Source organism: Neomonachus schauinslandi, chromosome 1 (assembly GCF_002201575.2).
Source record: "Neomonachus schauinslandi chromosome 1, ASM220157v2, whole genome shotgun sequence".
Taxonomy (NCBI): Eukaryota; Metazoa; Chordata; class Mammalia; order Carnivora; family Phocidae; genus Neomonachus; species Neomonachus schauinslandi.
Window position 1 is genome coordinate 102,488,652 of NC_058403.1, and position 72,089 is coordinate 102,560,740.

A 72,089-nucleotide genomic window follows, 5' to 3' on the forward strand; every position below is an offset into this window, starting at 1 on the left:
GGGGTAGAGGGAGAAGCAGACTCCCTGCTGAGCAGGGAGCCTGATGTGAGGCTCGATCCTAGGATCCCGGGATCATGACCTGAGCTGAAGGCAGACACTTAACCGACTGAGCCACCCAAGTGCCCCTATGCAATGAAATTTTTTAAATGTTTCAAAGACATAAAAAATCGTACTGGAAGGATCTGAGTATGTTTTCAAATGTTGGTAGAAAACTTTAACTTACTACTTTTAGATATTTTTCAGCTCTGAGTAAAGCAACAATTAAAATTTTAACTATACCTAATCTGTACATGTAACTGGTGATAGTAAACATAGATACTATTTTAAAGAATGTATAATAATGAGAAATGCCCATTTCTATTCTGTGTAATGTATTTCTTTTCTCTTTCTCAACTATGTAGTCACACATCACACTTGAGGATTTTTAGTCAGAGTTGACATTCCCGTCAGCTAATAGTTAAATAATCTAATCCCCTTTCATGCCAACTAAATAATCTTCACAACCAAAGTGAAGAATAATTTAAAACTAATCAGAGTTTATTGAATGTATCCCCCTTTAATAAAAAACAAACTGGATCAAACAACAGAAACCTTTCTGGAAGAGCATAGTATATATTGTCACGTTTTTGAGAAAGAACCGTAAGTCTGGAGAAGAGAAAATGGAATTTTCTACACAACCAGTGCCACTGGGAAAATTCCATTAAAACAATAGTGATTGTTTTGGTATCAAATCAGGAAAAATTTGCTTCAGCACCTCCCCAAGGTGTATCTATGCCATGCTAAAACACTGAAATAAAAATTGGAAGAAATATTGATCACCTGTGTGCTCTGTTCATGTAAGTTTACTAAATAAAATTTATTACTTTTTTGCAATTCCTATAACAGTGCTTTTTATACTATAATGATGAGGATTACATTTAAAAAAATTTTTAAAAATACAGAATCTCAGGCCTCTTCTCAGATATTCTGATGCAATAGATCTGCTGTGGTCCTGAAATCTATATATATATTTTAAAATTCCCAAAGTAATTCTTATTTGGAAAACATTGCAATAATTAATATAGTACAATGTATACAACCTTATAAAAATCAAAATATGTAAAAAAATAAAAGGCCAAGTTGTTGCTACATGAAGCAGCCAATGTTGAGGGCTCCCTTCTTCTCATGTCCTCAGGCTTCCATGAGGAAGAACTTTCCTAAATACTCCCACACTTCAATCCTCTCCATGAAGGTGGAATAAGTAACCCTGATTGGAGGATTCGGCAAAGGGACTGGGCAGCCCAGTATCATTCTCTCTGCATCTTTCTATGGGATCCATCTCCCTGCACAAGTTCTGTGGGTGAAGCTGGCAGTTTTCAGTGCTCCCCAGGATTGGTAGGTTTCCCTACAAAGGTCAGTAGTAGGAAGCTCAGTGGTGCCACAAGTCAGAGTTACACCCTCAAATCCAGCTTTGACAGTAAATAAAGATGAGATTTTGATATCACTCTTCCTAAATCTCTTGCCTTTCAAAATAAGTTCCTAAATCAAGATGGGGAAAAGGAGTTATTTATTGGCTTCCTAAAACTACATCTCCAACACTGTTACATTGTTAACTAGGCTTGTCCTTTTTATTTAAACTCTACCAGCCAGCTACTGTAACAGGTTTTACATGTGAAGTAACTTAATAATATTTGTATTTGCATAATACAGTTCTATATTAAAGGCCTATAAAAAGGAGTGTAAAAATTTCATTGGAAGTTTTCAAAATGCATTGTTCAACTCCTATTAATTTTATTATTGAGCCACTTAGAAATTCCAGCTCTTGGAATTTTTCTTCAATAAGTACTAATTCTAGAACAGCATTTCCTGAAGCGTTCCATGGATTAATAGTCCAATAAGATGTGACTCTTATTGGGATTCATGGTCAAAGAAGTTTGGAAAACATGAAAAATAGTACTGCCCTCCCCCACAAATTCAAAATGTGTATTAGGTTAGGAAGGCTCGAAGAGGTCCTGATATAAATAATTTGGCTTATTTCACCCTTCCCCAATTAACATCCATCAATATCCAATGAAACTAAAATTCCAGGTACCACAATATGGGAAATTCTGCTCTGGAAGATATTTCAGCAGTCAGATTTTTATTTAAAATAATATCTAAAACCTTCTATACAACTAATCAATAAAATGTTATTATCTCCTATAAGTTACCAGTGCATCTGGGACAAGAATTGCCAACCATGACTGGGGAATTATGTAAATTCTGCAAGGGCAGAGGTTGAGTGCATTTGGGTGATCATATCACCAGTGCTTGGCAAAGGCCAGCACACAGTAGTGTTGAATGAGTGAACAGATGATGCAGACCTAATCTAGGGATGTGAATAACTACCCCCTCCCCAGTGATGTCTTATTTACAAAAAGAAAGAAAGTCCCAAAGAGCCTTAGGCCAATGAGGTTCTAGAATAAAAGGAATACAATAGTAGATCTTACTCCAGGGCTACCACATCCAACTTCTCCTTGGATCCTAAAGCATCTTTCATACTCACCCAATGAGTGAAATACTGATTTGTAATTCTGAAACTGGATTTTATAACAGAGGATGCACTTTGAGTCTCAACAAGGGGATTTGACACTCTAGCTCACCAGAGCTGCAAAATAAGGACAGCATCTACATGAGGACAAATGCTGAGAATGGACTTGAGGTAAAATAGAAGGCAAACAAGTTCCTTCTCAACTCTGTTTATCAAAAGTGAGATGCTTAATGCCTAGGTTTTTGCATCTATACCTAAAGGTCAATAACTTTGAGACTGCTAAAGAGGATTGATATTAGTATGGTTGAGTGAGTCTGTTATCAAACAATGAATTGTAAATTTTGCATATCATTCTGAACCCAGAAAATGATCAGTATTAGCAGTCCTCAAAAAAAAAATTTTAATCCCCAAACTGAAACAACATACTTATTTTTAAACCTATTGAGAAAAATGTCCTCAAATCCTTAAGTTAAAAGGACCATTTGGGAAAAGAATCTGTAATATCAACCAATATTCAAAGATATAAAAAGGAGTGTTTTGGCAGAAAGATACCAAATATTTTATATAAGAATATATTAATTCAAACTGTCATATATGGTTATATATTATATAATGTAATTTCTAAAACTTTGGGGAAAAATTTGTTCTCTAAGACTCTAGTTTGAAGAAAAGAGAATTACATCTACTTTTATGTAAATACCAAGAAGTCTTCTCTTTTTACATGTGATTACTACAGTCTCTGAACCAAAGTTTGGGATGAATAGCCTGACAATTTGTGCTATTTGGGGGTCTGAGAAGCAGGATGGAAGATAGAGTTCGGGTACTGAACATTAAAATTCATGGGACCTAAGTTTATAACAACAGCTGGGCATAATACTGTAACTTGTCCCTGACCTGGAAAATCTAGGTTATTAAATTATTAAGTAGCACAAGGCTTACTCTCTAAAATTTCACAGCTTTTAAGACTGCATTGGGAAAAGTCCCAGGAAATCTTCTTTGAGGGTCTGAGTACTCCCTCCAAAAGAAGTGTGACTTTGTAAGAAGCCTTTATCCTTTTAGTCCCAAGATTTTTCATGATGTATTTAAAGCCTGGAAATTGTAAATCTCAAAATGGGCAATAAAACTTGAGGGTAATAAAGTAGTTTGAATGTAGGTGTACATGTCGTGTTTGGCAGACAGAAGCAGTACTGGCTTTTGGTAGCATATTGGGAAGGTGTGGTGGGTCACCTGGCTGCCTGTTGCTAACTATCCAGTAACTCTAGCTAAAAGCTAGGGCAACCCAAGCAGCCCCAACCATATGAGAGCTCCATGGACTTCTCTCCAGGACAACTGAAGTAATGGGGTCTTTAGCTGGCCCAGACCACTGATCTTTGAACCTGCTCAGAACTGAAATTCTTCCTGACCAGTTGTGAAGTAAGGCCTTGTGGCTGGAGTTGTGCAACTGTTGGAAGGGTGCTTTTGCATTGACCTGCCTGAGAGGTGAGGCCACATAACCCTGTTCACCCCAACATGCTGCAGATCCCCCCATTTCTTTTTTTCCCAAATCTGAAGGGAGCAGAGTGAGCTAAGATTGCTTTTACTATGTATATGGGTATGGTCTCTCAGAAGAGGCCTAGTCACTGAGAAGCAAAAATACTTTCACCTGTTTTTATCTTTGGACTTTGAAAATTAGTCTTTAAAAGAAGCAACACTAAAACAAATACTTGATGTATTACTTTGTAATGTACAGCTCCAATCTCAGAACATACATATATATATTCTGGATATATATATTCTAAGACACGATTTGGTTCTCATGGATTCATGAGTCAGAAGCAGGCAGTGTGCCCCTCAATAGGAATAGAGTTAAAAATTCCACTTCTGCTCTTCACAAGCTTTGCAGAGTGTTTTGAACACATGGAGTATTTTCAAGAGCAGATACAGAATCCACTAACATTTATTGAGAGCCTTCAGGGTCCCACACTCTGTGCTACGTTTTACATACGTAGTGCCATTTAATCTTCACAGCAATATCAATCCATCTCTAAGGTGCGTGTTACTTCCAGTTTGCAGATGAAGAATGGTCTCTCAAGTGGTACATCTTAGACTCACAAAAATTGTGGCAGAGCTACTATTAAGTCATGTCCTCTTTACTAAACCAGGGCTTCATTCCATGAGCCACGGAGCCCCCTACAGGCCACACCATAATAATATGGGAACCCATGGGAATAAGTAGGCATGGCCAGGAAGATAGAACCAAATAGAGACAAGTGGGATTGAAAAAGTCTCCAGACAATCCAAAGATTTTTCTGAATTTATCTGAAGGGTATGCTAATGATTTGTGAAAAGGGTACCAAGTCATTTAGAATGTACCATTTTATAGTGATATTCTATTAGACAAATTACAGATTTTTCAGAGCTGGGAACTAAAAGAACAAGTACTTGGTCATATGAAATTGATTAATAAACAATACACAAATCATTTTCCACTATTGTCCTCCATGCAATAACTAATATTTTTATGACAAAAAAGTTCTTTTTTCTCACTTTGATACCCACAAGCTCCATGTCACAATAACTTGCTACTCAAAATTGCTATTTCTAAAATAAATTTTTCTGTTACCTCATGATACATTGTGGTATAAGGACAGTTAATATGCAAATTGCTAACATAATTTCATATATATCTTCCCTCCTGTTGCTCTTTAATTTGGCACTGAGCAGCTGAGGTCTGAAGTTTTAATCAAAGAGCATTGAACGAGGCAATTTATAAAATCAAATGAGGATTCTTTTTTCAATTATTTCATTCACTGTTTATACCTACTAAATTGTGAAACAGTCTTAGAAATGCATTGATGCATGCATTATTTCTTCCTCTGCTTGACTATGTCTAAATGCAGGCTTATTTTCAAGTGGCATAATATAGTAGAATAGTGCAGCATGATGGCTCCAGCTCAATGAGTAACTCAAGGCAAGTTAGTTATCTCTTTAGGTCTCATTTTCATCATCTGTAAAATGGAGATAATAATATACCTCTTACATATGGTCAGTGAGAGGATTTAGTGAAATAATCCACGGAAAGCCATTAGCAAGATGCCTGTCACATAACAAGTACTCAGCTCTTATTAAGATAATGATTATGAGATCTCATACTGAAACATTACTGTTCTTATATATTTTAGAGCACGAATATTCTCAGAACTATATTAACCATTATGCTTAGCCAAAAGAGAGCAAAAGCATGCAAGAGCATCATTCTCAGCTCAGCACAAGGACTTAGCCAAGGTGGACCAGGGCTCATCCTTATCCCCTCCATAAACTTGAGGTCTATTTGTCAGAGAGTAGTAACACTAAGTCTTCCTATTTGGAACTCCCTGAGAATATGTATGAACCCAGTGGGTCTGGTAGGCTGATCAAAGTAGAGCAGAGTCATTTTCCTTTCATGGGGCTGTGACCACCAAAAGATGTAAGAATGAATCTTCTGAAAGAGGTCCCAAACAAAGTGACGATCATGGGAAATAGAACAACCTTAACTAGATATACCAGCTCCAAACAACAAAGCATAAAGTTTTTAAAAATTATGAATTGGATATTTTACCCGCCTGACAAACTAGAGACTTGGGGATATTCCAGCAACTTATATTTTCATATTTTATTTTACATATTTAGTGTCATGTTACTGCCACCATCAATGCCAAAGTTGTTGTTATAATTAATAACCTCTACTAGATTTCTGGGCAGGGTCTGCTTGCTTTCTGAAGCTAATTCCAATAATGTTTTTTGAAAATGTTTTGACTCTCACTGTTTATAGGCAATCAGGAATGAGCCAGACTTCCACACAATGAAAAGAGTTATCCTGGACCCATGAGCACAGAGATAAGGCATGATGATACAGTGGTGGAGTAGGATGCCACTCCCAATTCATTCTGAGACACCTTATAGGAAACCAAACTGCTGGGGACATTTGAGAGAGGACATCTGTTCTACTAAGAAACATCAGGGGACCTGGAGGCCAGGCTAAATTAAATAAAGTAGAACTGTTAGCAAAACTGTGCAAAAGGTATTGCACATCACATTTATATGATGATCCATGGGGGAAGAACGTGCATTTATGCACAAAAATACTTAAGGTGCTAGAATCTAAGTGGTATGGCAAGGTAAATATAAAACAAAGATAGATTATTCCAGAATTTCAATACAGTCAAAAGGTTAACCACCCTAAAGCAACACTAAAACCATCATATGTCACTGGACACAGCAATGGTTGATACTGTCAGGAATTGGGGCTATGAGAAAATACAAAGACAGTAAATCCAAACTTTTAACTCATGGGCGGAATGATTTCTGAGACTCAGTTTCCATCATTCAAATAAAATATTCAGTCACTTAATTTCTATTAAATTAATTCTATTGTCATTCACGGCAAAGGCATCCTAAACACTTAATTTTCATATTATTTTTGACTTGCAAATCATGAGATAAATACACACTTAAGCAACAGACCTTTTCCAATATGGCTCATCAGCACCCTCTAGTGATCGTAAGGCCAGTTCAGACAAGTCATTTCCCCCGCAAAAAAATTGTTTTAAAAAGGCACACAGATTCACTGAGTATTCAATTTCTGCTGTTTGCTAAAAATAGATCTTCTGCCACTGTTATTTGCTCTCAAGTTACTGCTCTCTCTTTAGAATCCATAACAGATAAAACTGTTTATTAAAGAACATGCAATGCAATCATCTGAAAACATGTCAAAGCAACCTTTGTTTGATCCAAATGTGAATACATTATTTTGGCTGCTGGGGAGCCCTTTAACCACTGAATAAACATGATTACAAAGGAGTCAAGAAACATGTTTTTTTGAAAATAATAACACTTGTATAGTTACTTCATTTCTCTTCCTAACTTCTTTCTGTGTATTCCAGTGACTATCATACATGATCACAATGGCCATATTCACAATACTCTGTATTACAGTTACCCGATCACTTATTTCCTACCACATTTGGTATAGGTTTGTTTTTGTTGTTGTTGTTTTTTAAATAAAGACTTCCAGCAGATGTTCCCATTCCTTCACTGTGTACCAGGGTTCTTAAACAGGTGGCCTCTGGGATAATTGTGATCTGCAGGCATGGTCTAGTTGCATTTTAAATTTTCTTACTAGTTGCCAACATTTAAAAATCTGAATTTCTGGCATCCCTTAAGAGAAGAAACAACATTTGGCAGTGTCTGTCTGTCCAGCATCCCTGCATAGCAACATATCTGGGATGCAAGTGGGGCTACCCCTTTAGGTAAGGCCTGTGTTCTTCAGTAGCCAGTCACAGCTTAGCCCACATCAGCCACAACGGTTTCTTACCCGGCCCCTGTAGGCATTTGAGTTGCAACTCCTGAGTTTGTGACCCCTTTGAAGTCTTCCTGTAAAAGTTCTCTTTATAATCCTATAACCAAACTAATCTTCTATCATATTAGCACAACAAAACTCTATCAGAGGCACAGACTAAAGGGAACACACTGTTATAAAGAAAAGGAAAAGGATATTCTTAGTAATAGAGGAATGCAAACACACAAATGAGTAGTTTAGGTTGAGGTCAAATACAATCGATTCTCTCAGACTTGATGAAGTACACTTCACGCTTATGAATCATGTCTTCATTCTCAGATGACAAAACACTCACCATGGGTTCAAATATAGCAAGTAAGCAATGTAGATACACCTAACAACAAACCACCTGCTCACATCTCAACATTTCCTTCTTGGAACCCAAGACCTGGTGATCAAATGACTGGCCCATCAGGCCATAAAAAGGAAACATGGCACTCACGGGTGTGCTGCTGTCTGAGAAGGTGTTCATGCTGACAGAGCTGCTCAGCTTCTCCGAGGACACAGAGGGTGGGGATGGGCTCCTCTTCTCCAGGGGGTCCTGCCTCTGCAGGTACTCACGCCAGGCTCTCTGAATGCTGGAAAAACAAAACAAAACAGCACGTGCTCTGTCACTACCTGGTCACAGCCCACAGACTCAGAAAAGCACAAGGTGTCTGAAGAAATTGGCTTTGGAGACAGGGAAAATGTAGCACATAGAATGTGACACGGGAAATCAGAAGACCTGTACCGGTTCTCTATTTTACTGATTTGACAGTCACAGACTAAGCCAAATCATCTTAGTCAGAAAAAGTCATCAAAGTGAAACTGGCCTGCACATGTAAATGTACTTTGATTTATGGGAGGTAAAATCTTTCAATTTCTCATCCTATATTTCAAATGAAAATAATAAATAGGTTGACATATCACTTATTCATGCACTAATATAGCCTTGTTGAGGGACTCTTCTGAGCCAAGGTCAGCCTTAGGTGCTGCACAGTGACTGCAACGCAGCTCTAGAGGGTGCCATATGCACAGACCTCAAGGCCAAGAAAATCCCATGATGCTCTATAGTGTAGTCTACTTGGCCAAACGCAGTGGCCCTGCTCTGGGGACAAGACAGTCAAGAGCCCTGTGGTCATGAATTTTTACATACTGTGGAAGGAAATGGGTAATATATGATAAGTAAATAAAGGAATGGACAGAGAGGACAGAATATCTGAAAGTTATATGAACTATTCAAAAAACTAAAATAACACATTAGATTAGGTGACTATTTGAAATTTTACCCAAGGAAGCTTTTTTATTTCCTGTGATTAGTATCAAAACAAAGTCATCTGCTTCGAATAATAGAAAGCTCTTCTTTGTGAAAGCTAAGTAATTTTTTTCCGCCTGGACTGGTTTCTAATCTTTGAGATTAACGTCTAGTTTTTCACAGTGATCAGTGAACCTGGAAATTAACCAAACATGAAGACCAATTTTTAAGAATCAGCCTTTTAAAATAGTTTTAAATAGTTGCATTAATTCCATTACTATCTCTTCTAGACTCCTGGAAGTATCTGATCTTCTATAATTCTTCCCACACACAATTAAGGCAATTAAAGTTGTTTCTCTATAAACAAACTGATTTATTTTCACTTGGCTAGAATGGTTCAAAGATGATTAATTCTCAGTAATCAGAGGATAGAAAGGCCACAAAAATGCTACCATGTTACTAAATTTATACCTGTCCCCTAATTTATTAAGGCTCTGAATTATAATGCTCAAGGTAAAGTCCAAAAGCTGCAGTTAAACAATACCTTTGGGTAAAGGCCAATTTCCCCTGAAACTATGAAACATAAGCTTCAGGGGCCCTTACAGGCCAGGAGTTTCTTCTAAGATCCTATGAGCGGCTCTTCATGGCTTGTATAAAATTGCAAAAGTAGATACCTTCTAGGGTTTTTTTAAAGAGGGCTCCAAATTATATATACACTTCAGACCCTATTAAGGCAGGATATGGCCCTGCTTTGGATTATATGTGGTCACTGTTTTATTATACAAGGCTTGCTCCAAAATATATCCTTATTTATTTACTTTTATTTGGTTTAAAGATTTTAAACGGAATCTCAAAGAAGGTTCTGTAAGAGTTTGTTAGTCTTGTTGCTTCTTCAGGGACCCATTTTATTAGGGAGTAGCAAACTTTTGGAAACTGTTAATAATTTCTACATCATCTGAAGTGCTTAGGGTCTTCCAGAGTCCTGCTAATAAGTTCTGCCACTGGAGGGCACCTAAAGGTTGTAAACCTGCCCATCAAGGGCTTAAAAAAAAGTGACATTGTAAAGGCTATTTAAAAAACATAAAACAGTAACAAGGCATGGAATACCCACACATTTATATTGAGGTGTTCCTCTCTCTCTCTCTCTCTCTCTCTTGCTTGCTCATAGTCTTGATTATTCAGAAAATATAGAAAGAAAATGTAGTAGCCGTTTGAGAGTTTACATTTTAGTTTATTGAACACCAGGGGGCAGTGTGACACCTTTAAAGAACCAAACAAATAATGCCAGGCAAAACTGGAGTGAGATCAACAAAGGTGAATTTTCACGTAAAGTATCCCCTTCCCCTTCCTGGTTCTATGGTGCCTGGAAAGTGACTTATCAGTTTTCTTAAGTCAGAGATTAAGAAGGCAACATTCCTTTCTTCCAGGTGGGTGGATATCCTCTTTTAGTTGACAGAGAATGCGACAAAATTGAATACCTTTAAAATGTGTATTAAAATCACCTATAAGCCTCCTCCCTCCTTAATACAAAAGCTATTTTAATTTTTGAATACTTACCTTACTATCCTTGTCCACATATATGGAAACAATTTTACTTAGTTGAAAGCATATTATACTATATTTTATTCTTTTTTAACTCAGAAGTTAAAAATGAGAGGCCAGTCACTTCACTATTATCTAAATTGCTACATTGGATATTTTTTAAACGGTGGAATCATGCTATTAGTACTTTCTGAATCATAGGAAACTATTTACATCACACACTGCTTACTCCCATTTGACCACTTTGTAGATTAAATTGTTCTATAATTAGCTCTCTGAATACAATCTCCAAATGCTATTTTACCGAAAGAGGGAATTAAAACAAAATGTAGAAGCACCTCATCCCTCAGTCATGGAAAATCACTTTTCAGCCTTCTTATCCCAGCTGTACCACAATTCCTACTCACAAGTCTCCTTTAAGGCTGCAGGGTAAGTCCTGAACACCAACTACCTTGACATTTTTATTTCTAAAACTAAGCCTTGCTATCAATACAATTCTTTAAAGGCTGGTTGCAGTAAAGGAACACATTGTGTGTGTTCCTATATTTTGAATTATAAATATAGAGGCTTATTTCAAAGTAGATGAGAAATACATTTTTCAATAATTTTTTTGCTTGTCCAGCTCCTGTTTGTCTTCCATGTCAGGGATGGTGTCATCGCCTGCCTCTGCCATCTCTCTATACATCCCCATTTGTTTCACAGTGCCAGTGGCTCCCTCCTGCACTCACAGCCACTTGGGAACTTACAGCTGGTGCAGTCCTGGTTGTCACTGGCTGTCCTTACCTACAAGGTATCCTTGCCTAGAAGACAGAGCTCTGCGAGCTGTGATGCTTAGAGGAGGTTCCAGGGAGTCCTGGTGCTTTAAGTAGCCTTGAAGGATGGAGGGGATTTAGATTGATAAGAAGGAGGAGGAAAGGCCTTTGGGCAAAGCCTCGGAGGTGAGGGTACCAGGCAGAAGGCAGGAGGTTCCCAGAGGAAAGTGGTAGGGCATGAGGCTGTGAAGATTGGAGAAGCATCCCAGATGTCTCCGAGGGCGAGGCTGGGGGCAGACTGGGCAGTTCCTGCCCCTTGGGAGAAGGAACCCCATCTTGGCACAGTTGACTGTTGCCAGATCTTACTACTTATCAAGAACAGTCAGAAATCTGGTTTTTATTTGAAAGTTACTAGTTTTTAAATGTTACCAAATAATTTTTACAACTTCAAAATACATTATTACCCAAGTAGGCTAAATTTGGGGATGGGAAAAAAGGATACCATCAAAGAAGACAGAAGTCTGAGTATCTTGGGAGGTAACATCTAATTACATATAGCTCTTTTTATGTGTATTCTCCCATTCAATCCTTACCACAAGTGGAATGTGAGGAAGGCACTATTACCATCATAATGGTAGTTTTTGCCTGCCCAACATTAATTTTTCTTTCATTTTGTTCCAGCACTCACCTTTCACTGGGGACCCACCAATCCATGGCCACAATGTTGGGAGAGCCCACACGAGAATGAAGCTATAATATCCTGAGCAGAGCTTACAGAAGAAGGAGGACAGAGATGTCTGATGATGCTTGATTACCTGGGTCTATATATGCTTGAAGCACATTAGCCCCTGGATGTTTCTGTTAGGTGATCCAATATAATCTCTTTTTAATACATAAGTTAGTTTGAGTTGAGTTTCTTTTACTCACAACCAGGAGTCCTCGACAAGTTTCAGGAAACAAGAGGGGAGCTAACTGACAGACCCGACATTTGGACCGGATCCCCTGTCTTTCCATTACATTGTGCTCCCCCCTCATGGTTCAGCAAAAGGCAGAAAGGGAGAGGAAATCAAGGTGATGGATTTGGCGTGTCACATTTTGACTTTGAGTAGATAAATAGAACCCCTATTTGTTTAAGCCTGTTTAATTTTCTATGTGTGACTAAAAGCTACCCTAACAGATAAGCCATGTTTTCATTATTTGGTGTCTGCCTCAACCCTGTATCCTGTCACAAACCTGCCCAAAGGCCAGCGAAGGGCCACTGCATGCAACAGGCAGGTTTTCCGCAGAATTTGCCTGTATCTCTAAGCCTGCTTCCACTCCATTCCAGTTTCTGCCTAGTTTGTAACTCCTGACTTCATTTGATTGTTGATACTTCCTAAGCATCATGGACTTATGCCCTTCTGGATCTTTCTGCAGGTTCCTTCACCAACACCTATGACCACCTTGATGGTCAGGAACTCCCAAATCCCTCACAGATGGAATTTGGGCAACTTAGGCCTTTTCTCTAGAACACTCTTTCTGAAGATTGAGAAAGCACTTTAGAAATAAGGCACACAGAAGCTACTTAGTCTATGGAAGAGACCAGTGGCTCTCTGAGATATTAACCATGCAAAAAGAGTGTCAGATTAGGCTAATCCAGGTAACTCTTTTCCAAGAAGTCTTCTTCCTCCACTAGACTGTGAATCCCTTGAGGGCAGTGTCCATCATGTTGCCACAGTTCTAGAAATATGGTTAGTAGGTGATCAACAAATATATTCTCCTAATATTGTAGTCCAGGAATAACTCAATAAATCCTCAAAGAAGAAAAAGTTTTACCTCATGAGGAAGTGTGCTTAGAAACTAAACGTGTTTATTATATTCCTCAGCTCTGTGACCTCTGTTTAGAACTTTCTTTTATTTTCCATCTCTTTACTGAAGTTCTCACTGTGCTCACCCATTCTCCTCCCAAGTTCAGTGAGTACTTTTATGAGCATTAAATTCTTTATTATATAAATTACTTATCTCTGTTTTATTATATAAATTACTTATCTCTGTTTAAGGTTTTCTTTTTTGTTGGTTTTGTTTTGTTTCCTGAAGCTTTATCTTGTTCTTTCATTTGGAACATGTTCCTCTGTTTCTTCATTTTGCTTGATACTCCCTACTGGTTTCTGTGTGTGAGATGAAACAGCCACCTCTCTGAGTCTTAAATGGCTGGCCTTGTGCAGCAGATGAACCCTGCCCTAGCAGTTGGCTGTCTCTCAACCTTTGTGACATCCAAACAGCCCATTTTATTTCTAATAGCTCCCAGTAGCAGAAGGTGTGCCAAGACCCATAAGTGTCCTAAGGGGGAGGCTCATAATCAGAACCTGAATTCAGGCTGATTGGAAGCCAAGCCCTCAGGCAGCAGCTTTTAAAGTATGCAAATATATACATTCCTGTGGGGCTACAGTTGTAAACTCTGTTGGCTTCCAGAGCCAGGTGATCTGGAGATGTCCCCTGGGTGGCAATAGCAAAATGTGGGGCTCTAGACGAGTGTATTATCTCCTTTCTGGGAGATTTGGGTGAGCTGCAGTGAGGTGTAGAGAGCGCACAAAGATGGCATCCCCAGGCCTATATTCCCTGGGAGCATCTCTGTAGCCTATAGATGTGTGCCAAATCTGAAGTCTGCCCCTAAGGCCCAAGCTCCAGGTCAAGCAAATAGACCTCTTTCACAGAGAGGCTAAGGGTGTGTTTCATCTGCTGTCTATTCAGGGCCCTAGGGCGGTAGCCTGCCAAGAATTGTCTTTCCAGCTGTTACAGTCCCACAGGACCCAGGAATGCGAGCCCCCTGGCCACCAGGGCCAAGCGACCAAGAGGTTTCCCCTGGTCAGCTGCAAAACCCAGGGCACCAAATGTAAAGGCCGGGACACCAGACATGTATAAGAGCTCCCTTCCAAGACACATTAGGGCTCCGGAGTGTGGCAGAGGGACAGTTCAAGGACAGTGCCTGCCCTCTGAGGACTTAGAAAAGGTTGATAGGCAGTCCTTCAATGTGTGTTTAATTAAAAGTCTGCCCTTCAGGTTGCAGCTATGATGATAAGCTAATAGGCCTCTTTCACATCAATACTGAGCTCCTGGGTCTGTTGCCTCTTGCTGTGCCCCTGGGGCGGTAGCTGTTTAAGACTCTTCCTCTGTTGGTTACAGTCCTATGGGGACGGCTAGTGCCACCAGAGCCAGGCGGTATAGAGACATCCCCTGGCAGCAGCAGCAAAAATCAGGGCCCCAGACAAAACTATTAGCTCCTTCCTCTAAGATTCCAGTGAGCTGGAGCAAGGCAGAGGGACAGCACAAAGATGGCATCCACTGGCCTCCATTCCCTGAGACCCGCTCTGTAGGCTCCCAGATATGTTTAAAACCAGAAGCCTGTCACTCAGGCCAAAGCTCCTGGACCAGCAAATAGACCTCTTTCTCAGAAAGGTGGATGTGTGTTTCAGTCTGCTGTCTATGCAGTGCCCTGGGAGTGGTGGTCTGCCAAGAACTATGTCTAATTGCCATAGTCCCGTGGGATATAGGACCTCTTTCTCAGAGAGGGAGAAGAGGGAGAGGGAGAGGGAGAGGGAGAAAGAAAAGAGAGAGAAAAAAAGTCAAGAAATAAAAAGAAAAAATTTAAAAAGATGGTGCCCACTAGCTTTAGCAAGGCAGAGAGCAGGAAGATGGCTCCCACCATTCTCTGACCCGAGAGAAAATCCCAGCAGGCCTCTGGCTCTCAGACCCATACTTCAAAATTAGGAGACCAGTCTTTTTCACATAAAGTCTGGGCACTTTTCAAAGGGCTACTTCTGCATGGGGTCCTGGGACAGGTGAGTCTGCGCACAGGCCCTTTAAGAGCCCTGCCTCAGGTGGCCATAGCCCTGCAGGTCTCATGGGCATTGGAACCCCTCTGATCTTCGAAGCCAAATGTTTTGCAGGCTTGTCTTTCAGGTGCTGGTCTTAGTATTTGGGGTGCCTGATGTACAGTACAATCCTTCATTCCTCAGGAGGAACTTCTGTATTTTGAGTTCCCTCCTGACTGTGAGTCACTGTACTGGGGTTGGGGTTTACTGAAAGATTATGTCCCAGCCTTTCCTACCTGTTTTGATGTGGTTTCCCTCTCGTTTGCCCGATATAAAGGGGTTGCTCTGCCAGTTTTTAGGTTTGTTTTTTTTTCCAAGGGATATTGTTCCATATGTAGCTGTAAATTCAGTATGTCTGTGGGAGGAGGTGAATTCAGGATCTCCTGCATTAGCCATCTTGAACTGAACTCCCCAGAAACTAAGTGTGTTTACAGAGATACAAGTTTTGCTCAGTTTACTTCTCATTAGTTGTGCTCTTTGGGCAGAATACTAACATTACTGGCCTACATTGTGCTTACCCACAAAATAGTAATAACAATAACCTCTGTGCAATTCTTGTAAGGAATCTAAGTCAGCCTCAAACCTGTGCTAATCATATACATTGATATGATATGCTGGGTTCCTAAGGATCCTTAAGGGCAATATTTTATTAGCCCAATTTGGCATAAAAACATGATTGGAAACAGTATAACTCCATGGAAAAGATACATTAGGTCATTTTTTTTTTTAAATTTTCTCATTGAAAGCTCATTACAATCCTTTTTGACATGGTTAGTGTTATCATTTTATAGAGGCATGCAACTGTGGCCCAGATAGGTAAGCAGTGTTCCCAAGGTCACACAGTGGGTAAAGAGCAGAGCTGGGATTTCTCCTATTTGCTCTAACTCCAAGGTCTATGCTCTCAACCATTCTTCCCTCATGTCTTCTTTAAATTAAACTTTTGACCAAAGTTGATAGGCATTACTCTCAAACAAATGACATTTAACAAGGCTTTATCAAGAAATATCTTTGAAATTCTTCTGGGAATTGTCGTTTTCTTCCAGTGTAGACACTGTCTACACTGTCTGTCTGTCTGTGTATGTGTGTCTCTCTCTCTTTTATAGAATCTAAATGTTGTTTCATCACTAGATCATCAAATACATTAATAAAAAATGAGAGAAATTGGACACATTTAACAAGCAGATGTTCAAAAAATGACTTGTAGTCAATAGATGCCTATGTTGTCCATAACAAAATAAATATTTTGCTAAAACATCAGGAGAGGGATTGCACACAGTTAATGAACAACTGTTAAGTGATGGTTTGTATTCAGAAGATGCGTTTTAGATCTTACTACAACATATAACATGTGACCCCCCCATGTGAAGGGTAGCAGTTTTATGGGATTTGGAGAGTCTGTTTCCTTCCTTTTAGTCAGGCCACTGTGCTAGAGCCTGTGTTCCTTTGATGTGTGCCTTCATCCCCAGGCCCTCATTCCAGCCTTGCCTCTTAAGAATACATTTGTCTTTAGTCTTAGAGTTGCGTTGAGAGCCTTTACTGTGGTGCTTTCACTATTACTTTTGCTTTCACTAAATTTTCTGACTTGAGAGGCTTGCCTTTGCTTGATCTTCAGAAAACCTGCCTTTCACCTCCCCAAACGACTTTTTATTAATAGCTGTGCAACCTTGATTGCTTCTTCCCTTTTGACACAGTCCTTTAATCCTTCAAGTCTAAAACTCAAAATTACCCGTTAACGGTTGCATTCATGAACCAGGTAATATACCCTTCCTGACATTTCCTCTAAATTCCACCCCCACACTCACATGTGTTCTTTCCCTGCAGGTCTCTACTTCTTTCCACTGATACTTTGCACTCCACATAGAGGTTGAGGCTTTCTTATCAAATTGTTTTTTTTTCAGTTGGCCTGAGTGTGAGGAAACAACTAAGACTTTCCTGCCCCATCCAACCCTGACCTCAAGTTCTTACTAGTGCAGGTATATGATGGAGGCAGCCCACACTTGAGAACAGTTCTCATCTTCCTTATTGTCTTTTATGTTCACAGATTGGCCTGCCAAGGTGCATCCCACCTCAGGGCTTGCAGAGGTTGGACTGTCCAGAAAAACCTTCATTGGAACCTACTAACCCTCTCCTCCTTGTCAGGGAAGGGAAAGGAAAGTTTCCAGGAAAGCAGATTTTATAGCATAGTAAATCCTCACTTCCCTCACTTCTCTCGATGTTCAGCAGGTTCCCACCAACAAAAGCCAGAAGACCCTGAAAGGAAGCCTGTGAAGTCTGACAGTGACTCTGGAACCTGGGACAAAGCCCCATCTTTCATAGCCAGTGCTCTGCAGGTCTAAAGAAAATCCCTTGGGAAGTGGAAATGAGGGTTTGCCAAGATCCACCCTTTTGAGGATGCCAAGGTCAGTCTGAGGGAGACAGTCCCAGCAGAGCAAGGGACACAATGAAAGGCACAGCCTACACCATTGGTGGGGACTTAGGGGAGACCAAATGACCCTTCTCACAGAGCCCCAACCCTTAGAGCTATTTTTAAGGAATCAATGCCTAGGAGCTAAGTGTTTCGCATTAATGGGAATCCTGGGGCACATAAGGGGTGGGAGAGGTAATACCAAGGAGAAAGGGCAACTAGGAAGAGGAGAGAATACAGAGGAGAGCAAGCTGCACAGCTGTAGGAAAGATCTAATGTGTTTAGAGGGGAGATGTTCAACCTGTCATGAGTGTTAAGAATTTAAAAGCCAGATTAGACAAGTGTCACTGAACTGGAGTCCCCGATGGGACTCAAATTCCATTATTGGACAAGATTAAGTTTTCTCTCCCTCATCCCCCTCCAGTGAGTGGAAATGGGGTTCAGAGTTATTAGAAGAGATAAAAACATTCTGTTTTCACCTTACTGAGCTGAGACTCCTCCATCAAGCCAGCTACAGGGAAAGTCCCAGACTCTCTGAGCTGGCTGGAATCTCAGCCAGAGAGTTTTTTTTTCTTGCCTGCTCCTTCTCCTGGCACCTGCCCCTCTGCCTACATCTTAGGGATGATGAAAACCAAAAAAGACTGGAGAGGTTTCCTAGCTTCATTTCAGCATTCAAAACAAACACTCTAATTTTTCACACAAACAACTTTCCATTCTAGCACTTTTTCATTTAAAAGGTTGCATAAAATGTGGTAGCCTGATTTATTATTCATTTAGTAAGCATGACACAGAGTTTCCTAGTGAGGGACCTAACAGATTCAGAAGCCATCTTTGAATTTTATCTTGACGGTATCTCTATGTTCTCACTCAGAGACAAGCTTTTTATTGATAACCAGGGTTAATGTAAATTGGCAGGGGTTTATGTTAATATTTGCTTTTATCCAGCAGGATATTATATATCTGCATCATTTTTGTTCCTAAATCCATGGCTTATTGTTCTTCAAAGTTATACACCTCAAGGCTCCCTTCTTCAGGGTGACTTATTTTCTAAAAGATTTCTCTTTGGGCTTTTCTGCAAATAATCAGTGGTCCTAGCCAAGCTCAGACATGTTTAAATTCTCGGATACATGCCTCTCAGAGTGTTAAGCTGTGTGTGTGTGTGTGTGTGTGTGTGTGTGTGTGTGAGATATTACATAGGATCTCACTGAAAATTTTTATATGCACCCCTGAGGGAAAATCAGAATGGGAAAGGATCACAGAAAGCAAGCATAGTTTAAAATTGCTTCTAAGGTGATTATGATAGGTCCCTTCTTTACTTAAATATGGTCTTAGAAAGTTGCTATTTTGTTCTAGAATATAGCCTGTCTCACTTTGGAAGTTGCCTGTTTCATTTTTGTTAATATTAAGGTGTTCTTAGCAGTATCTTTTTAAATAAAAGATTTATTTATTTATTTGGGAGAGAGAGGATGTGAGCAGGGGACGGGGCAGAGGGAGAAGGAGAAAGGTAATCCCAAGCAGACTCTGTGAGGGGCCCCTGAGGTGGGGGCCCTGACCCAGGACTGAGGCAGAGCTTGATCTCAAGACCCTGAGATCATGACCTGAGCTGAAATCAAGAGTCAGATGCTTAACTAACTGAGCCATACAGGCATCCCTTCTTAGCACCCTCTTTATGTAACAGTCATTTGTAGTGGGGAAGGGGACTCACATTTGGCCTTATTAAGAGAGAATAAAAAGGAAAATGACAGGAAATGAAGAGAAAAAGAAGAGATATTTTTCCAAAATATATGGATGAGAGGTGGAATGGAAATAGGAGGAAGAGGATTGAAAGTGTGTGTGTGTGTATATATAATAAGGAAATGGCCCAATGTAAAAATAGCCAAGTTATTCCAAGGTGGAATCAACAACATAACTGAGATGAAAGACAGTGGAAAATGCGAGTGGATGCTGAAGAGCTGCACTGTGCCTAAAAAGGGAAAAACCAAGAAATGAGGACATAGTGACAGTAAAATAATCCCCCAAACTATCCAGCAGATGGTGCTGTTTGCCCAAAACAGTTTTGTTGCTGCTCAGAACAAAGAAGAAATAATGTTCAACATATAGATGTGAAATAAATAAATCCTTAATTCTTGTACTCCCAAATACCAGAGTAGTCTAGAAGTTCATAAAACAAGAACTGTAAAACTAATGCTTTAATGTAAACTTTGAAATAACTTACATTTTCACCTTTGATTCCAGGGGCTGTAGATTGAGGTGATATTTTTCAATATTATTCTCCATATCCATGGCCATCTGGTGACTAGAAACAGAAATAATGGCTCAATATAGCTGAACCTAGACAACCTTTATAGCAATAAAACTGCTAATTTATATTTATTTGAAAAAGCAGATATACATCCAATTTTGTTCATTTTAATTAATCCACAGAGGCTTAAAGGTTGCTATTGATGGATAATGGATAAATAACCATACCATAAAAAGAAAATATTGTTTTGCCTTTTACCTTTTCTGTTCTTTTGATTTTTACTCCTTAGCTCAACATTCATATTTAAGGCATGAAAGTCATTTCCTTTAAGCAAAGAAGAAAACAAAATATTGGGCCATTTCAAGGGGAGAAAAAAACATAAGGAGAGTATTATAAATCCCATGGCATTGTCTAAGTTGTAGAGAGGATCTCACTCATTCTCACCCCAATGGTGCCACTGCCATTGAACCTCTCCTCCTTTCATTCTGTAAGCTTTTGCAGAGCTCCCGCTATGAACAAAGCATGAATCCCCACCCTGAAAAACTCCTGGCAGGGGTCTATAGATATATGATCACTGCTCCTATGGGTTTATTAGGCAATCACTGGGTGCTACAATGATCAAGGAAGATTTCATGGAGATGGTGGTAATTGATGTGGGTTTTGAAGAATGGACAGGAATTAGGTAAGTTGAGATGTGAAAGGTAATACATATGAGAGAGAGATTAAAACAAAGGATTAGAGGTGAAAAATTTCAGGCTATTTTCAGAAAGAGCAATTTGGTGAAAATGGAGGATAAAAGTAGGAAATATGTTTGGATAAGCAGAAAACTAGTAGTCATTGGCCACAAATTGTATATAAAACACTGTCATAGATATTTTACATGTATTATCTTATTCAATTCTCACAGTAGCCTCTACCAATTAAGTATTTTCCCCATTGTACAGCTGAGAAATCTGAAGCTCAAAGAGATTATGTTTGAGCAGGGAAGAGCAAGATAGTGGAGGAGTAGGAGACCTGGATTTCATCTAGTCACAGGAATTCAGCTACATAGGGATCAAACCATTCTGAACACCTAAGAACTCAACAGGAGATCGAAGAAAAGAATAGCAACAACTCTCTGAACAGAAAAGCGACCACTTTCTGGAAGGTAGGACGTGCGAAGAAGTGAATCCAAGGTGATATTTGGGAGGATACACAGCAGGGGAGAGGGCCTCCAATGGCCGCTTCTGGCAAGTGACAGAGCAGCGGAGCACAAAATTGGAATTTTTTAGAAGTCTACTCTGCTGAGGGACGTTGCTCCAGTGGCTAAGCAGGGGATGGAACCCTCGCGGGACAGTGTGGTCTCAGGACCCTCGGGGTCACAGAAAGACTGGGGGTGTCTGAGTGCAGCAGAGCTCCCAGGTATTGGAGCGGGGAAGCCAGCTGCAGAGACGGAGCCGAGGAGTGGGCTCTCAGCTCGGGGTTGCCATAAACCATGACCCGCTGTGCAGTCGGGCCACTGCTCTTCCAGCAGGGACCCAACAAGTGACAGATCTGGGGAGACTCTCCTTCCACCCCTGGGAGGAGTGGCATGGGAGTGCACCGTGGGGATCTGCTGGGTTTGGAGACTACACACAGGGTCGGGTGCCAGAGATAGAAATGCTCGGTCACAGGCCGGGTGAGCACGGAGTGCAGCCGGAGACCGGGGAGATGGGAGTGACTGACTGCTTTTCTCTGGGGGCGCACTGAGGAGTGGGGCCCCAAGTTCTCAGCTCCTTCGGGGCAGAGATTGGGAGGCCACCATTTTCACTCTTGTCCTCCAAAGCTGTATGGAAAGCTTGCAGGGAACAAAAGCTACCGAGAGCAAACCGGAGCAGATTACTTAGCCCGGACCGGCAAGGGCGGGGCAATTCCACCTCCAGCAAAGACATTTGGGAACCACGGCAACAGGCCCCTCCCCCAGAACAAGAACAGCCAGCCAAGACCAAGTCTGCCGATCAATGAGAATGGCAGAACGCCAGCGCTAGGGGAATACTGCATAGAGAATTCATGGCTTTTTTTCCCATGATTCTTTAGTCTTTCAAAGTTAAATTTTTTTAACTGTATTTTTTTTTTAATTTTTCTTTTTCCCTTTTTCAACCAACATCTTATCAATCCCTTTTTTAAAAAAATTTTTTTTATTTTTCATTTTTAGAGTCGTATTATAGCCCTTCATAGTAGTTACCCTTATTTTTGGTATATATATAAGTTGTTCTCTCTTTAAAATTTTGTGGTACAGTTTCTTCTAACAGATCAAAATATACCCCAAATCTCTAGTGTATGGCTTTGTTCTAGTCTTCTGCCTGATCACATTCTCTCCCTTTTTTTTTTAAATCCTCTTCTTTCTTTTTTCAACCAACTTCTTATCTTATCAATTCCTTTTATAAAATCTTTTATAATTTTCATCTTTACAGTTATATTCCATCCATTCATCGTATTAACCCTTATTTTTGTACATATATAAGTTTTTCTTTCTTTAAAATTTTGGGAGGCACTTTCTTCTAACAGACCAAAATATGCCCAAAATCTAGTGTGTGGCACTGATCCATGCACCAGGCTGATCATATTTGATCATATTCTGTTTTCTTTGTTTTGTTTTGTTTTTGCTTGTTTTTATCTTTTTCTTTTTTTTCTTTCTTTCTTTCCCTTTCTTTTCCCTCGATTTCAGGTCTTTTCTGATTTGTTTAGTGTATATTTCCTGGGGATGTTGTTACCCTGTTAGCATTTTGTTCTCTCATTCTTCTATTCTCCTCTGGACAAAATGACAAGATGGAAAAAATCACCTCAACAAAAAGAACAAGAGACAGTACCGACTGCCAGAGATCTAATCAATACAGACATTAGTAAGATGTCTGAACTAGACTTCAGAATGATGATTTTAAAGATACTAGCTGGGCTTGAAAAAAGCATGGAAGATATTAGAGAAACCCTTTCTGGAGAAATAAAAGAACTAAAATCTAACCAAGTCAAAATCAAAAAGGCTATTAATGAGGTGCAATCAAAAATGGAGGCGCTAACTGCTACGATAAATGAGGCAGAAGACAGAATTAGTGATATAGAAGACCAAATGATGGAAAATAAAGAAGCTGAGAGAAAGAGAGATAAACAACTACTGGATCACGAGGGCAGAATTAAAGAGATAAGTAATACAATAAGACGAAACAATATTAGAATAATTGGGATCCCAGAAGAGGAAGAAAGAGAGAGGGACAGAAGGTATATTGGAGCAAATTATAGCGAGAACTTCCCTAATTTGGGGAAGGAAACAGGCATCAAAATCCAGGAAGCACAGAGAACCCCTCTCAAAATCAATAAAAATAGGTCAACACCCAGACATCTAAGAGCAAAACTTACAAGTCTCAGAGACAAACAGAAAATCCTGAAAGCAGCTCAGGAGAAGAGAACTGTAACCTACAATGGTAGAAACATTAGATTGGCAACAGACCTATCCACAGAGACCTGGCAGGCCAGAAAGGACTGGCATGATATATTCAGAGCACTAAATAAGAAAAATATACAGCCAAGAATACTATATCCAGCTAGGCTGTCATTGAAAATAGAAGGAGAGATAAAAAAACTTCCAGGACAAACAAAAACTAAAGGAATTTGCAAACACAAAACCAGGCCTACAAGAAATATTGAAAGGGGTCCTCTAAGCAAAGAGAGAGCCTAAAAGTAACATAGGCCAGAAAGGAACACAGACAATATACAGTAACAGTCATCTCACAGACAATACAATGGCACTAAATTCATATCTTTCAATAGTTACCCTGAATGTAAATGGGCTAAATGCCCCAACCAAAAGACACAGGCTATCAGATTGGATAAAAAAAACAAGACCCATCGATATGCTGTCTGCAAGAGGCTCATTTTAGACCCAAAGACACCCCCAGATTGAAACTGAGGGGGTGGAAAACCATTTACACCATGCTAATGGACACCAAAAGAAAGCTGGGGTGGCAATCCTTATATGATTAGATTTTAATTTAATAAGATTTTCTAATTACAAATTAGATTTTTTTTTAAAGATTTTATTTATTTATTTGAGACAGAGAGAATGAGAGACAGAGAGCATGAGAGGGAGGAGGGTCAGAGGGAGAAGCAGGCTCCCTGCCGAGCAGGGAGCCCGATGTGGGACTCGATCCCGGGACTCCAGGATCATGACCTGAGCTGAAGGCAGTCGCTTAACCAACTGAGCCACCCAGGCGCCCTACAAATTAGATTTTAAACCAAAGACTGTAATAAGAGATGAGGAAGGACACTATATCCTACTTAAAGGGTCTATCCAACAAGAAGATCTAACAATTGTCAGTATCTATGCCCCTAACATGGGAGCAGACAATTATATAAGGCAATTAATAACAAAAGCAAAGAAACACATTGACAACAATACAATAATAGTGGGGGACTTTAACACCCCCCCTCACTGAAATGGACAGATCATCTAAGCAAAAGATCAACAAGGAAATAAAGGCTTTAAATGACACACTGGACCAAATGGACTTCACAGATATATTCAGAACATTCCATCCCAAAGCAACAGAATACACATTCTTCTCTAGTGCCCATGGAACATTCTCCAGAATAGATCACATCCTAGGTCACAAATCAGGTCTCAACCGGTACCAAAACATTGGGATCATTCCCTGCATATTTTCAGACCACAGTGCTTTGAAACTACAACTCAATCACAAGAGGAAAGATGGAAAGAACTCAAATACATGGAGGCTAAAGAGCATCGTACTAAAGAATGAATGGGTCAACCAGGAAATTAAAGAAGAATTTAAAAAATTCATGGAAACAAATGAAAATGAAAACACCACTGTTCCAAATCTTTGGGATGCAGCAAAGGCAGTCCTAAGAGGAAAGTATATAGCAATACAAGCCTTTCTCAAGAAACAAGAAAGGTCTCAAATACACAACCTAACCCTACACCTAAAGGAGCTGGAGAAAGAACAGCAAATAAAGCCTCAACCCAGCAAGAGAAGAGAAATAACAAAGATCAGAGCAGAAATCAATGAAATAGAAACCAAAAGAACAGTAGAACAGATCAATGAAACCAGGAGCTGGTTCTTTGAAAGAATTAACAAGATTGATAAACCCCTGGCCAGACTTATCAAAAAGAAAAGAGACATGACCCAAATAAATAAAATCGTGAATGAAAGAGGAGAGATCACAACCAACACCAAAGAAATACAAACAATTATAAGAACATATTATGAGCACCTATATGTCAGCAAATTAGATAATCTGGAAGAAACGGATGCATTCCTAGAGATGTATCAACTACCAAAACTGAACCAGAAAGAAATAGAAAACCTGAACAGACCTATAACCACTAAGGAAATTGAAGCAGTCATCAAAAATCTCCCAACAAACAAAAAGCCCAGGGCCAGATGGCTTCCCAGGGGAATTCTACCAAACTTTTAAAGAAGAATTAATACCTATTCTTCTGAAACTGTTCCAAAAAATAGAAATAAAAGGAAAACTTCCAAGCTCGTTTTATGAGGCCACCATTACCTTGATCCCAAAACCAGACAAAGACCCCATCAAAAAGGAGAATTACAGACCAATACCCTTGATGAACATGGATGCAAAAATTCTCACCAAAATACTAGCCAACAGGGTTCAACAGTACATTAAAAGGATTATTCACCACGACCAAGTGGGATTTATCCCTGGGCTGCAAGGTTGGTTCAACATCCGCAAATCCATCAACGTGATACAATACATAAACAAAAGAAAGAACAAGAACCATATGATCCTCTCAACAGATGCAGAAAAAGCATTTGACAAATACAGCATCCTTTCTTGATCAAAACTCTCCAGAGTATAGGGATCGAGGGTACATACCTCAATATCATAAAAGTCATCTATGAAAAACCCACAGCAAATATCATTCTCAATGGGGAAAAAATGAGAGCTTTCCCCCTAAGGTCAGGAACACGGCAGGGATGTCCACTATCACCACTGCTATTCAACTCAGTACTAGAAGTCCTAGCCACAGCAATCAGACAACAAAAAGAAATAAAAGGCATCCAAATCGGCAAAGAAGAAGTGAAACTCTCACTCTTTGCAGATGATATGATACTTTATGTGGAAAACCCAAAAGACTCCACCCCAAAACTGCTAGAACTCATACAGGAATTCAGTAAAGTGGCAGGATATAAAATCAATGCACAGAAATCAGTGGCATTCCTATACACCAACAACAAGACAGAAGAAAGAGAAATTAAGGAGTTGATCCCATTTACAATTGCACCCAAAACCATAAGATACCTAGGAATAAATCTAACCAAAGAGGCAAAGGATCTGGACTCAGAAGACTATAAAATACTCATAAAAGAAATTGAGGAAGACACAAATGGAAAAACGTTCCATGCTCATGGATTGGAAGAATAAATATTGTGAAGATGTCAATACTACCTAGAGCAATCTACACATTCGATGCAATCCCTATCAAAATACCATCCACTTTTTTCAAAGAAATGGAACAAATAATCCTAAAATCTGTATGGAACCAGAAAAGACCCTGAATAGCCAGAGGAATGTTGAAAAAGAAAAGCAAAGCTGGCGGCATCACAATTCCAGACTTCAAGCTCTATTACAAAGCTGTCATCATCAAGACAGTATGGTACTGGCACAAAAACAGACAAATACATCAATGGAACAGAATAGAGAGCCCAGAAATGGACCCTCAACTCTATGGTCAACTAATCTTTGACAAAGCAGGAAAGAATGTCCAATGGAAAAAAGACAATCTCTTGAAAATAGAGCTACCCTACGATCCAGCAATTGCACTACTGGGTATTTACCCCAAAGATACAAATGTAGGGATCTGAAGGGGTACATGCACCCCGATGTTTATAGCAGCAATGTCCACAATAGCCAAACTGTGGAAAGAGCCAAGATGTCCATCGACAGATGAATGGATCGAGAAGATGTGGTATATATATATAATGGAATATTATGCAGGATCAAAAGGAATGAAATCTTGCCATTTGCAATGACGTGGTTGGATCTGGAGGGTATTATGCTGAGTGAAATAAGTCAATCAGAGAAAGACATGTATCATATGACCTCACTGATATGAGGAATTCTTAATCTCAGGAAACAAACTGAGGGTTGCTGGAGTCGTGAGGGTGGGAGGGATGGTGTGTCTGGGTGATAGACACTGGGGAGGGTATGTGCTATGGTGAGTGCTGTGAATTGTGTAAGACTGTTGAATCACAGACCTGTACCTCTGAAACAAATAATACATTATATGTTAAAAAAAAAAAAGAAGAAGAAGAAGATAGCAGGAGGGGAAGAATGAAGGGGGGGAAATCGGAGGGGGAGATGAACCATGAGAGACTATGGACTCTGAAAAACAAACTGAGGATTCTAGAGGGGAGGGGAGTGGGGGGATGGGTTAGCCTGGTGATGGGTATTAAAGAGGGCACGTTCTGCATGGAGCACTGGGTGTTATGCACAAACAATGAATCATGGAACACTACATCAAAAACTAATGATGTAATGTATGGTGATTAACATAACATAATAAAAAAAAGAAAGATTATGTTTGAGTCACTATACAGCAGAAGCCACATTAAAACTCAAGTCTCACAACCACAAAATACTGCTTGAAGGATTTTAATATAATACTTATTAAATTTAATCATACTGACTGTGGTTTTCATAGGTCAAATATTTGGCAACCCAATCCATTACATGTATGTGCTAGGGTGTGTGTGTGTACGTGTGTGTGCATGTGTGTTTAAAACTGAAACAAAAATTTCAGGGAACATTATTTCCCCAACTACATGTAATGTATGTTGATTTCTTTTATTATATTTCAGATTTTTAAAATTATATTTTACTGGTGTCCCATCAAATTGATTTAACAAACCATCAGTGGATTGTTATCTACAGTGTGAAAAACACTGCTGCAAGGAAACATAAAGCATTTGGAGTGGGGAAACTTGAATGGGATGTTTAAGGGCAATTTTTGGTAGGAGTGAGCAAAGGGAATGATGGAAAATATTTAGGAAGGTATTCAAATTGGTCTGATAATAAGGACCAGGATTGTGTTTTTAGGAAAGAAAAGAAAAAGATTTAAAAAAAAATTGTGCTGATGGTATCTAGGATTTTCTCCTCTTTTGAAAGGAATAACCAAGAAGTTTGGAGACACGTAGTAGATTACATAAATTCCTATGCGGCCAGTAGATGGAGCCATCAGCACAATATAGCTTTGTGGTTGCCCAGCTGGGATGTTGAGAGGTAAGGGAAAAAACCACTCTTGTTTGCTCTGCGCCATTTGTATTCTGGGCCCATTATTAATTCATCCTTACTCATTCATAAATATATTGTATGTCTCCTATGTGTCAGAAATGATGCAGAACACAAATGGTACAATGGTGAAAACACTAGACATGGTCCCTGTCGTACGGTTTTACAATCTAGATGATGGCTATTAAACAAATAATTACAAGTGTGATGTATACTATTAAAGGGGAAACACAGAGGGACCTAATCCAGAGTTGATGGGCATGAAAAGTCTTGTTTTTACAAGTGTATGATCTTGTAGAGACAACAGCCTTATAGCAAAGATACTTTAAGATTTTGTTAATTAAACCCCTTAATAACATATTAGCAAACTGGGCAATAGAGATACATGTGAGGTGTTGTGGGACCTGTAATTATACACCAACCAAAGGCAAAGCTCAAGTTTTCATAAAAAGAAAAAAAATTACAGTATTAGTAAATTTGCTAATTTGGGGTTATAATTTATACAAACTCAACAAACTATAAACTATGAATACCTGTAGGTTTAATTGAATAGCTTTAGCTCATTCCATCAATAATTATCTGTGGGTATAAAATGATGATATGTGAGGTGAATGTGTGACTAGCAATCACACATTTCCCACCAGAAACCCAGTCTGATTCAATATTTACAACAAATAGCAGTCATCCTAAGGTCTTGTTTAAGTTAATAAATGATTATCAAAAACAATACAGTCATAAGCAGGTTCTTAATTAATGGCCTTACTAATTACTCTTCTGTTTATGGGCACATAGAAAGCTTTATTGAGTATGTGCATGTATGTGTATACAAATGCATTGGATTGGCCCTGCATTAAGTCTCAAGTAGAATAAAGTTGCAGCTTGCCCTCCCTTCACACTGACTGTCTACCACAAAAGCCTGTTGAGCATTCAGAATAAATGTAATGTTCCAAGACGGAATAACTGATCAACTGCTATGACACTCCTATCACCTAACTTATGGTCATTGCAAGTAGCTGAGATGAGTTACATCAGCACCTAAGTCAGCTACAGCTAATACTGAAATGCCTAACTACTCACTCAAAGTACACCAATTTTTCAATCAAATTTGACAACTTTCAAGGACACAGCCCTGCCCGAAAGCCAACCAGGAAAATCTCTAGAATTCAAGGCAAAGGGGTATAGGTTGTTAGGGCTGGCAGCCGCTGTTTTTTCTCTGTCCTGGACAAACATGAAAGGAAAGCTTACCCCACAGGCCTGTGTGCTTTGAGGGGAGACTTTAATTCCCATATCTGAAATTCCTCAATCATGATAAGGAAAAATACGCATGCAAAGCAGATTGGCCATTTCCAAAAGCTTTTAGCTTCCCCAGGCTTCTGGATAACAAGGAAAGAATAGGGGAGGAAGGAGGAGGCAGAAGTCCACATATCTGCCATTAATCTTACAAATCTTCCTCAGAGAAGAGAGCTGGGAAAGATACATGCTGGTATTAGTGAGAAGTTTAATACAAAGCTGTGGTCAATTAGCAAGGAAAAAAACTTATGGAGTTCACTTCTTACATTAAAATCAATAATGAAATACCAGCATAACCAAATTTAATAGATAAAAGTGATGAGGAGAACAAAGGCAGGAGAAATGTAGATAAAATTAAATTTCCTTACAACTTGCAGCCTATTGACAAATACCTGAGACATGCAGAGTGTGACATTCCTCAAGGAACTCCTGGCTGCCTTAATAATGTTGATGTTTTGCTAGAGACTAAGGGCAACCTTAGTTTGAGACCAGCCAGACCTCCAGGATCCTGTAAGTCTTCTTTAGCATATGGAAATGCATTTAGAGACTTTCTTTATCTCTACCCTCCCCCCGCAGCCTAAAAGTATATAATCAATCGCTCCTCATGACCCCAGTGCAGCTCTTTATGCTCACTGGTCCTGTCCCCATGCTTTAATAAAAACACCTTTTTGCACCAAAAATGTATCAAGAATTCTTTCTTGACCGTTTGCTCAGTGGCCCCATGTCAAAAGGGCTGAAAGTCACAGAGAAAGTGTGTCCTAAGAGAATTAAGCTACATGAGATTACTGAATAACCAAAAGGAATCTAAAATGCACCTAGACCACTGGTTCTCATCCCTAGTTCCTCACTCGAATCACATGAAGTCAGCTTTGAAGATATACTAATTTAAGGACTTCATCCCCAGTGATCCAGATTCAGTTTGTCTAGGGTAGAGGTTATGCCAAGGCTTATACCATTTTTATTAACCAGGTGATTCTAAGGGCATCTAGGATGAAGAACCACTGATCTCATGTCATTACCACCCTAATCTCCATAGAGGAAAATCTTTCTACTTACACAGCCAAAAACTTTTTAATTATTATTGTTTACATATTGCTAGTGATGATGGTGGGGGTGGTGAGAACTGAACTAATTTATTCTTAGTTATTCATATTAATGAGACTAGACATGATAAGAATCAATTAAATCTGAAGATAACCCAGAAACTTCATTTAATCAAAGGGCTGAAACTGTCCTTCAAGCGATGACATGGCAAATTCTTAGAATCATGGAGATAGAATGAACCTGAAAGTGTCTAGTCCAAATAGCCACCGGGACAGAAAGAGAAGGAGCTGACTGGCACTGTGCTATTGTGCATGTCTTATTTAACGCTCTCACTAAGACTGTCAATCAGTGTTACTATCTTCATTTTTAAAGATGAGGAAGCTGGGTTCAGGGGGGTTAAATAATTGTCACAAACCTAGGATAAAATCAGAAAGAGGAATCACATCCAAGATTTCCCATTTTCAGGAATGCTTTCCATAGCACTTCAGATGAACGGCCATTTCACTCTTCTTGGGCACCTCTAGTATCTGTCATCTCACTCCGTAACAAAGAAGTCCATTCTGTTGGGCAGGCAGCATTTTTACAGAAATTATTTTTTTTCTGAGTCACGAAGCTGTCTCTCCATAAATCCTGCTCACAGATTCTTGTTATGCTCTCTAGAGCAAGAAGAGCAATTTAGCCCCTTCTTAATAGGAAAATTCCTTCAAATGTTTAAGGAAAGCCATTATGTTCCCCCTGAGATTTCTTTTCTCCAACTACACATACTCAGCTCTTTGTAATAGTTTCACATGATTTCAGAACCCTCACAATTTTAATTGACCTCCTCTGATGCTTTTGGGAAGGTCTATGAGGTTTTTATTTTATTTTATTTTATTTTAGAAAGAGAGAGAGAGAGCAAGTGAGCGGGGGCCAGCAAGGGAGAAGGAGAGAGAGAATCCTAAGCAGGCCCCATGGTGGTGAGTGGGGTGGAGCCCACAGAGGGGCTTGACATCACGGACCCTGAGATCAAGACCTGAGCCAAAATCAAGAGTTGGACGCTTAACAGACTAAGCCACCCAGGTGCCCCTCTGTGCTTTTTAAATGTGATGACCAGAGCCACTGGTGACATCCACATGGTCTTTGCATTGGGACTTAGCCAGTGGTTGAGAGCAGGAGCTCTGGTGGCATCCAAGTTCTTACCCTCACTACTCTTAAATATACTTAGACAAGTGCTGAACATCTCTAAGCCTCTTTCCCTGTTGATAAAATGGAAATAGTACCTATGTCAAAGGCTGGAATCAGAATTCTATGAGGAAACATCTGTAAGCATTCACTAATATGGAGGATATTGTAAATGCTCAGTAAATGATAGTTCATTTTTTCTTTTATCTTGACAATGCATGGCTATTGATTAGTCTAATATTGTAATATTTTTAGAAGCCATATAAAATCATGGTCTCGTGTTAATATCAGATAAAACCTCTAAGCATCTATTCACAAATTGAAATCAGAATATATCTCTCACATGCTCTAATTGCACAATTTTTTAAAAATTGAAATGAAAACTTTACTTGTATCCTGTTAAATTTCATCTCTTTCTTTCTTGCCTTTTTTTCAGCGCAGTTTTGTTCCATTCTGTAGTATTATTTTAAATGTTCATTCTATTGGTCTTAGTGTTACATTTATGCTTTTTGCAAATTTTATGACTGTCTTCTATACACGTCATTGATTAAAAGCCAAAAACAGGGCAGGGTTGTTAAGTTTTAAGCCCTCAGACACAGCACACATCTCCATGCATCATATTATTCTGTTAATCAGGACAGCTTGTGTGTCATAGCTCAACTAGCCTTAAATCTATCTAACTGTATCTCAAATGAGCCGTATTTCTGGGTCCTGACTACAATGATACCGTAGGAAACTGTGGAATTTACTTATTCATTTTTCATTTCAAAGTAAATATTCATTTACCTTGCCAGGTTTTTTTTTTTTTTCTTGCAAGCTTTTTAACCTCAAACATAATTTAATTTCCTTTGGTATTTTTTACTTACTTTTCAAGTAAATATTTTCCATCATTAACTTGTTCTAAAGGATTCTGCAATCTTTTCATTTCTTCCTGTGAAAAAGAAAAGAAGTATCTTACAAATTGACCCCATGTACTTGTGGGTAATAATGTTTGAGTATTTGTTGTTTGCAAAATTGAGATAACACACTGTTGAGAGTTCTGGACTTTGCAATGGATAAGTGCTTAAACATACAATAAAATTTGATCCTTGATCAAATTAGAATACAATACTGCCTCTCAAATTGTGTGATTTCTTTTTATGCCACTAAAGATACTTCCTGTTATTTTCCCAGAGTGGGGATGTGTTTATATGGATCCACTCGTGCTCTTCCCAGATTTTCTCTGTCAACAGTATTATGTTTGCTGGTTGCTGGGTGAAGGGCTCTAATGAGCATGTGCTGGGTTTGGCCATTCAGCAATCATCCTCTCCTATCTCTTGGTAACTCTAGGTAATCTCGTCCCTGAGTCACAGCGCTCAGAAATGCACAAGACACACACACACAGACACACACACACACACACACACACACACACACCCCTTCCCTGCATTTCAGGCATCCATAGTTTCTGTAATCCCATTCTTCAGGCCACAGTGATTTGCTCAGGGATATGACAGAAGCCACTACTTGCTTCTTCACAAAAACTGCTAAAGTGCCAAGAGGAAGCCCCAATTAGAATTAATTACACATTTGTGCCTACAAGACCATCAGGACTAGCCTCAACATGCTTCTAAACTACCAGACATCCAAGTCTCCTAGGTCATCCCCCAAATTTATATTTGCACCTGACCTCTCCTCTAAACTCCTCCGTCTACACCACTTTCTTACTTAACAGCTCCAGATGCATGTCCGATGGGCATCTCAAGTTCAAAACCAAAGTCTAGATTTCCTTGCCTCCACCCTCCCACCCAAAACCTTTTTTTTTAAGTTTTATTTTATTATGTTATGTTAGTCACCATACATTACATCATTAGTTTTTGATGCAGTGTTCCATGATTCATTGTTTGCATATAACACCCAGTGCTCCATTCAATATGTGCCCTCTTTAATACCTATCACCGGGCTAACCCATCCCGCCACCCCCCCCTCCCCTCTAAAATGCTCAGTTTGTTTCTCAGAGTCCATAGTCTCTCATGGTTCATCTCCCCCTCTGATTCCACCCCCCCTTCATTTTTCCCTTCCTACTATCTTCTTTTTTTTTTAACATATAATGTATTATTTGCAAAACTTCTTCTTCACCACTTCTTCCTCATTTTAGCAAGTGGCATCACTATTCACCTAGATATGCAGAGCTAAAACCTAGGAGTCAGCCTTTATGCCTTTGTTTCTCTCACGGCACACAATCAGCTAATCTTGTTGATTCAACTTCAAAACATATCCAGAACTGACCTCTGCTTCTCAGTGTGGTCTAAGCCAACAGTGAGTGTCCTATCTCTGTTTCCCATATTGGCCCACTTCAGTCAATTCTCCTTACATCAGCCAGCATGATCTTTTAGTACCTAGGCTTTCATTCTGAAGTGTGTGAAATGCACATATCGTAAACATACAACTTTTGACAAAGGCATACACTGGCAGAACCACCACCCAAAAATGAAATAAAGAACATTTCTCTCTCTAGAAAGTTCCTTTCCAATTCTTCTCTCTCAATTCCCCTCTCCTGTTCTGATTTCTATCATCATAGATTAATTTGGCTTATTCTAGAACTTCATATAAAATTACCTATTCTTTTGTGTCTGGTTTAATTCACTCAGCATTATATTTTGAAATTAGTTGCTCAACCAATGTTAACTGTTTAAACTTCACTTTGGTATCTAGAGAAGAATTTTCATTTTTTTCTCTGAATTCTAGAGTATAAGGATTTTGAAGTGTGAAGAACCCTGGAACAAATGTAAGTATTTGCTATGGTAAGAGCTACTAACTGGAAGAAAAAGATAACATAGCAGAGAGGATGGATGTCAAGGAAAACAGCTAAGGAACCAATGCCCTAGTGATGCTGTGAACCTCTGGGTCAAACTGGAGCTTGAAACCAGCATACTGATGGATTTTTCAGTTTCATGATCCAATAGATTCTCTTATTTGCTTAAGGCACTTTTGCTTAAGATTTCTATTTTCTTTCAGTTGAAAGAATCCAAACTCAGAAGTGATAGTATGAGCCATAACCTAGGGCTACTACTATATACAAAACCCTAACTTAGATGAGGCATGGAACTATAGAAGTTCAGAACTGGGCAGTTTTGTTTTGTCAGTGTCTTAAAAAATGTGTTATTCAGAAGAATAATAGATGAAGCAGGTCATGGTCTTCAGTTCCTTTTTATTAAATACTGCTGCTTTTATATCCAATATTGGCATAACAAATTTCAGATGATGAACATTTCTGCATCTTCTGTAAAACTGCTGTATAAGACACTGTACATTTTGCTACAGGTTCTCTCATATAAAAGAATAAAATTTTAGGATTTACTACGAGGGGATATTTTCCCATTCTGATACAATAGTGCACTTCTTTTCATCAACAATAACAATTTATAAGTCTTACAGAGGTTGTTTATTTTGCCTTGAAGCTTACGCTAAATTACTCAGTTGTCAGAACTACTTTTTCCATGCTGTTAGTACAATTATACACCCTTCTTTCACTATATGGTGTGTGAAATTCCTTATTTTTATTTTTTTATTTTTTTAAAGATTTTATTTATTCACTTGAGAGAGAGAGAATGAGAGAGAGAGCACATGAGAAGGGGGAGGGTCAGAGGGAGATGCAGACTCCCTGCCAAGCAGGGAGCCCAATGCGGGACTCGATCCTGGGACTCCAGGATCATGACCTGAGCTGAAGGCAGTCGCTTAACCAACTGAGCCACCCAGGCAATTCCTTATTTTTATTTTAATTCTTTTACATGTGTGCTTTTCACAGTAAGTGGAAGCCAGTACAAGATCAGCAGAGTATATATATATGATAAATGGATAAGAAGATAAAGGTGATTAATAGGTAGGTAAGTAGGTAGATAGACAGAGCAAGCATCCTTTTCACTCCATGGCTTTTTATTTTCAAGATAAAACCAACTCTTCAGCACTACAGACGCTGGTTTCTTATTCTAAGAAAAAGTCTCCACATTTATCCTCTATTTTACCCCAAACCTCCAACCCTCCCACCTAATCCTTCATCATATCCTATCCCACCTCCAGTGACATAAGCAATAGATGAAGCAGCTGTTATACAGACAGGAAATAGATTGAATAAGAATCCATAGTTATTCTTGAAAACCAAAGGAGGATTTTTAGGTCATGAACGTGTTCTTTTTTACCCCCTGGATTATGATTAGGAGGTAAGTTAGGTTAGTAGTCCCAGTACTTCTTCTCTAAGATGTGCCTGTGGCGTGCTTTCTTCTTTTCTTTTTCCCTGGGGACTTGGGGGGCAGGAAATAAAGGGCTTTTGCACTCTGTGCCAGCCACTCTCCTTTCCCTGGTTCTTTCATTGCAGAAAGCTTGCTGTGTGGGGAGGGCTTTGATGCAGTACTTTATTCAATCTGACTATCCACGTTCTAGGAGATCATATTAAACATAAGGTCAATGACTAACAAGAGCTTTCTGAACAGCTGTTCTGCTGACAATTTGGAGGATTGATTTCATCATTTGGTTATTTAAGCTAACTATACAAAAACACTTCAATTCAATTGGCCTGGAAGTTCCAAAACATGTCCTCATTTTCTTGGAAATGGATGAGGAAGTTGCTTGCTCAACAGATCTTCACTTGGAGTTTCACTTTTTGAGTAAGTTTTGTTTCAATTTACCATTAAAATCATATACAAACTGGTCTTTCCCATCACTGGTTTCTCCACTAGTCCTTTTTGTCTCTGATTTCATATCTGGCAATGACATTTCCCTACTAGAAACCACCAGTAGCTTCCCAGTGATTTGAGGATAGATTCCAAATTCCTCAGCCAAGGTCTGGTGCAACAGGGCCCAGCTGTCTCTCCCCACTCCACCTCATGTACCCTGCCTACACACTCCCTCCCTAAGTCTGGTAATAGGAAACTTCACATAATCCTGGAACTCACATCCTCTCTTACTGGACATTCAATAACAGTGTGTCCCCAATTATTCTACTTGCCCACTCCCACTCTTCCTTCAAGAAGCCCCCAACATTATTCTTCTCCATAGAAGCTTTCGGAACTCAACAGGAGGGTAAAATACCTTGCCTTGCTTCCTTAGCAAACCATGGTGATCCCTATTTTAGCATTACCTCTCTACCTGATGCACAGTGCCACCCCACCACTAAGATCCTTGACGTCAGAGATGGTGACTTGCTCACACTGAGATGCCTATTCCCCAGTGAGGCATTTAGGAGGTGCTTAATAAATATCTGTTGAATAAATAAATGATAAATGAATTGAATGCACTATTCAAACTGAAGTGAAAAGAAATCTTAGTAGCTTAATGGCCTCCCAAATCCCAAGAAATCGTATGTCCTCTGCTGATTCTTCTCCCCTCTCCCAATAAACTTTTTTTAAAATCATTTGGTAACTTTCTTTTTTTATTTAACATTATATTTTTCCAGCTTTACTGAGGTATAATTGACAATTTAAAATTATATATATTTAAAGTGTACTACTTGATGATTTGATACATGTAAACATTGTGAAATAATCACCATAATCAAGCTAATTAACATATCCATCACATTACATAGTTACCATTTCTTTCTTTCCCTTCCTTCTTCCTTCCTTCCTTCCCCTTCCCTCCCCTTCCCCTCTCCTTTCTTTTTTTTTTTGGTGTAGTAAAAACACTTAAGATCTACCCTCTTAGCAAATTTCAAGTATACACTACAGTATTGTTAACTGTATACTGTTGTTCATTAGATCTCTAAAAGTTACTTATCTCACATAACTGAAACTTTGTTCTGCTTGACCAACATCTCCCTATTCATACCCTTGACTCATCCCCACTCTCCTCTGAGTTCTGGGAGGTCAAAATTTTGGGCTTTATCAACCAGGCCCCTTTGTCCTGTGGTCTTGGATAGGATTTGAGTAGTGGGAGGCACTGCATAATATCAGAGGTTAGCAGAAGAGAGAAGTTGGAGTATTTATTCTCTTTTCTCCTGTCTCTTATGAAACACAGACTGGTGTTACTAGAGGCCACAGCTCCCATGGGGTGACCTCTCCCACAGGTGTTTCTTACCGTAGTCCCATAATTGCTCCCATTTCTTGCCCCTTCAAGGCCTTTCTTTCCTTTTCTTCCTTTCCCTTCCTTATTATTGCCTTTTCTAGCTATCGATAGACCAAATGCAGCACCATCCCTTGTGATTTTCCCTACACCCAGCCCATATCTATGTAGCCACTCCATTAACTCTTTCAATCACCCTTTTAAATGAGTCATATGTCTTCTTACTGGACTCGACTGACATGCCCTGAGGATCCTAAATTTGCTTTTGCTTGAATTATTCAAGCACAACCCAGACATATAGTTTTCCATATCCTTAATCCCATTTTCCCAAATAAAACTTACAGAAGGCTGTGAATTGCGGGCTGTACTGTTAGGGGGCATAATTGATTGATTATTTGCCAAAGTCTATGCTTCCCACTATCATAAGAGTTGTTCTGAAGTGACTTGTGTGTGAACTGCTAGACTAGATGGCAGATGCTGGATTTTGTTCTTTTGTGTCTGGCTGTCCCTCCTACCTTACTCCTGCTGGTTTTTCTCCTGTCACAGACAGGAGAATATGGCTAAAAGGTTAGATCAGCTCATCTCTGTGGCTACTTGGTCAGCCCCCTTAATCTGCCCAATAATAAAATATTGTTCTTTTTTTCTTTTTCTGTACCTGCCACTTCTACTGTCTAAACAAGCAGGATATGTTCTTTGAACAAGTTTAAAATAAGAAATCCACTCAAAATTATTTTTTCTCTAAAGTGCACTTATATTTAAATACCAACCTTTAACTTTTCTGACTTATGCCTTGGCCATTTTATTTCCAGCATATCCCAGAACATTTAAAGTAACTTAAAACATGGAAACAATCTGCAATTTACTTCATTGTGTAGCTATGGGTGACAAAGCCTGGCCCCTTACATACATCATTTTTTGTATTGGAAATAATTTCATGTTAACCTAAAGGTAACTATTTAACAGAAGTTAAGAGCCAAGATTACTTTTGACACTTTTGACTATTCAATCATTCAATTAAACATCACCAATCTTCCTCACTGCCCACCCCCTCATTGGCCTTTTTTTAATGGAAATGTGATAAGGGCACTAAAAAAGAGGTTACTAATGTTTGCATAATTTGGAAAAGTAGAAGACATAAAATCTATACTAATTTTAGCTCTGCATCATTAAACATGAAATATTGATTATTGCTCTTTGCAACAGAATTTATGAAGCTAGCTAGGCTGCTGTGTCCACATAAAGTGATTCTGATGCTTTGCCCTCAGACCTCAGTGGCTGTAAATGATGCTCCTTGGTGACAGCTGGGAGGCTGGCATTCTGATCCACAGCCTTAAGAGATACATTTCCCAGATTAGACCAGGAATGACCCAGCTGCACAGCCCAACTTCAGAAAATTAAATTGGAGGGAGTCCAACCTCTGTTGAAATAACTGTGTGAATTACAATGCTTCCATGGGCCTTGTTATAATGTAAATGTGCTTTACAATTTACTGTCATTTCCCTTCTACTCCTGCTGTGAATATGGGCATTAATAGTCATCTCATATATTTAAAGGCAAAACGGCATCAAAAATAAAAATGCAAGATTCATGTTTTCTCCCTTGGAAAGCAGAGACTAAATTCCTTTTTTTTTTCTTTTGCCATTTTTTTGCAAAAAGAGCATACGTTTTGTTTATGTATTATGCATTAATGTTTTTTATGGCTGACAGACCTGTAAATTTCACACAGGAAGTTATCTTGCAGCTGAACATGGATTTCTGTGGGAGGAAAAAGCAGCTAATAGGACATCAACAGCTCATTTAAAGGATTCATTCAGGTAAGTTATGGGCACATGAGGCATATATGAGGTAGTAGACTTAAAAAGAGATTTGCCTGTTACTAGCACTTTAAGGACATTTTGAATGTCCAACAAGATGCAGAGGAGCTGTGATTTTATAGTGACAATCACTGAGTGAGGTAGTTCTAGGCCTCCCTATGCCAGTTCTCAGTGGCATTGTTATTTGCTACCTCATACATAGTAAAACTTACAAATTTACCAACATAAGATATGACGATGTGAATTGTTGTAATAGCTCGTTCTTTATTCCTGTTTGACCAACCAAGCTATGTTCATAGGCATTAGTACATAAAAAAGCCTTTGACTCCCAATTCTGAGAGGGCCAAACACCTGAACTCATTTGAACAGATGCCAAAGAGAAACATACTAAGCAAAAACCATATATGTCATTAGTCACCTTAGATCTGAGCTGATTTCAGACCTTGAGATTCTCATGGAGTAGATGTGAGGAGGATACTCATCTGGAAGGGTATACCTACAACCAGACCATCCACGTCAGCCCATTGCCCTAATGTGAATAAGCACCTACAACTTCATGCAGCTGCACTGGATGGCCCCAGTGGATCCAGGATTGTCAGACAGGTATTTATGTTGAAAAATACCACTTAGGCTTAAATGTCCCCTTTATCTCCTTTCCCTAAGATTATGCATGGTCTCAAGAACTTTTGCTAGTTTTAGACATTCTAAAGTTATCATTATAAAATAAAATACTCAGCTCATTACAAAAAGTCTAACCACTCCTATTCAATCTAGGATGTGAGAAATTAAAACACTATTAGTAATAATTTTAAAGTAATCACTCTACTCAAAGTTAATTCAGCTTAACAACTAGACAACCATGAAAACTCAACTGAGACTAAAATACTAAGTACAACCACTAGGGGATAGGTATTTTTACATCTTATATATTTCTGTATTCTAGGGGGAAAAAAAGTCCTAGATACCATGCTTCAAGCGGAAAACTCACATGCACACAAGCATACAAGCCATCAGATAAACACCTCTTGGAATGCAGACAATAGTAAAGGTGGATTAGTGAATCCATACACCAACTCCAGTTTTCCTGTGCCAAAGGACAAAAACAAAGTACAGGCAATCAGGACATCATGTAACTCCCAAATCATTTATACCTGATTCTGGAATGTGTTTCATTAGAGTGTAGCAAATGTTGTCCAGATTAGATTTTTTTCCTAGTCCAAATGGAAAATGAATTTGCATTTCTTATTTTTAACCAAGTGATGTTGTAGGGAAACAACCCAAATGCATGTTGGGAAGAACCCTCCTAACATGCTCTGCAGTACCTCAGTACCTCAGACCTGTCCTTTTTCTGTTCCTTCCACTATCACCCATGGTCAGGACCTAAAGGACTCTCACCAGAACTATTACATTTTTTGCTTTTCTTTAAGTACAATTCCAATAATTTACTCTCCTACTCATAAACTGTAAACAAAAATAATATCCAGGATTAAAAATATTCTTAATCCCATAACTGCAGTATTGCTCCTTCTATACCTTCTGAAATCCCTTAAAGTTCACTTCAAATGCAATTTTATAAATTTTAATATTTCCTTCCATAGTTAATGTCATGTCATTTCTTTGAACTACTGTTATCACTACTAACATTTATTGAATTTTACTAGGTCCCAGGCACTTTGTATAAATTATATTTTAAAAATTATGACTGCAGCCCCATAAAAATAGCAAGAGATGCAATTATTATTCCCATTACCTGGATAAGAAAACAGACTCAGAAAGATTATATAACTTGACCAAGGTCTTACAGGAAAAATGGCATGCCAACCTAAGCAGTCTGATTCCAGAATCTAAACTTTATCCTTTCCACTCTTTCCCATGAATGACATGGAACATGCAACAATGTGAGCAGTGGCAGTAACTCACCAATGAGGCCTATAAAGAAGCTGTAGTGTTCTGCAAAGTACTCAGATTTCTTACCTGAACCAGACTTGTCATCTACTTGCTGTGTCATCTTAGACAACAAACTCACTCTTCCTAGGTCTCAGTTTCAACATTTGTAAATGATGATGACCATTCTTACTCCACAGTGTTATGTGAGGATCAACTAAAATAACATATTTAAGCATTCTTTTACAATAAAGTACTGGCCATCCATAAGGAGATTCCTTAAGTGCCTGTCTTACTGAGGACAGCAATCCTGTCTCACTTGCTATTCCTATGGTGCCCATCTCTGGTGTCATTCTAGCTGTGTAATCTTGGGCTGGGAAACCCCTTTGAGCCCTAGTTTCATCATCTTTAAGATGTAGACACTAATTATAACAAATTCCAAGGACTGCCATGCTGCTTGATTAAAATTCATGTAAAGCATTCAGTCTTGCACCAGGCACATAGAAGATGCTCAATAATGTTATTTTCATTATTCTTAAATTTTTATTATCATATCTCTCTAGCCCCTCCAAAACATGGATGTACACCTAGACAACTTCTGCTGGCTCACTCAACTCATTTCCATTAGTCACTCAGTTCTGTCAATTCTATTTTCTAATTGTCTCCAGAGCATGCCCTCCCTATTTGCACTGTCCTTAGTTAAGGATTAATTGCCTGCCAGAGTGAGCAACCTAAAATGCCAACCTCATCATTAGTTCAGTCACTTGTTTGAAACCCTTCTTGCTTCCCATCACCTAGCTGTTAGAACCTAAGCCTCCAGGTCTAGTAGGACCTCATATGATGGTTCTGTGTAACCTCCCACTCTGTCCCTCCAGTTCCTTTCCTAACAGACCCATCCCCACTCCACTTAATCCTGTTGGAACATCAACATGTCATTAAAACCCTGAGTTAAGATCAGGTGCTCAAATACTTGAAATGAGTTGGTCCATGTGTGAGTTGAAATAAAACAATGATAAGGAGAAGTCTTTTAAAACATAAACACAAGAGTAATAATACATTATAGTGTACATGCTATCATTAAATAATAAACACAGCATTACTTCAATTATCTGGACAGTGGTCTCTCAGAAAACTATACATTGGAACATGTCTCCATACCTGGATATTTGGTTTTCTGCATCCCAAATACCTCTCACACAGCCCCTAAACTCACCCATTTTACCTGAAAGTCTTCATTTAGAGCCTTCTTTATAAAACAATTATTAAACAAGCTTAATTTTGTTTCCTGACTTGTAGCAAATAAAATAATTCATTAAAGATGAGATTATCAAAAGATGTGAGGTGAGGTGATCACAGACTAGGTGTGGTAGGAGGAAACAGAAAACTAAAAAGTAGATCCTAATCTGTATTTTCATTGAAAACATAAAGGAAGATTCTTAACTGCCTGGAATGTTGCTTCCTCTTGAAAACTTCCTGGAAGTTCCCCCCCTTTTGAAGTAAAATTTGCTTCTCTGAAATCTTACAGCTGTATGTGTCTGTGCTAAGAATAGCCCTTAAGTTGTAGCCCAAGTGTTTAGGGTAGATTTCTTTTTTCATTAGCTTAAGTATCTTTCAAACTTGCAAACCCTATTTCCGGACTTCACAAACTGGGGTGTGCCAGCAATAGGCTAGGGGTATGTGGAGCTTTAGATCAGGGCAAATATACCCAGGATGTCAATTTTACTCCATGAATAGCAAATGCTTGGTTTTAAGATGGAGTTCAAAGTTTGCATTTTATTTTTTTTTAATTTTATTTTATTATGCTATGTTAGTCACCATACAGTACATCATTAGTGTTTGATGTAGTGATCCAAGATTCATTGTTTTCGTACAACACCCAGTGCTCCATGCAGTACGTGCCCTCCTTAATACCCATCACTGGGCTAACCCATCCCCCACCCCCCTCCCCTCTAAAACCCTCAGTTTGTTTCTCAGAGTCCATAGTCTCTCATGGTTCATCTCTCCCTCCAATTTCCTCCCCCCTTCACTTTTCCCTTCCTTCTCCTAATGTCCTCCATGCTATTCCTTATGTTCCACAAATAAGTGAAACCATATGATAGTTGACTTTCTCTGCTTGACTTATTTCACTTAGCATAATCTCCTCCAGTCCCATCAATTTTAAAGTGAAACAGGTGTCAAATAAAGTTTTAGGTTTGCATATGGCTATTTCTTCCCATATCCCTCCAACAATAATACTCATGCTATTCTCTGCCTTCAAGATTTCTCGGTGGAGAATTGATAAGCACTACTCTAGTCAGGATGGAAAGTAAATATCAGGTATTCTTAAAGTTAAGATTGCTGGGAAGTATGTAATGGTACTTTTTCTATCAACACTGCATAAAGCAAAAGACATTTTGTAGTTGTAAGGGTAACATTCTTTTTTTTAATGCCACAGGACTTTATTTCTATTTCTTTTATGGGACTCATTGGTTGTGGAGGGAGAAGGTAGAATCCATGTATGTCCATCCATATAACAGCAAACAAAGTAGACATTACTATACTTATGGAAGGGAAAACCCACTTCTTTTTTTATTAAGTTTTTTCTTTTAAATCCAGAATAGTTAATTTACAATATTATATTAGTTTCAGATGTACAATATAGTGATTCAACAATTCTATACATCATTACTCGTACTCATCATGGTAAGTGTACTCTTAATCCCCTTTACCTATTTCACCCATCCCCCATCTCTCCTCCGACATGCTTTATTTTAGACAAATACTCTCAGTTAAAGTTTTTTTTTCCAACAAGAACATTATTTACTTGAAGCATACTTCAGAATACATGGTTCTAAAAGATATATATAAAACGTGCCATCCAAGAAAAACAGGATGCACATTTTCTTAAGTACACAGAGAAGAATCCCCTGGTTAAATCACATAAAAAGAGATATAACAAATATTAAAAATTTAAGAAGACTGAAATCATACCGCATGTATTTTCCAAACACAATCATATAAAACCAGGAATACTCACTTCTACATCTGATTGCATACAGTGGATGCTGAGCTTTCTGAGCTTGGATTATGATCTCAAGGGCACATCAAGTATGATAAATTTTAGCATCCAGCATAATTCTGGGCACACAGCAATAACTTGGGTGTTAAGAGGAATATTCAACAAAATTCATTAACGGAAGAAAGAGACATTTAAGAGGTTGAATGGAGTCTACAAAACAGAAAGCATAAACTTGAAAGCAGAATTTGAGAGAGAACAAGAAAAAAAAGTGCTGCAAGTCAGCAAACTTTCCTTTCATCATTATTCATTGTTCCATTCATTCTTTAACAAAAGTATAGTCACATATGTTAGGGACTGTGCTAGACATGAGGATATAATGGGGACAGGGGAGAAGACAAGCAGGTATAGCCCTGTCCTCCTGCAGCTTCAAAAGCTCGATATAAGCAGAGGAGGAAAGATAAGGGTTTTTGGTTTTTGTTTTTAAGATTTTATTTACTTGGGCGCCTGGGTGGCTCAGTCGTTGAGCATCTGCCTTCGGCTCAGGTCATGATACCAGGGTCCTGGGATCGAGTCCCACATCGGGCTCCCTGCTCGGCAGGAAGCCTGCTTCTCCCTCTCCCACTCCCCCTGCTTGTGTTCCTGCTCTCGCTGTCTCTCTCTCTGTCAAATAAATAAATAAAATCTTGAAAAAAAAAGATTTTATTTACTTATTTGAGAGAGAGAGAGTGGGAGCAGGGAGGGGCAGAGGAGGAGGGAGAAAGAATCTGAAGCAGACTCTGCACTGAGTGTGGAACCCAATACGGGGCTCACTCCCACAACTGGGAGACCATGACCTGAGCCAAAACCAAGAGTCAGACACCTAACTGATTGAGCCACCCAGGTGCCCCAAGATGAGTTTTAAGTAGCCAAAGAGTTATCAATGACTGTTTTTATTCAAAAAACTGGTTTAAACATTTTGCCATTCAGGACAGAATGCAGATCAGTCAAATAAGCCTGACTCCTGGGTGTGTATGTGTAACAACAGAGTTTGAAAGACGATATTCTAGAAAGGGCCAAGAAAAGAAGATTTATTAATCCATGTGCTCCTGGTGGGACAATTGCTAGAATTGACTAGAATGCTGTGCCTGTGTACAGAACATGAAAGGGGTGATGGAAATGCCATGAAAATTGAAATGCAAAATTCCAAAGTATGGATTAGAGGTTTATTCAATAAGAATGGCATTTATTGAGGAAGAAGAGACAAAGCAGGCAGACAGATGAGAGCAAAAGACAGCATGTCCACATCTGCTTTGTCATGTGATGAGCCATGACATCATTACAAATAAGAATGCCTATTTACCCCCTGCATATTATAATCTATTAAAAATTGAGTACCATATGTGTCTAGTAACACCAAAGGCAGATCATGCAGAAGAGTAAGAATTTCTCCTATAGATTTATCTATTCTAAACCAAGAGTTAATTTTCATGAATAGGGAAACCCATATGGAAGGGAAAATATTAGGTTTATATAAACAGAGCATCACTTTTCTAAACCAACAAGAAATTCCCATTGAGATGACTTTATTCTGCCTCTATGTGAAATTCCCCATTAGATTTGTATCATTAGATTTCATGATTTTAGTGATTGCCCAAATTGCTTCATAACAAGTAAGTGAACAATCTTGATAGGAAGTACTTTATTCTAAACCAAGGCATGTTAAAATTGATATTGTTCCCTCAGACAGCTATGGCAGAATATTCAGAAAGAACACTGAAGTGCCAAAGAGGAAATTAAACCTCAGTTGAGCTGTTATTAAAACAACTATTATATCTTTTAGACATGCAATCTCTATGTACTCAAGATATAGTGACACAACTGTTATCTAAAAACCAAGTGTAAATATATAGGGGGAAAATAGGTGGTTTTCTATAGGTAGAGGATGAGGAGAGAGGAAGGGGAGAATAAAAAATGATTGGAACAAAACACAGAATGGCATTCTCTCTTATTTAGGATTGCTAAATTCATGAATGCTACCAACTCCCCTGTGCTCTGCTCAATGAAGTTCCCATTCCCAGTCTGGTGACTAGACTACTAAGACTACTCTTCTCTTTTCTCCCTATTCACATCAAATTGCCCTACCAACTACACTTACCCTTGTATTCAACATGAAATTGTCACTCTCAATATCTGTAAAATCTTCAAATTGAGGATCTCATCCTGAATTCTCCAATGACTGTATTCTTAAACTGTGTTCTTACGCCTGCTCTGTAACATCCATGTTCTCACCTATATTGATTGGAAAGCTCTTATGAAAATGCATTCCTTCTTTGATAAAACATTTACACCATATTCTTTGGGTAAATGCTTCTCCTTTGCTATGTGGAAATCTGGCAGAACACTCTTTGAATAATGCTACAGGAAAATATCTTCGAGATAATCTTCGAGAAAATAATCTTTGAGAAAAACCTGATGCACACAATAGGCTCCATCCAGTTAGCATTTGTTTAGAGTCCACTCTGAACCTGGCCATTTTCTGCCACCAGGAGCTTTGAAGTGCTAAGGTGGGGAGACAGCCATCAAATCCACAATGCCACATTTAAAGGTCATTGTAATATAACCCAGCATTTACCCAGATGCAAGTTGAGCGAGAAGACCAAATGCATTCTGGGACACTTCCTTAAAGAAAAGAGTCCTGATATTTCATCCTCCCAGCAGCCCACACACAAAATAATAAAGATGCTCACTTTAAGTAAGAGGGTGTTGAAAATATCAATATAAGTGGTTATAAGCTTTAATAGACCTTGGAATCCAATTAGCTACAATTTTGTGGTAGCTTAATAATTTATGATAATGACAAATTCATTAGATTATAATTCACCACAGCCAAACCTATAGATTTCCTTGCATCTTTAAAAACATGCATTCTCAAAGTGAAGCATGGCGTTGTCTATGTTCATTGCTACCAAAATAGTCTAATTTTAACAATTCAGAATGCATTCCATTACTTAAACCTGGATCATTTGGGGATTTTCCCTGCTAATGAAAGACATAAACCTAAGAGCATTGCACCAGTTCATTAAACCTCCCAATTTCAGCAGCTGTCTAGTATTAGCTGAAAGCAATCTACTGTATGTGCTTAAATGGCCCCTATTCACCTTTTCCTCTGCTCCACAAACAAAAGCAAATCTAGAGAAAGTACACATACATGTACATACACAACATATAACACTTGCACAAAAAGAGGAATAGTTTGGTGAATTATTATAAGGTAAACTCCTATAACCATTTCCTAAATCAAGAAATAGAACTTCACCAAACATGTCAGAAACCCCTTCACATGCCCCGTCCTGATTATAACTCTCTCCCCTCCTCCCTCCAGAACTAACCACCATTATTACAACTTATATAGTAACCACTCCCTTACACTTCACTATAGTATTCTCACCCAAATGTGCATTTTTTTTTAAGATTTTATTTATTTATTTATTTATTTATTTATTTGACAGAGAGAGACACAGCGAGAGAGGGTACACAAGCAGGGGGAATGGGAGAGGGAGAAAGCAGGCTTCCCGCAGAGCGGGTAGCCGGATGCGGGACTTGATCCCAGGACCCTGGGATCATGACCTGAGCAGACGGCAGCCGCTTAACGACTGAGCCACCCAGGCACCCCCCAAATGTGCATTCTTAACTACTATTGTTCAACCTTGCCCATTTTTTTAAAAAGATTCTATTTATTTATTTTTTTGAAAGAGAGAGCGAGCACACAAGAGTGGTAGGGTGGGGCAGAGGGAGAAGAAAACTCCCTGCTGAGCAGGGAGCCCAATGGGGGAACTCAATCCCAGAACCCTGGGATCATGACCTAAGCTGAAGGCAGACACTTAACCAAAATGAGCCACCGAGGTGCCCCAGCCTTGCCCATTTTTAAACTTTTTTTTCTGAAATAATTATAGATTCACAGAAAGTTATGGAAAATGCCCAGGATGGTCCCACTCACCCTTCACTCCTTATCCCCCAATATTAGCATTTTGCATAACTACTGTACACTATGAGCTCCATGAAATTGCAATTGACACATTTCACAGAGTTTATTGGAATTTCATCAATTATATACTCACTTATTTGTGTGTATGTGTTTATAGTGCAATGCAATTTTATCACATGTGTACCTTCGTGTAACCACCACCACAATCAAGATGCAGAACTGTTACATCACTGTAAGGCTCCCCTATGTTACCTCCTTATAGCCACAATCTTCTCCTCCTCTCCTAAGTTCCAATGCTGACAACTATTAACCTATTTTCCATCTCTATGATTTCTTTGAAGAATATTCCAGAATGGATCCACACATGATGTATTTTTCACAAAACAATTTCTTTGAGGTCCATTGACATTGCTGTCTGTAATAACAGTAACATTCCTTTTTATTGTTGAGTAGTATTTCACTTATGGATATATCAGTTTATTTAAACAAACAAACAAACAAAAAAACATTTAGGTTGCTTCCAGTTTGTGGCTATCATGAATAAAGCTGCTATGAACATTTGTGTACAGATGATTGTATAAACATAACTTTTTATTTCTTTGGGGTGAATGCCAAAGAATGTAATTTCTGGGTCATATGGTTAGTGAATTTTTAATTTTATAAGAAATTGTTAAACTATTTTCCAGAGTGACTATACCATTTTACATTACCACCTGTAATACATGAGTTAGCCTATTTCTCTGCAACCTTTCTAGTATTCTGTGTTTCCCATTTTTCACAATTTTGATAAATTAAATTTCTTTTAATTTAAAGATTCCCCCTCCATCTTTTTCTTTTCCTTAAAATATGTTTGTTGAAAAACCCAGACAAGTTGACCTATAGAGTTTCCCAGTCTGGATTTTACTGATTTATATGTTCATGGGGAAGTTCATGCTCAAGTTCTCTAGCTGGACCCAAAAGCTTGATCAGATTTTAGTTTGACTCCTTTGGCAAGGCCTTAGGAGGCATGTTCTTTTATCAGGAGACTCATAATGGTCTGGTGGTCTCTGTATCTCTGATGATAGAGTCACTGAAGCTCAGTGCTTACATCCATTAATGGGGGAGGGGGCTGCAAATGGTTATGTGCTAATTATACAATTTTATTGTATTATATGAAATAATTTTATAAAGAAAATTTATTTACTATTGGCTTACCCACTAGTACATTCATCTAAAAGAGGCAAGATAAATCTTGATTATTTTCTTTGATGAGTTTACTAGATGAAGTAGTTCTCTGTCATGCTGCAAAGGTGGCCAATTTTTTTTAACATCACTAAAGAATTTATGAATATAAACAAATTTGATTGTTTTTTCCTTGTTATTAAATACTAGGTATTTCTAATTATGATTTTTCTTATCATTAAAACTCTAACCCATTTTGGGGCTGTGAGAGCCTCTTTAATTTGGCTCCTGAGTCCTTTTGATACAATCCCAATAGTCTCTGAAAACTTCCTGGCTATTTGCTCTGACAAAATAATCCAAACTTAGACATTTTCTGGCAGAAACCAGGAATCAGTCATTATTTTAAGAAGCCCTGGTTTCTTTTAGTGGGCAATGGTATTTTAATATCATAATCTGGGCAAAAGGAATGCTCATTATCACTGCATTGGTCATTGTTTCTAAGACTTCTCAGTGACAGAGTTAGGATATAAAATAAAATACATCATGGGATCTTACTGAGATTGCCAATTCAATTTCAGGACTGCAGAGTTTTAACTTAACCTCTTTTATAATATGTCTATATCTCCATTTCCACACTAAAGTCCTAGTTCTCAAGGACATAGGAGGTAACAGAATTAGAATATCGTGTAATTGTTCACTCCATAACTACATTATATACATACATGTAACATTACTAATGCTACTACCACTCATTGTGATTGCTCAAAATAGTTAAATTTTTTACATATGTTATTCTCACTTTTTATCCCTCACTTTTAGAGTAGGAAAATTTATTTGCAATCTGTATAATCAAAGTTATAAACTATATCCAGAATATAATTTAATCCCTCACTTCTTTTAACAGTTTATTATATCTACATTGTTGCATATGGCTATTATATACTATATTATCTCTCTTTTGACCCTTAGTTAATCTTAATTTTTCAGTAAGTATATATTTAACGCCTACCACCACTCCATCAGCTCATGTGTCTCTAGTCAGTTTGGTTGTCTGAAGCTTATTCTCTAGTAAATTCCTCTTAGAAGCAAAATTCCCTAAATTCTTGTATGTCTATAAGAGTTTGTATTCAAAGAGTTCAGGACATGCCACCCCAAAACATGATGCTTTGGTATATTGATTCTTTCGGGCTGAAGACACTTGAAAAACAGCAAATGCAGGGATAGGCCTTCTCTGAACTCCTCTTATGTACAGATATTCCAAAAGGAACCCATAAGTCCCCTCCCCTGGGAGTTTCATCAACCAAGGAAGATAGACTCATACTATAGGAGAGAAGACTAGAGGTCCATACCACACCCAGAAAAACTGTTTCATAAACTATCATATTTCCCATCTATTATTCTAAGGGCTCATTCATCTTTCCTCAAAATCATTTGCTCTCCCATAAATTGCCTACATTTTCTCTCTCCCTCCCCTATTATAATGATATATAAACTTTCAAATCTCACAGCCTTCTTGGCTATTCATTTGCCCCCTATAATGCCCCTGTGCATGTAATATTAAAAATGTAGTAAATTTTTATTTATTATATTAATTTTCTCATTAACCTACCTGATGTCAGTTTATTTCATAACTCAGGTATCAAACCTAGGTCAGTAAAGTCTTTCCTCCCCTACAGTTCTATTTATACTTGGAAGTTTTGCTTTCAAGTATATAACATCTTTGGTTTACATTTTCCTTCCTTGAGTATTTTAAATATGTTACTCCATTTTCTTTGTATCTAATGAAAAATCTGAAGATAATACAATTTTTTGCCCTTATCACATGTTCTTCTTGCCTAAATATCCAATGTCTGTTTTTCTTTTTCTTTTTAAAAAATTGAATAAGTTACTAGAATATGTCTTGGTATTTGTCATTCTGGGTTGATTAGTCTCGGGTATACAGGGTCCTCCTTCAATATGTAGTTTCAGATCAGGTTTTCCTGATGAATTATAATCATATTATCTGGTTCCCTTGCTTTCATTTTCTTCTTAAGGACTGAATATGTTGAATATTCCTTGCACGTCTATAGTATCTGTCATATTTCCTTCTCAAATCTCTTTTTTTCTATTCCTTCATTTCTTATTGATTTTAAGGTTTTTCCTCCTTTTCACCTTTTACTTCTCTTAAGGCACTGTGTGCTTACTCACTCTTATGTGTCTTCTACTTTAGTGTTCAATTCTAAAGCTCTTTCTTTCTTTCATTCTTAATTCTTTGCTGGCTTCTGTCACCTCCCCAGCAGAGAGGCTGGCTTGAGGATAAGCCCACCAGATTGGAAGAGTGAATGGAGTTGAAACTTCTTTTAAAAGCTAGTTTGGTCTGGCTTAAGGGACTGAGACAGCAGGGGCTTTTGCTACTTGGAAGAATTTAGACTAAGCAAAAAGCTGACAGGCATTCTATATTCAAATCTCCATGAAATCTTTGAGATGTTGAGCAGGACATTATGTGCCTTTTAAAGCCACAGTGTTTCCTCTACTAAGAGAAAATTGTCATAATTTATAATGACTTCATTCTCTGCAGGAAAACACTCAAGGACAATCCTCTTCAGGCCCTTTCCTCCAGAATTCTAGGACTGCAGCAGAGACCATTTTAAGAACAACTTTTCAGAAAAGCATTAATTAACCCTTGAATGTCTCTTGTTAAGCATCTATGGTGTTAGGGAAGGGGGTTGGAAATGATAGAGCATCTACTCTGCATCAGGCACCTTACATTTATTATACAATTAAATTCTCCCCCAGAAGCTTATGAGACTATTTTAATCATTACCATTTTAAAGAGGAAGAAACTAAAAACTGAGAGTTTAAGTACTTGTCTAGTATTACACAGAAGAGTGGGCATTTGAATACAGGCTTGTTCTAACTCCAGGACCATAAATAATGTTACCTTCTGTTTGAAATTTGAAAAAGAAGCAAAAACAAAACCAAATTTTGGCTCCCCCTGCCGACTTCTTAATTTACCTTCTTTCTGCTGTTTTATTCTAAGTTATCTTTCAAATGCTGGCAACCTGAATTATTCTATCCATAACAGATTTTTCCTTCATATCATTAAGCTTCTCAGATTCTGAAAGAACTTGAAGGGTAGCAGAACATGCCATCCAAAAATATGCTGCTTTGGTATATTGATTATTTGAGCTGAAGGCAGTTGAGATGAAGCAGGTATAAGAAAAGCTCTTTGTCCTTCCCATATTTGCCTAAAAGCAAGACAAACTTACAAAGGTGCCTCCCCTCCCTTCTCTACCAGAAAGGACAGAAATTTTAGACCCTTATCACTCCAGTGACCACCAAAGGAATCTACTTAACCCATCTTACTAAAACTAAGCCTTCTTTACCATTAGTTTCCCCATATATTTACCTCCCCACAATTTGCTGCCCTAGAAACTCAAAGTTCTTTTCCACTGTCTTATCATTTCTCTAAAAACGTATTGCTCTTTTGTTAAGATGTTATATAAGGCCAAGTTCTAACCACCCCCTTGAGTTACTCATCACTGACTACTCCCATGTGTACATACAATGTAAATGTTAGTCAACTTCTGTTTGTTTTTCTCTTGTTAATCTTTCTTTTGTCAGGCTAATATACAGGGCCCCAGCCTGAGAACTTAAATAGAAACAAAATATTTTTCCCTCCCCTACAAACAAAACATGTAAATGACAACTGGTATGTAAACAGCATGGCACAGTAATGGAGGCTTGTGTTTAGGGGACAGAAACCTTGGTCAAATCATCTTGAACTATCAACATTGTTTTCTAATATTTAAGATGAAAATAACAACAATCATAGTCAGCACCCAGGATATGCAGCCCCCAAATCTTAGTGTTCTAAAACTACAAAGTTAATGTTTGCTCATCTTCCATGTTGATCACAGATCCACTGTTGGGGTGCTGTATCTTTACTGTGCTGATGTGGGGCCTCTGGCCAATGAAGCAGCCACCATCTGAAGGGTTTCCAATCCCCATGACTAGAAAGAAGAGATTGTATTAGTTTTCAAGGGCTGCCATAACATAATAACACAGACTGAGTGGCTTAACCAACAAACATTTCTGAAGACTGGAAGTCTAAGATCAAGGTATTGGCAGGAGTGGTTTCTCCTGAAACTTCTCCCCTTGGCCTACAGATGGCTGCATTCTTGCTGTGTCCCCACATGGCCTTTCCTCTGTGTACATACTTTCCTGGTGTCTCTGCCTCTTCTTATAAGGACACTAATTTTATTGGATTAGGGCCCCTACCCCATGATCTCTTTTAACCCCAATCACCTCTTTAGAAGTCCTATCTCCAAATGCAGTCACTTTGGGGGTTTGGGCTTCAATATATGAATTTTTTTTGGAGGGGGCAAAATTCAGTAACCTTACTCCCATTTTTTTTTTATTTTTTTTATTCTTATGTTAATCCCCATACATTACATCATTAGTTTTAGATGAAGTGTTCCATGATTCATTGTTTGTGCATAACACCCAGTGCTCCATGCAGAATGTGCCCTCCTCAATACCCACCACCAGGCTAACCCATCCTCCCACCCCCCTCCCCTCTAGAACCCTGTCTTACTCCCATTTTTAAGCTGCTGCTGAGACTGCCATCAAAAGGCTGACAATGTGAGAATGAAAAAGGAATTATCAAGGAGCACATGTCATGGAAACCTGAGATCTGGGAAGAAGAGAAACACACCCATTGTAGACTCATTCCTTCTCCATTAGGTTTTTTTTTTTTTTAATTTATTTGAGAAAGAGAGAATCAGAGAGAGAGAGCACATGAGAGGGGGAGGGTCAGAGGCAGAAGCAGGCTCCCTGCCAAGCAGGGAGCCCGATGCGGGACTCGATCCAGGGACTCCAGGATCATGACCTGAGCCGAAGGCAGTCGCTTAACCAACTGAGCCACCCAGGCGCCCCTCCATTAGGTTTTATTCAGGCCTCAACAGAGAAAAATTTCAAAAACATAAAGAGGAGAGAGAAACCTGTCAAACTTCTCCAGAGACACTGTTGAGTGCAGAGGAAAGCATCCCATTTAACTAGGCTTTCTCCTTCACTCACCGAGGGCCTCATCTGGTGGGATGGACAACAGGAGAATATTGCAGTGGAAATGCAATATGAAGTGGAAATTATGAAGAAGTCTTTTTAGCCTGGACCAGAAGTCATTTCTCAAATATAGAAAAATGAGCCAGTTTACATGTATCTCCTAATGAGACTAGCCCCTCTATATTAAGGCATAGATACAAGTCAATACACTTAAAAAGAAAACATTAAAATCTCTAGTAAAGGAAAAATCTTTAATGTTTTACTGGGAAAATACTGTGATTCTTTTGAAAGATCTGGAATTGGCATTTTTTTCAAATAACCTTTTTGAAGTTTGCTATTTTATGACTACAAAATATACATTCACCTCCTGTGCCAAGCATCAAATGGTCATGTGTCTCTGCAGTATCAAGAGGTCATCCTCCCTTCTGACCACAGAACACTATGGCAGGGGTGGGGGTCGGGTTCCTACACTACAGTCATGTATAAAAGAAAGCCAGTCATTTTAATATGTACAGAACTGAGATGTGGTCATTCCAAGCTTCTGGCTGAGGAATACTCCCATCCATCCTTCCTGCAACTAAATTCTTATAAAGAGCAGTTTACTTTTAAATTATAAGACTGAAAAAAATTCTGAATCTTTGGTCTTATTTTCTACAATATTTTCAAACAGATGTAACATATGGGGGGTGTCCTTTGGCTAGACATATTTTTCTTTTTTTTTAATTTAATTTAATTTTATTATGTTATGTTATGTTAGTCACCATACAGTACATTATTGGTTTTGGATGGAGTGTTCCATGATTCATTGTTTGTGTGTAATACCCACAGCTCCATGCAATACGTGCCCTCCTTAATACCCATCACTGGGCTAACCCATCCCCCCAACCCCCTCCCCTCTAAAACCCTCAGTTTGTTTCTCAGAGTCCATAGTCTCTCATGGTTCATCTCTCCCTCCGATTTCCCCCCTTTCATTTTTCCCTTCCTTCTCCTAATGTCCTCCATGCTATTCCTTATGTTCCACAAATAAGTGAAACCATATGATAATTGACTTTCTCTGCTTGACTTATTTCACTTAGCATAATCTCCTCCAGTCCCATCCATGTTGATGTAAAAGTTGGGTATTCATCCTTTCTGATGGCTGAGTAATATTCCATTGTATATATGGACCACATCTTTTTTATCCATTCATCTGTTGAAGGGCATCTCGGCTCTTTCCACAGTTTGGCTATTGCAGACATTGCTGCTATGAACATTGGGGTGCATGTGGCCCTTCTTTTCACTACATCTGTGTCTTTGGGGTAAATACCCAGGAATGCAATTGCTGGGTCATAGGGTAGCTCTATTTTTAAATTTTTGAGGAACCTCCACATTGTTTTCCAAAGTGGCTGTACCAACTTGCATTCCCACCAACAGTGTAAGAGGGTTCCCCTTTCTCCACAACCTCTCCAACATTTGTTGTTTCTTGCCTTGTCAATTTTTGCCATTCTAACTGGTGTAAGGTGGTATCTCAATGTGGTTTTGATTTGAATTTCCCTGATGGCTAATGATGATGAACATTCTTTCATGTGTCTGTTAACCATTTGTATGTCTTCTTTTGAGAAGTGTCTGTTCGTGTATTCTTTTTTTTTAACTAATTTATTTTTTTTATTATGTTATGTTAATGTTCATGTCTTTTGCCCATTTTTTGACTTGATTATTTGTTTTTTGGGTGTTGAGTTTGAGAAGTTCTTTATAGATCTTGGATATCAGCCCTTTGTCTGTAGTGTCATTTGCAAGTATCTTCTCCCATTCTGTGGGTTGCCTCTTTATTTTGTTGACTGTTTCCTTTGCTGTGCAGAAGCTTTTTATCTTTATGTGGAAAATCCAAAAGACTCCACCCCCAAATTACTAGAACTCATACAGCAATTCAGTAATGTGGCAGGATACAAAATCAATGCACAGAAATCAGTTGCTTTCTTATACACTAACAATGCATCTGTAGAAAGAGAAATTAGAGAAACGATTCCATTTACAATAGCACCAAAAACCATAAGATACCTTGGAATAAACCTAACCAAAGAGGTAAAGGATCTATACTCTAGGAACTATAGAACACTCATAAAAGAAATTGAAGAAGACACAAAAAGATGGAAAAACATTCCATGCTCATGGATCGGAAGAATAAACATTGTTAAAATGTCTATGCTGCCCAGAGCAATCTATACCTTCAATGTCATCCCGATCAAAATTCCAATGACATTTTTCAAAGTGCTGAAACAAACAATCCTAAAATTTGTATGGAATCAGAAAAGACTCCAAATCACCAAGGAAATGTTGAAAAAGAAAAACAAAGCTGGGGGCATCATGTTACCAGATTTCAAGCTATATTACAAAGCAGTGACCACCAAGACAGCATGGTACTGGCACAAAAACAGACATATAGACCCATGGAACAGAATAGAGAGCCGAGATATGGACCCTCAACTGTATGGTCAAATAATCTTTGACAAAGCAGGAAAAAATATGCAATGGAAAAAAGACAGTCTCTTCAATAAATGGTGCTGGGAAAATTGGACAGCCACATGCAGAAGAATGAAACTTGATCACTCTCTAACACCATACACAAAGATAAACTCAAAATGGATGAAAGACCTCAATGTGAGACAGGAATCCATCAAAATCCTAGAGGAGAACATAGGCAGTAACCTCTTTGACATCGGCCACAGCAACTTCTTCTTTTTTTTTTTTTTAAGATTTTATTTATTTATTTGAGAGAGAGAATGAGAGAGCATGAGAGGGGGGAGGGTCAGAGGGAGAAGCAGACTCCCTGCCGAGCAGGGAGCCCGATGCGGGACTCGATCCTGTGACTCCAGGATCATGACCTGAGCCGAAGGCAGTCGCTTAACCAACTGAGCAACCCAGGCGCCCGGCCACAGCAACTTCTTTCAAGATACATCTCCAAAGGCAAGTTAAACAAAAGGGAAAATGAACTTTTGGGACTTCATCAAGATAAAAAGCTTCTAGACATGTTTTTCTTAGAGATTATTAATGATTTATAATAGACAGAATAATGCCTCCTGCCTCCAAAGATGTTCCTGAAACCCATGAATATGTTCCCTTACATGGCAAAAGTGATATTGCAAATGTTATTAAGTTAAGGATCTTGAGATGGGGAGATTATTTTAGATTATCCAGGTGGGCTTAATGTAATCACAAGGGTACTTATAAGAGGGAGGCAGGACAATGAGAGTAGAGAGAGATCTGATGATGCTATGCTGCTGACTTTGAAGATGGAGTAAAAGGCCAGGAGCCAAGGAATGCGGGTAGCCTCTAGAAGGTGGAAGTAGATTCTCCCCTAAAGTTTTGGAAGAAATGCAGCCTTCCATACACTTAATTTCAGCCCATTGAAATCCATTTCAGACTTCTGACCATTAGGTCTGTAAGATAATAAATTTATGTTGTTTTAAGCCACTAAATTAAAACCTATTACAGCAGCAACAGAAAACTAATAGAAAGGTTTGATCCATACAGCCTCCAAATAGGGTTTAAAATAGAGACATCTTTTTTTATGACTGAGTAATGAATGAAATCTTGCCATTTGCAATGACGTGGATGTAGCTAGGGAGTAATATGCCAAGTGAAATAAGTCAGTCCGAGAAAGACAAACACCATATGATTTCACTCAAATGTGGAATTTAAGAAACAAAACAAATTGAAAATGGGGGGGGTGGAGAGAGGCAAACCAAGAAACAGACTCTTAACTATAGAGAACCAACTGATGGTTACCCAAAGGGAGGTGGGGGAGGGGTGGGTTATTTCAATGATGGGGATTAAGGAGGGCAGAAAAAATAAAAATAAAATAGAGAATTCTGCCTGCTATATATTTACCCCACTGACATTATAAACCATTCTGAGACTTACTAACTTTCAAATCCTTTTTTTCCTGCCAGGTCACCTAGGGACTTTCAAATGGTCCAATTAAGCCACAGATAGATTATGACACTTCTTGCTCTCTCTTCTTATATAAAAGACAAACTTGTTCAAAAAGCTTTGATACAGTACTACATTTTTATGTTTTTGACTTGACCCCTGGGCCTATCCAGACATGTCATTGACTGACTTGTCATAATCCTGCATCTTTCTTGTGTGTTTGAACTTTTGACAAGATGTTCTCTCTCTTTCTCTCTGCCACCCCCCAATACACACACACACACACACACACACACATTTCTCTTTTGGGAAAATATGTTTATCACTGTCCCAATCTTTCAGCATAATCCCTTAGGGCACACCTAAGTGGGAGCTACACACACCATGTCCCTAGGCCCCCGTGACTCTATACTCACTCACACATACTTGTTCATTCAGTATATTTATTGAACTCAGACTCTGGAGCCAGACTGCCCAGGTTTAAATCCTACCAACTTCTTCTTAAGTTGTGTGAATTTGAATATTCAAGTTAAATACCTTTTTTATTTTGCCTCATTTCATCATGTTTAAATGGAATAACAGCAATAACTGTCAGAAAAAGTTGTTTATGAGGCTTATATGGAGAGATTATACAAAGTAGTTGGAACAGCGACTGCCACCAGTGCTCTAATAGTGAAGACAACACAGGCCCTGTTGTCAAGGAGCTTTCTAGTGGGAGAGTCGGGTAAGCAAAGAGGTCAGTGTGATGATGCAGGGTGGATGTCTCAATGGACAGGCTCTGGGAGCACATAGGGGGATGCAGAACCCCAGGGGTGGGTACAGGTAGGTAAGGCCACTTAAGGAGAGTAATTCCTCAGCTGAGACCTGGAAAACAAAAGGAGTTGGAGCACTGGGTGTTATACGCAAACAATGAATCATGGAACACTACATCAAAAACTAATGATGTAATGTATGGTGATTAACATAACATAGTAAAAAAAAAAGGAGTTGGCTAGGTAAATAGAAGAATTAGGGGAAGACACTGTGATGTGAAACAGCCATAAAAGGGAAAAGAACAAAGGAGATTCTGGGCAGTGGGAGTTAAGTAGAAAGATGTTCCCTACAGGATGGACAGGATGTGCAGGAAGGACAGTATCTTGGGTTAGATATTGATTTATTGGAACACTGCAAATTGAAGACTGTGTTCAGTACAATATACAAATTCTGATTATTGTTCCCATGTAATAGAGATTGAGTGGGAATCCATGCTTCTGACTCCTACATGACAGGAATTATACATAGTCACAAACTTTTAGGCCACCATGATTAAATCTAGCCAAGCACGTCATACATGCTCAGCCAATACAAAAGATATCATTTTATTTTTCTGAAGAAAAATGTCTTGACGGACCACCTTGAAATCTAGATGACAACTCAGTCATCCAATAATAAGAAAATCACAACTTAATGTTATTTATAAGAATTCTATAGAGATAAATATCTAGAGTTTTGCAACCATGGTTAGACATTAGAATTACCTAGGGAGATTTTGAAAATTGCCTTTTCCTAGGCCTCATCTCAAACCAATTGAAACAGAACATCTATGGATGGGACCAGTTCATTGGCAGGTTTTAAAACTTTCCTAAGTGATGATAATGTGCAGCCAGGGATACCGACTTAGCTCTATCTGTAAGATTTTAAAGAGTTTTGAAATACTCTAAACTTTTCTATTAAGTGATATATTCCAATTTAGATTACTGTTTCGACCCAAATTTGATGGACAAAAAGGGTAGAGATGACTGAGCTCTTAAATTGGTAAAATGGGAGCTATTATTTTAATGATTAAATTGATTTTGTGGTTTGGATTGTCTCTACTTTCATCTATATTCACAGTCAAGTTATTGACTTCTATTTTTTTATCACTTTATTTTGTTTTTAAAGATAACATTAGGGATTGTTTTGATAATACCCCTCTGACATTTTATTGTATTGCCAAACTGAACACACCATTAATGGGAAATGGACTGTGTGCATTTATGCACTCATTTATTTTGAAGAAAAAAATACATGTATGTCAGTCAAGAAACAAGTCACAAGCTGCAGAAAAAAAAATGTCCTGCTGAACAGAAAATTAGGCAATGGGCAGGAAACAAAGGGCACCATAATGGAAATCTTTCAAGCTTGAATTAGGTTACTGACTAATGAGGATCCTGCAGGGAACAGTGATAAGGGGGCTGGATGTTTATTAAAGAACTATTCATGTAAATTATCTGACTAATGGTGTTGCTGGCAAGGCCCCTAAGATCTCCCTGATAAGGCAGGACCTAAGGGGCAGCAGCCATCAAGCAATTTAGATGCAGAAGCATCTGAAAAGAAAATTAAGAATTTTATTTACATATACTGAAGGAGAAGAGCTGGCATTATTTATCAAAAGAAAGATACTTCGCAAATATGCCTTAAGAAATTAGACCCGATGACAGACAATTTAAAAAGAAGGATCTTCTATTTGGAGTTCACCTACAACAATGTGATGTATCAATGATGCAGTGACACTGTGCAATTAGTAGCATGTCTAGCCAATTCCTGGAGTTAGCAGGAGAGAAAAGTGGAGGACAAAAGCATCTCAGTTCCTCTTCTGAGTCATGTATGTGTGCGTGCGTGTGTGCGTGCGTGCACACGCGCATGTATATGTATATACATATACATGTATATATATATATACACACACATATATTTTTTTTCCCTCTTTCTTTCCCCCCAATTCTCCCTCTTTAAGGGAGGGAAGAAAATCCTCCAGTTTCTACAGGGGACACAGCTTTAATTCATTCCATCTGCAGTTAGTGAGAGATTTCCAAGTAAAATAAGTCCTAGGCACTGAGTGTGTAGCAATGACTTGAACACAACCCCTATTCCTGAGAAAAACTTGAAACAGACATGAAACAAATAATTACAGCATAGTATAGGAGGAAATTGTGCTTCAGTGGAAAACTATGCATTATCTAAATCTAGCATATCCTCCACATTATCTGGTCTAGCTTTTTATTGCCTTTCAGCTATTTTACAACTCTGTAAATTGTAGACAACAAGTAACAATGCAAAATAATCCTTGCCTACAGACAGCTAAACTCTGTCCTGTCCAATGGAGGTTCAACTGACCTCTCTCTTCACTAAGTAAGGGGTTAGTTTTACCTCCGTTTGTACCTTCCTTTCAATATTCCTGATCTATAAATGTGTATGGTTTTCAATTTCTTCTTTGATTTGGTATAACATCTTTGCTGGTTTTCTCTTTGATGAGTTAAATAAAATCTTTAACATGTCTATTTGTAGCTCTATATGAGAGTTGTGATTTTATACTCTTGAAATTATTTTTTAACAGTAGATTTCCCTTCAGTGTGGCAGACTGAGAATGGATAGCAATATCCCCTGTCTCCAAACATATGGACTTGCTAGATAAACTTTTTAAAAACAATTGTAGATACAGAGCCAAGCTCAAAACTAAGAAAGGTAAATCTCCAGCTGCCAGAAACAAAGAAGCCACCAACAGCCACAGCTATGAGCCAGAGCTGAAATCCTGCAACTCACAGAGACACTGGGTTAGTGTATACCTCACAGGTAGGTTTTTATGTTTGTGCATCCCCAGTACCTGATGATAAGGTAGAAAGGGTCTTTTCCATTGCGCTAGAAACCAGAAAGAAGGGGTGCCTGTGTGGCACAGTCGTTAAGCGTCTGCCTTCGGTTCAGGTCATGATCCCAGGGTCCTGGAATCGAGCCCCGTATTGGGCTCCCAGCTCAGTGGGAAGCCTGCTTCTCCCTCTCCCACTCCCCTTGCTTGTGTTCCCTCTTTCTGTCAAATAAATAAATAAAATCTTTTGAAAAATTAAAAAAAAAAAGAAACCAGAAAGAAGTTGTGATATATGTATATGGGTGGGGGGAAATCATTGCCAGCAGCCTGCCCTTGGCCGCATGGAAAAATTGAATCATCATGAACAGGTAAGGACCTAACGCTTATGCTAGTAGATGAGAGGCCTGAATTTGAAGCATTCATTTTGATTAGAAACCTCAAGCCAAGAAACTAAGCTTAAAACCCATGCAGAACGAGTGAATCTGGTAAGGACCCTAATGGAAAGATTTGGGAATAGTCCAAGCAAGATTGTTGGAACTTGGGCAATTGCAGTGAGGATCTAGAGAAGATAGGATGGAGCCAAGAGATCTTTAGGAGGCCAAACAACTAGGACTAGCCCTTGATAGAATCAGGGGAAGAGGGGGTTGTCTATAATAATTCCTAAGGTTTTGGCTCCTGGAACAGATATCATTAATAAGAATGGATAGAGAGAGAGTGAAAAAACAGGTTGGGGTGGGGATAGAGGTGATTATAGGTCCAGTTCTGTGTTTGTTGCATTTAAGGTCCATGGATATGTCCAGAATGCAGGTCTGCAACTCAGGGGATGGTCCAGGATAAAGAAAGAAATTTGGGTATCAACAGGTAGTAATAGGAAGAATGGGATTTCCCAGGGAAAGTGTGTCAAGTAAGAATAAATGAGAAAGAAAGATAGCTCTGAGGGACATGAACATTTAAGGGATGAGCTGATGAAGGGAAGTCCACAGAGTAGATTGAAAATCAGCAGCCAGTTAAGTAGGAAGAAAAAATAAGATCGTAAAAGTTAGGAGTTTCCAATAAGAGGCCACCAATGATTAAGAAGATTATAACTGAAAGCTATCTACTGGTCATGACAAGTAGGAGGTTGTTTGTGGTGGCAGTAAGTTTCACTTCTGTAGTCTAGTCAAGTATTAAGGGGAAAAGCCAGATTTCAGTGGTTAAGGAGTAAATTCCTCTTTCCAGAGCTCTCTGCTGCTGAAGTTGGCTTAGTGTCTCCCTAACAGCATCATCCCTTTCCAAGACGAGGACTTGGAGAAGTGAATTGCCAGCACTCATTCATTCATCTATTCAATAAATATTTATCAAGCATGCACTATTTTTTTAAAGATTTTATTTATTTATTTGACACACAGAGAGAGAGTGTGAAAGCACAAGCAGGGGGAGCAGCAAGCAGAGGGAGAGGGAGAAGCAGGCTCCCCGCTGAGCAGGGAGCCCTATGCAGGGCTCAATCCCATGACCCCGCATCCCAGGACCCTGGGATCATGACCTGAGCTGAAGGCAGAGGCTTAACCCACTGAGCCACCCAGGTGCCCCATGCACGCACTACTGAGAAGAACTCTGCTAGGCAGTGGGATGTAAGAATCTATAATATCCAAATCTTTAACAGTAGGAGTTTAAAATGAGTAGGCAAATAAAATAAATAGTTACAGCACAGGACAGGCTGTGCATAGGGCCTTATGGTAAGATGCCCTATGATAGCCTAGAAGCAGAATCAGGAAGCACTCCCAAGAGGAGTTGATTTCATGAACTGAGTTTTAAATAATTATAGTTACTTTATGAAGCACTTATTAGGAGCCAGCTTCCATTCCAGATACTACATATTTAACTCATTTCACCTTCACACCCCCACTAACCCACATTTTCCAGATGAGAAGGAAGTCCAGGGATTGATTTGCCTAGGAACACACAGCTAGAAAGTGATAATGCTGGGATTTGAACCCAGGAACTGTGCTTGCAAAATTAGTGCTTAAGACCACTATTCTCCACTGTTTTTAAAAGACAGTTATGTATCATATGACCTCACTGATACGAGGAATTCTTATACGCAAACAATGAATCATGGAACACTACATCAAAAACTAATGATGTATCGTGATTAACATAACATAATAATTAAAAAAAATAAAAGACAGCTTGGAATTTGTTCATTGGCTGAGATGGGAACGATTGTTCCTAATCCAAGAAAGGGCATGCACTAAAACAAAGAAACATGGAGGAACATGCAGTTATGCTAGGTTTCACTTACAACTACCCTGGAAATAAAAATTCTCTCATGGTTTATGTCATCCCCATCTTACCTGATATCTAACTCAGATTATACCTTTTATTTTAAATTTGGTTTGTAGATTGTAAATTTGGTTTGCCTTTACCTACATGGTCCATTATAAGAACATCTTTGTCTCCTTTATCACTTTCCATTGTCTTCCCTTCCATTCTACCTGATTTGACTCCAGTTCTGACAATTTTCAAATTTCACTCTAAAACTTCTCTTCTGTCTAGATTGTGTGTCACCACTATGGCATCCTTCCAAAGACACAGAAAATTGATGATACACACCAGTACTTCTGAAAGTCTAACCAATGAAAAGTGTTGGAATTTATTGCCGTTTGAATGGATTCATAATCTCCCTTCATTCTTCACTGGTTATTCAATATTTATAACTCACAATTGATAGTAAAGCTGTCAATTGCCATTCTTTTTTTAATGAGGGTACTTTTAAAGTTTATTTTATTATTATTATTATTATTGTTGTTGTTGTTGTTGTTATTATTATCTACACCCAGCATGGGGCTCGAACTCATGACCCAGAGATCAAGAGCCTCACGCTCTTCTGACTGAGCCAGCCAGGCACCCCAATTGCCACTCTTATTAATAGATGGTTCTTAGTGCCCATTTATTTAGAACTACAAACAATACTTCCAATTCTACACTTTGTGCTGTGTGAGCACAGCTTGCCCCTCATCTAAGGGATAACCAATAGGGACCCCTTGGAGAGAGGAAAAAAGCTCCATTAACTATGATGCTGGGTAACAGGCTTAAACTAGAGGTGTCCTACACAAACCAGGACATATGGTCACCTTAATTATTTACATAACTTCCTCCTTTGCTGTAAAATATTTATTAAAATAATGTTCAAATTAACCAGGATAATTTTAAGCAACAGATTTAAATTTGGAGGAATGACTTAAAACCCACCATTCCTCAAGTTCTACATCTGCCCTTCCTCATTCACACAATGATGAACCTTACCTATCTGACACCCAGAATGCATCATTTTTCAACACCTTACCAATAATATTTATTTTCAGAAATAACCAGTTAATAATGAATAATAACCATATTTTCTGGATTTACTCTTTGGCTTTTAAACAATAATTTAAAAATAATTCATTTCAATTTTAAAGATATTCAAATTCAGTAAAATATTTCATGTATGAAATACAATTTGCGCTTACCAAACAAAAGTAGTACACCTTACAATTTCACTGTTTTAAATTCAATCACAAATAAAAATTCAAAGTGTTGCATAGAGTAACAGAATTGAAGTAACTGAAGTTGTTTTGTCTTTAGAATCCATGTGCTATCATTGCTTCTTATGAATTTACTACTTACACACAAGAATATGTAGTCAGGGGTTGGAGACATGAACTGTGCCCAAAATGATCTCAAATAATTCCTCACTGTATACACTGACTCTCAAAACAAGTACATGTAGTTGACCATGTAAGTCAGGGGTCAACTGCATAACTTGAATTAAATTCAATGTAAAATACAATGTTTGTTAAAGGTCAAGTAATAAAAATGTGCTACTTTGAAACATACGTATATAATATTAAGATCAATACTGCAGCAATTGTTTAAAACTTATACCAATGAGGGGCACCTAGGTGGCTCAGTCAGTTAAGCGTCTGCCTTCGGCTTGGGTCATGACCCCAGGGTCCTGGGATCGAGCCCCATGTCAGGCTCCCTGCTCAGTGGGAAGCCTGTTTCTCTCTCTCTCTCTGCTGCTCCCCTGCTTGTGCTCTCTCTCTATCAAATAAACAAAATCTTAAAAAAAAATAAAACAACTTATACCAATGAAAGATTTGTGGGGAGCAGTACTGTCTCACTGACAAGATTTCTAATTGTTGGACCATGGTGATAATAAAAAGCAGACTGACTTTTAGTTGGTTTTATATTATATTTTAGTTCCATACAGACTATGTACTCATTGTCTGCAATGGACAGACCATTCCCACTGGCCAGGCACTCCTTCCATAAGACCATGGAAGCCCTTTCAGTCCGTCCAACTGCTCCTTCCTCTGAGCTCTGGCCCACTTTTCCTTAGGTTTGTCAGTTTATTTTGGTTTGCCTTGTGTCTGTCTTTACAATTAAGATAACTCACAAGGTAATAACATGACATTTTTTTTTTTTTTAAAAAGCGTGTGCTGAAACCTAGAAGATAAACTCCCAAGGAGGAGGCAGATTCATCCCTCTCAACCTCAAAGTGGGAATTCACTAGTCTTCACTTGTTTAATTATTTGTTTTATCCTCACCACTAAGGCCCATCCCAGCTATTACTGTATAAATTCAAGTTAGTATTGAGCAGCTTCATCTAAGCCCATCCCTGGGTGAAGCAGAGAATGTATTAGTTTCCTAGGGCTGCTGTATGAATAATCACAAACTTCGTGGCTTAAAACAACAGAAATTTATTCTTTCAGAGCTCTGGAGGTCATAAATAAAAAATCAAGGTGCCGGCAAGGCCATACTCCCTTCATATGCTCTAGTGGAGAATCCTTGTCCTTGCTTGCTTCTTCCAGCTTCTGATGGCTCCAGGCATTCCTTGGCCTGCATCTGCTAACTCCAGTCTCTTTCTCTGTCTACACATGGTCTTCTTTCTGTATTTCTCTTCCTCATATCTGTGTCTTTTCTTATAAGGACCTCTGTCATTGACTTTGGGCACTCCCTAATCCAGGATGGCCTCATCTCAAGAGATCACCAGATCCTTAATTACATCTATAAAGACTCCTCTTCCAAATAAGGTTACATTCACTGGTTCTCAGGGCTAGGACATGAACATAATCTTTTGGGGGGGCCACTATTCAACCTACTACAGGCAGTGACAGTGTTGGCAACCTAAGAACCTCCCACAAATAAGAAGTTAGACAAAAGAGAAGTCTCCTTGCAAAATGAGGACTGTTAAAAATTGAGTAGATTTCAGCCCACTGGCCAAGAATTCTGTCCTGGGGCCAAGTACCTTGGAAAGAGACTGAAAAGTACCCAGAACTCAAGAGGCCAAGAAAAAGAGGCTTAGGTTTGTGTTTGGCGTCCCCACAGGGGAGAGTAATGAGAGCCGAAAGTATCACAGAGAATACTATGCATGGGCAGAGTGTGGACAGGACAATTTGTGGCCCTTGCTGTGCATGCAGGGGCAGGTGACTGCTGACCCGGTCCCTCTTATGAGGGAAGTGCGTAGAGCAGCGTGGAAACTATGTATTCAGTATGAGTAGCTGGGCAAGGTAAAGTTGGGAACAAAGGCTGAACATGGCATGGTTACTCTGGGGATGGCTTTTCCTTGAAGGATAGTCTGGGCCCTTTTCTGTCATCTGTCAGAAGCTCCCCAGAAGCACTCACAAAGTGTTCTTTCACACTGAAAGGTCTCTGGACTTGATGGTCCATGAACACTCAATGAGCTCATTTTTCCTTCTTTCTAAGTTACTCCACTCCCACAGTAGCAAATGCACATTCATTATCTTGTCACAACTGTGCTAAAGGGTAAATTTTAAAATAATGCTGCTCTGCACCACAGCCCTAATTGCCTCCAAACTACTGTATGCTTGCTTTCTTAGCACATGTACAAATGAAGTCAGAAGATCTGGCTGCATTTGTTTTTCAGCTTGTTCAGCTGCGGATGTATACTGGAAGAATCAGTGCAATTTCCAAGTGCCCCAAAGGTTCAAGATGAAGTTAGTTATTACCCCTCCCAACACTAACCAAATAGAGCTAGATTTCTAATAACTACCACAAATTTTCCCAAAAAGATACATATTTTCAAAAACAACTTCCTGGCTTTGTTTGCTGTATTTCCCAAATGCTGAACTTCCTTTCTTACCAACTTTTGATGAATGATCAGAAATCTTATTTACAACTTCTGTGAGTGAGAATATGACTCCTTTAGGCCTGCTTACCCCCATGACACCAGAGCAGCAATAGTTCTGAAACCCATCAATGCAACAGTGATTTTCAAAGTCATCTTTTTATGTATTTTTCAAAAATAGTGTACTGGACATTTATTTTTCTCTTTGATCATTTTACAATATCTTGAATTTCCCCATAGCTCTTCATTTTGAAACACCACAGCTTTTAACTTTCATATTTTATTAATAAGGAAAAAAGCTGACAGAAAATAAAATAAAGCCTTTACTGTTTTTCATGACTATGCAGAGTTGAATGCTATAACCACTTGGGTTTTAAAGTAAGGTTCTGAAACAAGAAGAAAACACAGAATATTAACTATGAACTTAACTGTTTAGGTTGATGGCATGAAAGCAAAAGGAGTTACAAAATAGGGCATTTAAATAGACTGTGTATAAACATGTCTTGTAGTACTGCATGTAGAACACAGTTGCTGGGCTCAAAGGCTTTGTAATTATACAGTTATAAAAGTCTATTATGATGTTGGCTATTGGGTAATAATATCTTGGGATCTTATAGGAGAACAAGATAGAGAAACCAAATTATTAGGGTTCAAGAATTAAGAGGGGAGTAGATAGTGAAGTAGCAAGTACAGATGCCTCAAGAAATTTGCGAGTGATAGAACTTCATGGGACTTTTTTTTAGGATTTTATTTATTTATTTATTTATTTATTTGAGAGAGAGAGAGAGAGAACACAAGCAGAGGGAGGGAGAAGGACAAGCTGACTTGGCGCTGAGCGTGGAGCCTGACGTGGGGCTCGATCTCACCACCCTGAGATCATGACTGGAGCCAAAATCAAGAGTCGGATGCTTAGCCAACTGAGCCACCCAGGCACCCCTAAAACTATATGGGACTTGTGACAAGGTATATAACCTTTCCTAATTTAAACTTACTTAAATTATCATTATGTTATATACTCAAACTAATGTAACATTGTGTGGCAGTTATACTCAAATTTAAAAAAAATTAAAATAAATAAATTTACTGAAATTAGCTAAACTAGAAAATTTGTTTAGTACATATTAGCTCTCCTCCTCCCCTGTACTTTACAAGATTAATGGAGAATCAAAATGTGCCATCAGGATTCTTTGGTTGCTAGCAGCAGAAACTGACAGGCTAACTTAGGGGAAAAGGAATAATTTATCAAAAGGATAACAGAATTAAAAGAAAAGCTGAAGAACTAGGTCTTGGGAAAATACATCAACCAATGCAAGGTTAGAGGATGCAGGCAGCAGAATCTAATGTTCTGCATGTTCCATCAGTCTCAGGGATGAACGTATGCTAACCACTTTCAATCTTGTACCGCTCAGATAAGATTCCTGTTGCAGGGGAGAGCACCTGAGTTACTGGCCAGCATCACACAACTCCTTAGCAAGAATAGGGAGGGTATTTTGATTGATAATCCTAGTGGATTTCTAGCCCTTGATGGAGAAGACATAACTCTGCAAAACTGGGGTGTTATTACCTGACAAAAGGGAAATAGCTAGCTAGGTACACAAAAACAAGTGATCCCACCATGGTATGCAACAGTGTTTGGTAAACTACATAGCACAACATAAATGCCAGGTGCAATCATTATGACTTTACCACTGGAGAGAATTAGGAAAAAAAAAAAGGAGGAAATAGCTTAAATTGGAAATTTAAACTGGAAGTTACCAAAATATAGAAAATGGTGGCTAGAGGAAATTGGTGGATTTAAGCACACCACTGAAGTGGGAGAAACTGAAACTGAAAACAGGTAATAACTGAAACTGAGTATCCAGAGGAGTAGGTAGGGGATAAACTCTCAAGGGTGGAGGGACTGGCCCAGGCCAACACTCCCATCTCTGAATTAGGGAGGAGGGAACAAAGAAGAAAAGGGAAGAAGGAAAATCTTCTGGCAGAGATAAGTTGAGACACTGCCCACCCAGTTCATTTCCTTAATGTTTCTAACAAATAAAAGATGGTATCCAAGGTTAGGAGGGGCAGCAGAGAACACTGGGGAAAGAAAGAAAAGGAAACCTTGACAAGGCAAGAAACAACAATGTTGGAGAGGATGTGGAGAAAGGGGAACCTCTTACACTGTTGGTGGGAATGCAAGTTGGTACAGCCACTTTGGAAAACAGTGTGGAGGTTCCTCAAAAATTAAAAAATAGAGCTACCCTATGACCCAGCAATTGCACTACTGGGTATTTACCCCAAAGACACAGATGTAGTGAAAAGAAGGGCCACATGCACCCCAGTGTTCACTACAGCAATGTCCACAATAGCCAAACTGTGGAAGGAGCCGAGATGCCCTTCAACAGACAAATGGATAAAGAAGACGTAGTCCATATATACAATGGAATATTACTCAGCCATCAGAAAGGATGAATACCCAACTTTTGCATCAACATGGATGGGACTGGAGGAGATTATGCTAAGTGAAATAAGTCAAGCAGAGAAAGTCAATTATCATATGGTTTCACTTATGGAGGACATTAGAAGGAAGGGAAAAATGAAGGGGGGTAAAAGAGGGGGAAAGGAACCATGAGAGACTATGGACTATGGAAAACAAACTGAAGGTTTCAGAGGGAAGGGGGGGTGGGAGGACGGGTTAGCCCGGTGATGGATATTAAGGCGGGCACGTACTGCATGGAGCACTGGGTGTTATATGAAAACAATGAATCATGGAACACTACATCAAAAACTAATGATGTACTGTATGGTGACTAATATAACATAATAATAAAAAAAAGATTAACCACACAGAAAATTAATCAATCAAACCAACATAAGAGAGTCCCAATAAAAACTCTGAACTCCAAGGGTTAGATGAGCTTAGTTGAAAATACTTTCTGCGTATTGTCACACATTGGTGATAGGAACATAACATGGCCTGAACAACATGGGGAGAAAACAGTAGAAGCTCTGTATTTGACACTTTCCTGTCTCTGCCCTGTGTGCATCTTCCCTTGGTTGATTTTTAACCTGTATGCCTTCCCTGTGATAAAATACAACCATGAGTATAAGAGGTTTCAGTGAGTTCTGTGAGTCCTTCTAGCAAACTATTGAAACTGGGGATTGGCAAAACTCCTCACAGAGGCACATTGCATGTTGTAAAAGTGCTTCCTGCTTGTCAACAGGGAAACAAACATATGAGACCAGGGGAGCAGGATCAGAGTGGAAGTTAAAGAAGACCTGCCACTGGCGATTCTCAGTTTGAGATCCACAGCAGGACCTGCCTGACAAGCCACCCTTTACAACATCAGTTTGCCACCCAAGGGCACCAGAAGTGACAGGTGCAGCCTATAATGTGCAGAATGCAGAGGCATGGCATTCCTTCAGTCCTTTTCAGAAACCTCCTTGTTCTGTTAGATTCTCCTACCTCCACACACTCACATTGGTCACTTGTCTCTGCAGTCCACCCAACAGAAATCACCTCTCCACACACACAAAGATCCTGACCTCTCACATACCCAAGGACCCAGCCCTGTTAGACACACAGAGACTCATCCATCATTACAGCAGATTGAAATGGCCATAAATTTTCTGACATTTCTCCCAATGAAAGATGGAATGTTCCATCCCTTTGAATCTGGGCAGGCTGTAGGACTGCTTTAATCAAAAGAACATGGCAGAAGTGACACTGCCATTTTGGGACTCAGGCCTTGAGAAATACAGCTTCAACTTCTTATCTTTTAGAGCACTAGCTCTGGGGGAAGCCAGTCCCCCATAAGAAGCTCAAGCTAACCACTTGGAAAGATGACTGGGCAGCCTCACCTGTTCTAGCCAGCTGAGCCCAGGTGCCAAACATGACAGTGAAGCCCTCTTAAACA

The 72,089-nt window shown here is 38.8% G+C and overlaps 1 protein-coding gene across 1 annotated transcript; it reads right to left on the bottom strand.

Moving 5' to 3' along the window:
* Positions 1 to 5,822: 5,822 nt before the first annotated feature.
* Positions 5,823 to 36,423, bottom strand: IQCJ (IQ motif containing J). The gene is made up of 6 exons (XM_021702628.1): positions 36,336 to 36,423; positions 35,690 to 35,754; positions 32,538 to 32,602; positions 19,864 to 19,944; positions 8,212 to 8,443; positions 5,823 to 5,969 (listed from the first exon to the last, which is right to left on the bottom strand). Exons 1-6 carry the CDS (start codon positions 36,421 to 36,423, stop codon positions 5,823 to 5,825), a joined length of 678 nt encoding a protein of 225 aa, XP_021558303.1.
* Positions 36,424 to 72,089: the final 35,666 nt, after the last annotated feature.

Coding starts and splice junctions, on each gene's coding strand:
- IQCJ (XM_021702628.1), bottom strand. CDS start 36,423: ATGTCATTGCCAGATATGAAATCAGAGACAAAAAGGACTAGTGGAGAA. Junction 32,603..35,689: donor ATGAAGGATTAGGTGGGAGG/GTTGGAGGTTTG, acceptor TCTTTTTCACAG/GAAGAAATGAAAAGATTGCA. Junction 5,970..8,211: donor TGTTGAGATGTGAGCAGGTG/GTTTGTTGTTAG, acceptor GACCTCTTTCAG/AAGATTCATTCTTACATCTT.